The following is a 72,089-nucleotide window of genomic DNA, read 5'->3' on the forward strand; positions in this document are numbered from 1 at the left end:
AGAGGAAGAAATTAAATGGGATGATTGAGGGGGAAAAATGAAAATGATATTAAAAGGAATTAAAAAAAAAAAAAAAAACAACCATCCGGGAAGGCATCCCATAAAGCTTTCAGCTATGGACATCCTGCCCCGTGGAAATTAGCATTGTTCTTCATGAAGGTGTAATGAAAACCTGAGCAAAGCCTGAGATTTCTATTTTGTAGATACAGAAAATAGGATTAAATGATTCTCTTAATTAGAGAGGCCAGATTTAGAAATGAAGTAGAATCCTACAGTCAACTTTTGCTTATTTAGCAATTAATTATCCTCCTCCTCCTTACTGATGATTTTTGCTCATCTAATTCCCTTCCATACACCATACCAAATATTCTCCCTTAGATAGTAGATTAGCAACAACTAGACAAGGAGTTCCTTTATGTACTGGTCCAAGAACTCCTTTGTCAGAAAGGGACACTTATGCACTCCCTGGTTGGGCTACTAGACTATCAACTCTTTGAAGACAGGGATTATGCTTTATACATCCCTGTATCTCTGTAGATGCCATGGTTTGAATAACAAAATTATTGAATGTATTCTAAGCAAATAAACAGATGAATGGTGCCTCAGAAGGTTCTGTGACCCAGGGCATTCAAACAATGGAGCCAGTAATAGGAGCTGGGCTCAGACTATGTCCTCCAACATCATTTTGCTGGAAGATGCAACAAGGAAACACAATCCTTCTCACTTTTAAAGACAATTCTATCTCCAGGTAATCTGTTGGCACGAATGGAAGACAGAATACACTGAAAAAAGGAAGGCTAATTTTCCAGCCACATGCAGGGAAGGGGTCCATGACTAGAAATTTAAGCTAATTTTTTAAACTTTTTGGCATCTTTCTTCTTATATGCCAACCTTTTGAGATTATATAAAATTCCCAAAAACTTAGGATATCATCAAAGTTGACACTTTAGTAATTAAATAATAGATTTGGGTTGATTTGCTTTTCTCTTTCTTTTTTTCCTTTGGCATTGGGAGGTAAAAAAGAAATAAAATCCAAGCACATTATTCTAGTTTCCTAGTCTAGCCATTAATGTATGACAAGCATGAGGTGTTAATAACTTTTTTTTCACCCTCATTGCTGAAGCAATAGATAAATCCAATTTATAGCATCATTTTCTTTTCCCTAAAGCAGGCAATATTAATTAAGAAATAAGAATATGACAGGGTGTGCACTAATGGGCTATTAATGTATGCCATGGGCTCCTGGCCTGGTACAAAGCCAAAGGCCGAGTGACTTCCACCACCCAATAAGTGCCCACTAACAGCCAATTAATGCACATCCTGAAATGGCTTCTCTCTTGGAGTCACCAAGTTGCTTCTATTTTTAAAATCATGAAGTTACTAAATTATTGTTTCAATGCATCCAGATTTTGCTGTTTTGTTGTTTTATTTGTTTGGAGGTTTTTTTGCAGTGGAAAGTAAATCTTCTAAAAGATTAGGGGAAAAATACCAAAGGGCTGAGACCAGATGGACTGAGCAAATGGTCACAGGAAATGTTCGCTTCTTTCTCTGTGGCCACATTTACAAGAAACAAGTATATCCTAACATATTGTGCTATTTGTTCCCAGAGACTCAATTAGCATACTGCAAGTAGGGTTTTGCCTGCAGTCACTGACATTTTGGGGCAGGGAAATAGAGGGATGCTTCTCTCCTGTTCCAATCATCATCACCCCTATGTCCCCTTCCATGGTCCTAACCTCCAGGTCTCACCTTTCCCTCCCCAATCCCTACCCAATTCTTGCTTGAGTGAAGATCAGGCCCCATATCCACCCCAACTCCATCCAAGAGTTTGTACCCATAACTGTACTCTCCCTAGTCTCCTAGGGCAGTCTCAGGGGTCCTCAAACCACAGCCTGCGAGCCAGATGCCGCAGCTGAGGACATTTATTCCCCTCACCCAGAGCTATGAAGTTTCTTTATTTAAAGGCCCACAAAACAAAGTTTTTGTTTTTACTATAGTCCAGCCCTCCAACAGTCTGAGGGACAGTGAAATGGCCCCCTATTTAAAAAGTTTGAGGACGCCTGGTACTAACTCCACCCATGGTCAGAATGTCCTTTTTTCCACCTGTTTTTGATCCAGATGAAAAATAATTTTTTTCTACTTTATTTGTAGAACATCCACAAAGCTGATTTTTCTCATATTCTACCTATATTGTTTTAGAGGAAGTCAGCAGTTTACAAGCATGTCTTTGTCTTACAATCTAAAAAGATATAGGGCACATTCTCTGCTCCCTGAGCTGCTAATTGGTTCGGGGGAAAAATCTGGCCTTCAAGAAGACTAAGTGCAAATCCAGTTTCAGATATTTCTTAACTGTGTGATCCTAGGCAAGTCATTTAAGCATTTGACTGCCTCAATTTCCTCAATAGTAAAATAGGATAGTAATAGCATCTAGCTCCCAGATTTTTGTGATGATCAATATGACAATATTTGTAAGGCACTTAGTATAATGCCTAGCACATAGTGGGAGCTTTAAAAATGCATATTTCCTTCTTCCTAGTTATCATTCAATTTTCAGTTGTGTCTGACTCTTAGTGAGCCAACTGGGGGTTTTCTTAGAAAAGGTAGTGGAATGATTTGTCATTTCCTTTTTCAGCTCATTTTACAGAGGAGAAAACTGTGGAAAACAGGATTAAATGACTTTTCTGGGATCACATAGCTAGTGAGTGTTTAAGGCCAGATTTGGATCCAGGAAAATGAGCCTTCCTAACTTCTACCTGGATGGTCTACCTACTGTGTCTATAGGCAACTAGCTAATTTAATGAAACTCTATATAATGAAACTGCCCTTTTCTCCGATCCTGGAACCAAGTTGTTCACAATGATAAAGAACTTTAGAAATAAGGATTAAAACTTTCTTTCTTTAATATCCAGGATAAGGAAACTCTCACTGCTAATCCAGGGCAGCACCTTCAAAAGTTTTAGGAATTTGTCCAAAGCACTGATCCCACAGGATCCCACAGTTGGCACATGTCAGAGACTGGGTATAATCTCAAGTCCTGCCTGGCTCTGAGGAAAACTCTCTATTCCCCACATCATACTGACTCTCACAAAGAACAACTTGGCAAACCTGAAAACTCTATTAAAATGTTAACTATTCTTAGAATGGGTTCCTGAAGTCACATTTCACTCTGACCTCTTCTGTTTCCCATATTTTGGGTCAGCTTGACATTTTAATTAAATTGGTATGATTTGCATTTTCTTATTCCCAACAGTGGGCAAACTTTTACATAGAAGAGATCACTGTGGACCCAAGTTCCCTATGCTTAGAACTCATAGGGCCAAGCCAGACTACATTCCTATACCTCCTCTGCAAAAAATAAGTTTAAAGTGAAGACTGATTATAATTATGGAGTTTTTTTTTTTTTAATTTAGTAAAGGTAACTATCTTCCTTTGATGATTAAAATGCAGTCCTAAAGGAAAACACAAATATAGAAGCAAGGGCCTTCCATCCCAAGATATTACCTACCCTAAAATTCAAGACTTATTTAAAGACCGTGTCTTGGTACATTTGACTTTATCCCGGTAAAGGAGTTGCTCTAGTAATTTAGACTCTCAAGAATGGACCTCTCTCTTCGCCTTGAGACACTCAAAGTTTTTGAGAAACTATTCTCTTTAGTTCTCTTCCTGCCTCACTGACTAAGCCTTTTCAGTGTCATTTCATGAAACTTCGTCTAAGTTGTGCTCACCAATTAAGGCTCTGTCTTGGGCCCACTTCTCTTCTCCCTCTATCCTATTTCTCTTGGTGAGTTAATCAGTTCCCACATATTTAATTATGGTCTCTTTGCAGATAACTCTCATATTTTTTAGCCATCTTTAACCTTTCTCTTGACCTCCTATCCCATTTCTCCAACTGCCTAAGGAAATATTACATAGATATTTTTAATATGACATGTCTAAAACTGTACTAATTTTTTTCAGGCCTTCTATCCTTTCAAAATTTACTCTTATTATTAAAGATTTCATTATCTTTCCAGTCACCCAGGTACACAATATTTAATCTAGGTCTCATTCCCATACTAAATCAGTTACCAATCAAGTTGATTTTACCTTCTATCTGTCTGTTGAATGCTCCCTTTTCTCTCCACATCCACTCAGCTGTCAAATTGGTCTTTCTAAAGTACAGTGTCACTCCAATAGTCCAAATTTCAGTGGCTCCCTATTACTACCAGAATCAAATAAAAATTCTCTGCTTAGCTTTTAAAGTCCTTCATAACCTTGTTGCTCCCCACCCTTCCAGTTACTTTCACATTCTCCTCCATGTACAATGTGATCCAATGACACTGGTCTCCATATTGTTCCTCACACAGAAGAAATTCTATGCATTTTCACTGGCTATCCCTCCTGTTTAGAATTCTCCCATTTTCCTCTCTATTTCCTGCTTTCTTTCAAGTCACACCTTCCTCAAGCAACCTTTCCCAATCCTCCTTAATATTTGTGCCTTTCCTCTAAGATTATTTCCAACTTAACTTGTATATATCTTCTGTGTGCAAAATCTTTTGCATGTTGTCTCCCCATTAGACTGTGAGTTACTAGAGAACAAGAATTGTTTTGTTTTCCTCTATATGCTCTGGCACTTAGTGGGAACTTAATAAATGCTAAATAAATAAATAGGTATAGATAGGTAGGTAGGCAAACAGGTAGATAGGTAGATAGGATAGGATATGCAGACAGACAATAGATTAGATAGATTGATTGATTGATTAGACAGAGATAGGATAGAATATGCAGACAGACGGACAAATAGACAGATCGATAATAGATCGATTGATCAATCAATAGCTGATAGATTACTAGATAGATACAGATGGATAGATAAATATAATTAGATAGATAGATATTACTAAGACAAAAAAATACCAGGACAATCCAAGAGTCTACACAGACTCTGTTTTACCTCTGTTCTTCTCTGGCTTTAAATTTAATATACTATCATATCTTTATTTTTCTTGGGGTTTAAGTTTCTTGGTTTGTGGTTTGGTTTGGTTTGGTTTTGGAGGAGGATCACATAAGGATTTTCTTCCTTGGTACAACTTTTAGGTTTTTATATTATAACTTTTCTGAAAATGGACTGGAGCACATCTACCCTTCAGAGGATGATTTCTTATAACTGAAATTTCTGTTTTAAGAATTTGCTGGCAGCTTATGTACCCTCGGTAATAAAAGGTATTTTCCAGACTCATTCTGAGGAATGAAAATCTAAGTTTCTAGAGAGCAAGAAAATGAAAAGTCCAGAGATTTGTTTCTTTTACTACTTTTAACCTGATAAAAGACAGTCTTAGGTGAAAGATATTCTACTATAAATTGTTATTGTCCATAGAACTTTTATACAATTATTCAAATTGGTCACAATTTGTGGGGTGGTTTCCCGGACTTTAACATGTTGGTGTCAAAAAGGCATAGAATAGTTGTAGTGCTTTCCTTTTATTCATTATTTCCTATTTATACTTCAGATAGCTTATGTGCACATATTTGTATATGTCGTTCTCCCCCATTAGATTGTTAGCTCCTTGAGGACAGACTATTTTTTGCCTTTCTTTGTATTCCTATCACTAAGCACTTAGTACTTATTGCATGCTCTGTGATAATAACTTGGCACTCAAAGACAAGAGTAAAGCAATTCCTACTTTTATAATCCAGTTTACAATCTAGTGGAAAAAACAATATATAGATAAATAGATGCATACATACATACCAGGATAGATAGATGAATGGATGGATGGATGATAAACAAACAGATAGTAGTTTTTAAAAAGTCATGAGAAGCAACTTTAAAATCAGATATTTTATTTCTTATTTTATTTATTTATTTTTGCTGAGGCAATTGGAGTTAAGTGATTTGCCCAGGGTCACACAGCTAGGAAGTGTTAAGTGTCTGAGACTGGATTTGAACTCAGATTCTCCTTAATTCAGGGCTGGTGCTCTATCCACTGTGTCCCTAGCTGCCCTGATATCAGATATTTTAATGAAGTTTCTTTTGGAAGTGTGTCCATACTGTTCTTTAGGAATCTGGTTAACTAGACTGAAATTTTTGGTGTGTGAAACTCTAGGTTTCTGAAATACATCATTAAAATATTAATTAATATAACTGAGCGTATATGTGAAAATGAATTACAAAATTTGGGAACAAATTGGATGCCTATAAAATTAGACAATGACTGAACCAATTGAGATCTATTAATGCCATAAAATATTGTTGTAGCAAAAGAAAAACCTATCAGAAATTCAGAAAATGAACTGATGGAGAAGAAAGCATAAACAGAAGAACAACTATTTCTATAATGTAAATGAAAACAACTTAAAAATAGCTGAACTCTGCTTAATTTAAAAAGAAATCCTGAAGTCAGGAAACAGACAAGAGAACAGACATCCCACCTCCAATAAAGAGGTAGGGACAATGGGGAAAAAAGTTGAATATGATATCAAAAATGGTTGCTTGGTCAATGAGTTTTCTTTAGTTGTTGAAATTGGGTTTTTTATTTGCTTGCTTGCTTTTTTCCTTTACTAAAGAAGAGAGTTCAATATAAAGAATAGAACAGCTATTGGGAACTAACTTAAAGCTTAAAAAAGCAATAAAAATCTAAAAAGGAATTCTATATACCCATCCTTATATCTTGCATGGAACGTTATTCAACCTAGACAGATGTATTAGAAATTTTAACTATCTAGAATATTCTAGTCCCTAACTTGTCACTTTCCAACAACTTGTCTTTATTAAAAACTAGATCTTTCCCCACCTAATAAAAATAAGTTTCAAGGCTAAATTTGTCACTCTTTCTTTAGCAGGAAAAAAAAGTTAGAAAATTCATTTATGAGACTCCGTTTATTATACATCCATAATAAATTCTAATAATTTTCTAGTTTGAACTAAGCCAGTCCAATCTCATTAAACTCATTAATACTTGTCAGTAACTAGGAACATACTTTCATTTTCACAAGCATGTCTACATTTTGTGCATTTTGTATATAATTAAGCCCCAAGCTCAAGCAAGATTTTCTGACATGTTCAATTTGTTCATTGTTCTTCCCTACCATTCTATTCTTTGGGAATTAGTTATGAGTCATTCTTCATTTTTGTTTCTTCTTTTTTTTTCTGAGGCAATTGGGGTTAAGTGACTTGCTCAAGGTCACACAGCTAGAAAGTGTTAAGTGTCTGAGGCCACTTTTGAACTCAGGTCCTCCTGACTTCAGGGTTGGTGCTCTATCCATTGCATCAACTAGCTGATCCCCAGTATTCATTTTCAATACAAATAAAACCACAAAAGTATATGAGGGTCAGATTGATTGTCTTACTTAAAATGACCCTCATTTCTTATGATTATCCCTTCATATATTCTTTGAGAATATGATTTCATTTCATTAGTATATCCAATTTTCTCTTTCCCTATACTGTATTTTCCTAGAAAATCTAATTTTATGTATCTAGAATTTCAAATACCATAGAGCTTTTGTTTTCACCACATCAAAGGAACAATTTTCTTCTTTAAAAATCCAATATATCTCTGCAAGCTACTAGTTTTTCTACATATTTCTCAATATCTCTTTGATCATACTTCCCCAACCATTCAGAAGTAATCCATGGGTAATTATAACTTCTTAGCTTCTTAGCCTAAAAGGAGCCAATTTATCACAAACTGTCATGAATTCCAATTTTAAATTATCAAGAGCCCAATTACCAACAGAAGTAAGGGATCCTTCTTTCCAATTAAAGTGATTGATTTCATAGAAGACCCAGTAGCATTTCACTTTTTAATTATGCTCACTCTGATCAAATGTGAGAAGATTCTTCCTCATTTTATTTTCCATTCAAAGAGTGAAATACAACAAACATTAATCATATACCTATACGATGCCAGACCTGATAATGCTTTCAGCATAATTGGACAATATTCAATCTATTAAAGTGTCCTGTCTATTTTTTATAGATGTCCATGGTTTCTTCTACTAATGATTACTCTAAAATATTAACAGTAGTAACATAAGGATGGGGGAAGAATTATTTGCCACATAAAGCAATTCACTTATTTTTAAATTCCAAAGCTTTTCAGAATGAAGGCAAAACACAGGGTAATCAAATTATATTAATTTTTCTTAAAAAACACAGAAAAGAGTCAAAGGTGAAACCTAGTTCTATTTCTTATACTAGGGTTTAAGTACAGAATTATAGCACTGCAAAAACTGTTTAAAAATGCATAAATCTCAACATATAATAGTAATCAAGTATTTTTTTTTCCTATTCACTTCTCCACTATGGGCCTTCAATGTACTTGTTCCTAAAACAAGTGGACTGAAACACAGACATATAATATGGTTAGAATCACAGGCTACTAAAGATGGAAGAAACCTTTTAAGGTCATCAAATCTAAACTTCACCAGATAGTGATTATAGTATCTTTGACGGATGATCTAGCCTTTACTTTTATTGATAAAAGAACTCACTTCTTAATGAGACAACCAATTCCATTGTTAGACAGGTTTAATTATTAGAAAGGTCTTCTTAATGAATCCGAATAGGCTTTCCTATACCTTCCACCAATTGGTACAGTCTTGTGGTCCTCTAAAGAAATAACTAACATATTTTATCACTCCTTGGACATTTAGTGATAGCAAACAAGTTAGTTTTTTCATCTTTCATTGTAAGTTTAGATTAAGATTTTCTAATGTCATTAATATTTACAGGAAGTTAGTATTTTGATGGGGAAAGTAGAAAAAATTGTAGTACAGAGCATTACCAGATAAAGTATTTTTTTTCCCAAAATTCAGACAATTTTATATACATTTTAGCAAGAGACACACCATAAATTTCACAACAAAATGAAAATGAGACTATTCCTCTTAACTTTCACTCATGAAAACACAAAGCCAGATCTTTAAAATTGTTACTAGCCCTATCCATGCCCTTACAAAGAGATCATTTAAGTCCTCTGTATATTCAATATGTCAGATATTTTATATATTTATATTTTGTATATACCCATTTATTTACACATTGCTTTCCCTATTAGAATGTAAGTTTTCTGAGGTCAGGGACTATTTTGCTCTGGGTATCTCTACTGCTTCATATAGTGTCCAGTGCAGAGCAAGCACTTAATAAATGCTTATTGACTTGATTGGTATCAAGAAATCTTTTTTCCTTTGGCATTGCCAACTTGCAATGGAAGAATCATTTGAATTCTTTCTCCTCAAGCCCTACTGGCTCTAATATTCCTTAATTTTCTTGACAAGAGTGCCATTATTTTAGTGATCACATATCCCGAAGTCAGTTTTAATAAGAACACTTTTACTAAATGTTACAAGTTTATAGGACCAGAGTTGGGAGCTTAGGGGACATCTTGTCCATACCTCTCATTTTGTAAATGAAGAAATTGAAGTCCAGAAATCTAATTATACAAGTAATAAGAAGTATATCTGTGATTCAAAGAGGATCCAACTCCAGCCTTTTTTCCATAAAACTATCTTAGTGGAAGAACCCACATGGAAACCCAAGTTTCCCTGACAACCAAAATCAAGTAAGTTTAATTTGTGCCCATAGACTACTTACTTGCTACCTGTGGTAGTTTTTGATGAATGGGCAGTGGTAAATGAAAGAGATATGTTTGGTTTTTAGTTTATTCCACCTATTTAATTTTAATCATTGATTTTCTAAAAGTCAACTTCTCCTCTGCCAAAATCGTAAGAAAATACAAATTCTTCCAACTCTCCTCGTTCTGAAGAACACAAAATATGATTGTTTTCTTCTTAGCAAATGTAGACTTGCAATATTTATCTAAAATGATTTTTGCTGCTTCCCTTTTAGATATACTCCAGTGACTAATATATATAAATTTTAATATTTAATATAAACTTTTAATAAATTAATCTAAATTTAAATTTATTATTTATAAAATATAAATTATTTATAAAATAATATAAGTAAAATTTACTATTTAATATAAACCTCTCTTTGACATTTAAGTCCTTTATCACCTTGATACAACCTCCCTTTTTAGCCTATTACATACCATGTCCATATACACATGATGTGAACCAGTCAGATCTGTTTGCTGGTGTCTCACCAACAATATTCTATCTTCTCTCTTTTCACCTTCTGCACATATTGTTTCCGATGTAGAGGGAGTGGGATATTCTCCCTCCTGATTTCCAAGGCCTTTTCTGTTATTCCCAGATAGTAATACTTTCAACACCATAAAATTACTTTGTATTTTACTTTATACATACTTTACATATGCTTATGTGTATTTATGTTACTTCCCACTGATAAAATATGAGCTCTCTGAAGGCAAGGTTATTTCATTTTGGCTTTTTATTTTTAACACCAGCACATGGATGCTAAAAGCTGATTACTGGATTGTGATAATGGGTGATTTTCTGGATAGAATACTAATCTTGGTGTTAGAAAATCCTGAATTACACCCCCTTACACACACACACAAGCCATGTGACCCTGGGCCCCTCAAGTTCTATCTGCCTCAGTTTATTCATCTGTAAAATTAAAATGATAGTGCCTATCAATATGATGAACATAAAAATACATATGAACACTTCTGTGAACTGATGCAAAGTGAGAAAGCAGAATCAAGAGAACAATACACATAATGACTATCAAAAAAAATGGAAAGAACAAAATAACCACAAAACAAGTGGAAATGAGTATGACAAAATTACAAAGAATAAGGTTGGCCACAAAGATGAGATCTGAGAAGATATTCTCCACCCCCCACCCCCACACACTCCTTTGGAGAAGAAAGCGGGCTGTGGGTATAAAGTATTTCATAATTCAGTTTTTTTTTAAATGTACTGACAGACTTTGCTAACATTTTTTCTTCTTCTTTTGAAAAATTATTTGTTAAAAGGAGTGACTCTCAGGGAAGAAAATTGAGATACAGGGAAATTTGAGGGATACAAAACCAAAAGATATCAATAAAAAATAATCCATTAAAATTTATATCTGGGGTAAACTTGGGGCTGGAATCCAGTGAAAAAGTACAAGCATCCCAAGACAAATATATTCTTAGGTCTGCCATGAAGCAAACCTAGAATTCAGGGTAACCCCACATTCCATATCTCCTGTTAAACAGCCTGTTGCAGTAATGGATAGAATGTATAAATAGCCCCTTCAAAAGATTAATAATAGGAAAAATACAAATAAAAAGAAGTTTCAACATTTAACCTTACATCTGGCAAGTGAAAAAAATGACAAATGATAGAAATAGTCAATTTTGAAAGAAGCTGCAGGAAGATAACCACATTAATATGTTATTTGGAACCTTGTGAATTGTTTCTATTCTTCAGGGAAAGAATTTAGAATTTTTAACAGTCATCCAAATTTTGACACCTTTTGACTAAAAAATCTTACTGCTAAGCATATACTCTAAGAAGAAAAAGACAGAAAAATTAAGCCTAATGTATCTCATAATATTAATAGCAATATAGTAACAAAAGTGTTGGAAAGAAAATGAATCCCCACTGATTATGGAATAACTAGATAAATAGTGGTACATGAATGTATTGGAAGTCTATCATGCTAAAAGATACAAATTAAAAACCTTCAGAGAAAAGTGGGAAGAATTTTATGCACCAATCCAGAATTAAAAGAAATAGACCCAGAAGACAATGCACATGATGATCAAAGTAACATAAATAAAAAGAATCCTAAAATGATACATATTTCCATGCAATTGTAATGCCCAATCTTGGCCTTGGAGAAGAGATGAGGAAATATATTTCCCTCTTTTCTTTGGACAGCCTACCTGACTCCCCTAATTCAAGTGCTTTCACTCTACCAAACTTGCATTTATTTTTACGTACAAATCTCCCTGGTAGAACATAAGCTGTCTGAAAGTAGAAAGTTTCATTTTTATTCATGTATATAACCAGCTTAAGGAAATGCTTTCAACAATGGGTGTGAAATACAGCTTCAAAGTCACTATGTACAAATGGCTTTGCTTGCTAGAATAATAGCTAGCATTTATGTAGAACTTACAACACACATATTGATCCTCACGACAAACCTGGAAGCAAAGTGCTATTATTTTCCTCCTTATATAGGTGGGAACACTAAGGCTAAGAAATTAAGTGATTTGTCAGGATCACACAGCTAGTTAGATTCTTGCAGAATCTGAATCCAACTCCTCCTAACTCTAAATTCAACACTGTCCACTGGACCACCTAGCTATTTTTTTTTGTCATAAAGGAAAGTTTTCTAAGTGATAGACAAGAAAATAACTGAAAATGATTATGATATAAAACTATTAAGACCAACTTACCTTTATTGGAGATGACATTATGACTACCTTTGACACAATGCTCTGGGGTTTGCAAAAGCAATTCAGGATCTTATCTCATTGGATCCTTACGACAACCCTGGGAGGTTTATAATCCCCATTTTACAGATGAGAAAACCAAGTAAACAGGGTTAAGTGATTTGTCCAGAGTCACAGAGCTGAATCTGGTGGGATCTGAATTCAAGACTTTCTGATTCCAAGATACTATGCCCAGATGTATATTTTTATCTACTTTCTCTACCCAAAATCTATAAAGAATAGCCAGTACTCATATAAAATAGAAAATGAGACACTTTTATAAGAGGAACAACTTTAAATGTAGTTTAATGTGTGCAGTATCACATACTGATCAATGCAGACAAAAGAATGGGAAAAGGTTCTTCACCAAGCATCTCCCCAGAAGTCCAAGTGCTGACCCATCAAGCAGAAAGAATCAGACAAGGGAATAAAGCTTTAGGGTATTTTAATGAAGGTTCTAGTTTGAACTTAACAGGTAGCAGAGGGTGTTGGGGGGGAAGCAAATCTTCCTCTCTGTAAAGAGAAGCAGGAGGGAAAAAAGCCCACACTACTGCTAATGTTAATGTACTGAATAAGATTTCTTGCATAACAACTGTACACTAAAAAGTGTACATTAAAATATTGATGTATATACTACAAAGAACTATTGCTTGAAATATAAATGCATAGAGAAAAATAGTATATGATATTAAAAACAGAAACAGTTTTATTAGTTTTGTCTCTTTAAAAGAACATACAGTACAAAGGAAGATCCAAAGTTTGCTGATGCTTTGGATCTCTAAGCTTGCAACCTAGTGATCAAACTTGGACCTAAATGAATGAAAGCAGTCAGTCCTTAAGTGCAGCCCAGACCTCCAGTCTAGAAAGGGCATCAAGCCATGACCTGTGGGCCAAATCTGGCCTACCAGCCTGTTTTGTTTTGTTTATTTTTTCAGCCTATAAGCAAAGAATGGCTCATCTATTTTAAAATAAAGTTTTACTGAATTTAAAATTATAAAAATTGTTTTTAGCTAGCCTGCTGTGCAAAAACAGGGAGAAGGTCACATCTGACTATAGTTTGCTGATCCTGCTCTAAATAAGGGCTTCTTAAAACTTTTTCCACTTGCAACCCCTTTTTGCCTGAAAAATTTTTATGTGATCCTGGGTATATAGGTGTATAAAATAGGTGTGTAAATCAAACACTTACTGATATAAATCATAATTTCATGACTCCCACATTCAGTTATGCAATCCCATGGAGTCACAACCCACAGTTTAAGAAGTTTTGGTCAAAAATATTCTTGGCATCCCAGGCAGTCTATGGTCCCTTCTACTACTAATGTATATGATTATGGAAGCCAGTATATTCAAGCAGCTGAATAAAGTACAGTCAAATATGCATACTGAGATTTAGCAAGAAAAAAAGTGCATCAGGAAAGGAATCTCAAATAAAACACAGAAAGTATAGTTTTACAAATCTTACAGTACTAGTCATAGTCACAGTAAAGATTGGAGGCTGTCATTGGCTTTGCAGTAGCAAACTATCTTGTAACAGTTTTGTTATTTTTTTTTAAAAGAATTGCAGTAGGCTTGTTTATCAGGAAAATAACTTAGTTTGTTAAGTGCTTATAGGCTATGTATGCCACAATTATTTTAATAGGCTGCCTGTTTTTAAATAGGCAGTATATAAATTGGCACCAAAGTATTCACAGCCTGTGCATTTCCATAAAAGTCTTCATAAATGCAGCCAGCTTCTGAACATCCTCCGTGGTGACTGCATTATACAGAGAAGCACGGATTCCTCCAACAGACCTGGAGAACCAACAGGAAAATGTTTGACAATCACAGACAAAAGAAATTTACTGAATTCACTAATTTCCATTTCCTTTTCTGAAGGACATTTTCAAAAGTAGAATCAGAGTATAAAAAGGCCTTTCAAGGTTATCAAGTCCAGCCTTTTTAACTAATATAGAAAACGCAACATTCTTCATGGTCATCTAGCCTTCACTTTTAGTGATGATGAACTCGCTATGTAATGAGATAGCCAGCTCCATTATGAGACAGTTCTAATTAAAGAAATATGTCTCCCTATCATTTCCATTCACTGGTCAAAGATTGTGACCTCTGGAGCAATAAAAGTCTAATCCCCTCTCTAATAAAACTAAGTCTTCCTTAAGTCTTTTCACCCCCAGCTTATGACAATAGTGAGCTCTACACATACTCAGCCATTTGGTTCCACAATAATTATGGATTTAGACTGTCTAATGGCACTAATATTACAGGGAAGTATGGATTTGGCAGGGAGGGGGAAATACAGCACGGTGCAGATGTACCAGCCAAACCAGTTAAAGTTGGTTTTGTAACCATAATTCCAGGCTACATCACTCATTTTGTGCACATTTCAAAAAGGGATGTCAAATCCACATTCCATAAGAAAAAAATGGGAATGGATCATTTCTGTGATGATGGTTCTTTCTCATCAAATTATATAGCTGGTTTCCAGACATGGCCATGTAACTCAATTAATGTTTACTTTTTCCTGCAAAGGTTATGGCAAATCTCTGCTTTACATTTTTGAGTCATTATATTTACCTATGCCCTTTCAAAGAGATCATATTAAGGTCAAGAGCTTTTTCCAAAAATTTCTTTTCCAAATGCTCATCTCCCTTAGCACAACCGATACGGAAAGGGATATTCATTTTACTTCTGTTCTGTTTCTCCACTGGGCACCTGAAAAAAAAAAAAAAAAAACATTGCATTGGTTAAAGTATCTACTCTGGAATAAGTAGATTATTATCGATAAATTATGCTTTGAAATCTTCCTGTACATAAGGGATTACTTCTGAGACATTCAACAATCTAGTTAGGAAAAGGTGGCAGAAAGACAAGAAAAATAATACAAGGAAGGAGCAAATCTATCCATTAACTAGCATTTACTAAGCACCTACTCTACACAAGACCCAAGACCCTGGTCATAGAAAGAAAGACAAAATGAAACAGGTCCTACTCCCAAAGGGAAAACAGTAAGGGTTGCAAGGAAAAAGGAGTTCTTACTTATCTATAGATTATTTTATCTATATTATATTTTATATTTACTTGTTATTTGTTTTATTATATTATTTACTGTATTTTTAATACTATCTATAGATTTATTATTTAATATGCTTCCACTTCCCCCATCCTCCCCAAGAAAAAAACTACCTTGTCTTTATTTTGTAAATAATTATGTATATATTATCTCTTCCAATAGAAGGTAAGCTCCCTGGGCAAGGGACAATTTCATTTTTTTCTTTGTAAGAGTATTTGGCATATAGTAGGTGCTTAATAAGTGTTTGCTGATTGATTAAGTGATATGAAGTCTTGCATTACAATCCTAATCCAATGTATACCTCCTCAACTACAGGCAGGTTAACTCTAGGTCCTTGAAGGCTATACCAAGTCAGCACAAGTTCTGACAGATGCTAGTCCAAGGAAAGGCACCAAGTATGGGTACAGTTATAGGTAATATCTTCCTTTTGTTTAGGGACCAGTCTAGCTAGATTCAGAGAATCAGCTAGCTGAAGGATGAGTGCATTTTCAGCCCTCTCAAAGAACATCTAAATTAAAAAAGGGAGGGCAGCTAGGTGGTGCAGTGGATAGAGCACCAGCCCTCAAGTCAGGAGGACCTGAGTTCAAATGTGATCTCAGATACTTAACACTTCCTTATTGTGTGACCCTGGGCAAGTCACTTAACCCCAACTGCCTCAGCCCCCCCCCCCCCAAAAAAAAAAAAAATTAGAAAAGGGTTGAGAATTGTGCAAGTGAAAAGCTTTGGGAATTTCTTAAAATATTTATGTAATAAAGCAAAGCTTCATTATTTTGGACTCCATTAACTTAAAATCCCCAATAATTAGATATGGGCTGAGCTGAGGTTTCTCTTTGCACAATCTGTGAAGAAAGGATGTAGGAAGTAAATGAATAATGTAAATGAGATTATAGGGAGCATGATTAATCTACTGGAGAGAACAAACTGTTTTTCGAGGCTTCAGCATACAAAACTGTTTAAATGCAAATAATGCTAATTATCACCAACTTCATCTATTCATTATAGCAGGCCCAGGAGGGGGCACTTTTGTATAGTAGGCCCAGCAGGGGGCACTTTGTCAGCAGTTACTGTAGGTACTTAAAAGTAATAAAGATCCATTTCTTCAAGAATTTCTATAATATATGAGTTTTAGCATTTCATTTAAGAAAGGTGCCATGGTGAAGCAGAACAGGGCCCACTCTATCTAGTCACCTGCAAATTAAATCATACCCCCCATCCCATCTACCCATATACTCTGGGTCATTTTGCCCTCCCTCCGGCAGGAGGATCAGGTCTCACTCTGAATCCCCTTGCTTTGGGCACAGTAATTAAGTTAATACTGTCCTTGCTTTCACTGACTACTCATTGGATCTACTCACCATTCTTATGGCTCCACTGACCACGGGTTCCTTCCCCATTAGCCTTCCCCTACACATGTGGATGCACAGGAAACTCCCTAACCAACTTTTTAAGAAAAATTGAGAGATGATGGAAGCAGAACCATGTAACAAAGTGTTAATATGATGAATCATATAAAAATACTGTCGGTAACGAAGAAGTGCAAACTAAGTCAAAGCTTATTTTATAAAGCTAAGTACAACAAAAAGGGTCTATGGTTTTGGTTGTGGTTTTTAAGCTAGATTGGGAGAAGAAAAAGAAGGCTGAAGAAAGAGGTCGGAGCTCTGCTTGGGGTAAAAAGAAAAAAGCTACCTGAGAACAGGAAGACAGGGATGGTGTTTGTTAATTTGTTTTTATTTTCTCCATGAAGGAAAATGATTTTTCACAGTAGAAATAACAGAGCAAAACTGACTAATAGGGAACTGTAGTAAGAAAGAAGAAAGTCTTTGCTGAATCCCCTTCCCTTGACCCAAATAAAATATATCTTCTGGCCCTGAGAACTGGTCAGTATGATTGCTGAGCCACTATTGAGAAGTTAAAAGATCAAGGAAAATAGGAGAGATACTATGAGGCAGACAGGCGGTGTACCTATGTCCTTTCTACTACAGTCTGAAACTTTTCTGCTTCATCTGAATTCATGCCCAAGTGCTGAGAGGACCAATGACTTGGAAGGCAAGACAGGAAATATCTCTTAGAGAAATCTGATGCATCGCCATAAAATTCTGTAAGTGCAGACAGTTGAACGTTATTAGGAGGGGCAAGTAATAGCAGTCAGAATCTAAATGGTATTTCCCCCTTCCCTCCCATCTATATAGCTCTATTCAGCATGGTCTAAGAGATATGAGAGAACTAAAATCGTGTCCTAGGAAAACAAAACCTAGATGTATCATGCAATCATTCATTTTCTTATTTATTTTTAAGCAGAAGCACATTCCATTTTATTTGAAGTCTCTGCTAGGTGGGATTCATTAAAATTAAACTGCAAATAAAAGCAGTGGAAGGGAAGTTCCCATTAAAAGTTATACTCTCCCCTAGAGGCACATACATAATTCCTATGAAAGTTAATAGGAGTCAAGCGTACACCTTCAAGGCAGAATAGATACTAAAGGGAATAGCCAAATACTTTGTAAAGGGCTTTGGACTTGAATTGCTGTCCCTTCTTTTCCATGAGATGCTAGGTTATTTCATAGCTGACATTTAAATTAAAAACACCACAGCTATGCTGTTTAGACATTCTACTGCTGGGAAAATGCAATGTACTGATTCTGGTCTTGATGTTCAGCAATTAAATGCACATCTTATTTAGAAAAAAGGAACAGCTACCATGTGGAAAATTGGTATTTAAAGCTTTTCTCCCCAAAAATTCATTCTTTCTATAGTAGTATATGTGGCATAAAGGATAAAAAGTACTAGTTTTTGAATTCAGGAAAATTTAAGTTCAAATCCTGCTTCAGAAACATATTAGCAGTGTGATCCTGGGGAAGACTCTTAACAGCTTTCTGCCTCAGTTTCCTCATCTGTAAAAATGGGAATAATATCATGTACTTTACAGGATGATAATAAGGACTGAGCCAGATAACATATGTGAAGGGCTTTGCAAACCTTTTCAAATGCTAGTTAAATCTTAGTTATTATGAAGGAACATAAGACATCTTTAAGTAGTCCTACTACTGGCCTACTGTATGTCTTTGGAAAAGTCATTTCACTTGCTTAGACCTCCATTCCCTTATATGCCAAATGAAGGAGGTGGATTAGATCCTCCAGCTTTTTAAATTGTGTTTTAAGACCCTTATAATTGAATGTGATGATTGTATAATTATAATTTATTATTAGTAAATGTTCAATTTGTATACTTATTTTATATATTTATATATCCAGGATTATGTAAAAAAATTTCTCAGGTAAAAATGGGGTTACAAGTTGAAAAAGTTTAAGAAGCCCTGGATTAGATGATCTTTAAAACCTGTTCTATTATCAAGAGTCTATAAGATTTCTATGAAAATGAAAACTTGAAGTGCACATAATGCAGGAAAGAATTTTAAAAGCCCATTGAGCTGTCTCCATGGATCCAGGCCAAACCATATTCAAAACAACTCAGATAGGTGGAAAATGCCAAGGACTAAAAATAATAAATTCAACCTTGAAGTTTTAGTCTTCAGAAATGTGGTTCAAGTTCTCCTAAACTTCACTTATGATAGCCAGAAGGTACAGTGCATACAGTGCTAGAGAGAGAGCAAGAATTAAAATACAGCCACACACACTTACTAAATGTGTGATCCTAGGCAAGTATTATATTCTTCTCAGCCTTAGTTTCTTCATCTGTGAAATGGAGATAATACCCACCTCTCAAAGCTGCTGTGAAGATCTATTGAGACAGCCCATGTAAATCACTTTGCAAATCTGCAAGTTTTATATAAATGTTTTCTTGTTTATTTAGTGGGTTTCAGTTGTTTTAGTGGTTTCAGAGATTTAGCTGAATCTCTATGACCCTTTTTAGAGTTTTCTTGGCAAAGATACTAAAGTAGTTTGCCATTTTCTTCTCCAGTTCATTTTATAGATGAGGAACTGAGAATGGAGAATGCTACATTTGCTATCAAAATGGACTAGGTTTTTTTTTCTTCTTTTACTCTTTTACTCCCAACTGACTGAGTTCAGTCCAAAAAGGGGTATTTAGGGAAATTCCTGGAGCAAAATAACAAAAAACAGAAAACACCAATAAAACTTTTTTTTAAGTGGCCACATACACTGAAAGACAATGGGATCCAAAGCAAGTTACAAAGGGTCCCAGTATAAAAAAATAAGGTTTCCAATTACTATTATACATTCTAGCCTAGCAAAGGAGATGTAAACAGCACCATAGTACCACACTGAGCTATGACCATTGCATGGAAGTCAACCTAGAGCTCTTAGAGGATGCATCAATAAGTTTGCATTACGGAAGATCCTATATAGCTGGAAAAGCCTAGGGCATGAGCCAGGAAATGAATTGCCATCCCCAATCCAAACTGGCTAAATTAATAGAAGCTTATTATAGAGTCTGGCTACTAGAAAGTGAATTTTCTGGATAGTGATGATGATGATGATGATGATGGTGATAAATAGCTATCATTTAAACAGCATCTTAAGATTTGTAAAATATTTTATTAATATTATCTCATTTGATCCTCTCAACCCTAGAAGGTAAGAGCTATTTTCCACATTTTACAAATGAAAAAGCAGAGGCATATTGAGGTTAAGTAACATACTTGTCTGAGGTCACACAGCTAGTAAGTATCTGAGGCAGGATTTGAACTCAGTCTTTCCTGACTCCAAGTCCACTCTGCCGCCCAGTTGCTTTTAATGATGAAAATGACTAAATAATAACAGCTAACATTTATATGGCACTTTATGGTGTACAAAGGACTTTATAAATATTCTCATTTTATCCCAAACACAACTCTGGGAGGCGGAGACTATAGTAACTAATTCATGAAATTATGGATTAAGATGTCTTGATCTGTATTTGTAGGAATATCTACACTTAAGTCAGGGATCTCTGAAGTTCCCAAGTTCTAAAGAAGATAGCTTTTCCAGGCAGCTCCACATTGTGTACTTATCTGCCATGCTGAATCGTGTGGGAGAAATATTTCTGGACTAATGTCTTAACCATAACCCACTATAGACATGATCCAGCAAGAGACAGGAGGGAGAAATAGTATATTCTGCTTTAGAAAACTGGAAACCAGCCTGCTCTCTAGGCAGGACTCCCAAAGCAACAAGACACATCTAAGCTCCCATATTCTGAGATTAAGAAATGAGAGATTCTGAGATTAATTTCCAGATAAGAGAAATTAGAAAAATCATATAACAGAAACTAACCAGAGTTCCTTTAGATTTAGCCAGATAATATATTCTGTTATTTTCTATGGCCTTTGAGGTTTTAGTTTTAAAACTGGGCACTTTAAAACTAGTATAACTGGGATAGCTAGTTGGTACAGTGGATAGAGCACCAGCCCTGAAGTTAGGAGAACTTGAATTCAAATCTGGCCTTAGACACTTAACACTTCCTGGCTGTGTGACCCTGGGTAAACCCCAATTGCTTCAGAAAAAAAAAAAAATTAGTGCATTGTGGATGAAGCTGTGAATTAGTCCAGACATCATGGAACTATGCCCAAAAATTCAACTACCAAAGACTCTAAAGAGAGAAAAGGACTTGTATTCCAAAAAAAAAAAAAAAAAAAAAATTATAACTTCTTTTTGTAGGTAGCAAAAAATTGGAAAGTTAACGAGATGCCCAGAAATTGGAGAATAACTAAAAAAAAATTATGGTACATTAATGTACTTGAATACTACTAGACCATGAAAAATTATATAGACTTTTATGAACTGATGCAGAGTAAAGTGAGCAGAACCAGAAGACTTTTGTACAGCAACCCTGGAATTAACTTTGGAAGATTCAAGGACCTTGATTGGTCACTCTAAGACCAATCAAGACTCCAGAGGCTTTATGAGGAAAGAGACCACCTACTTCCTGAAAGAGGTAAAATGGACTCAAGAAGCAGCAATACACACTTTAGATTGATGTGGAGGGAGGAAGGTTTGACAGCCTTCACAAAAATTCTAAACACAGACCCTACTTGATACTATTTCTTCCCTTGTAAAGACCAAAACAGAAGGCTTGGGAATTATTCAAGTTTATTAGCCGTATAAAACCGGACAAGTCTCTGAAAAGCTCTAAATCCCAGCTTTCTCATTTGGAAAATGAGGGGATTGGATATAATGACCTCTAAGGTCATTCTAGCTTAAAATCCAAACTAAAGGAAATAGTTGGTCTCAGATACTGTCCTTTAAGTGTGAGCAGCAAAAACAGGGCAGCACAAAGATGGGAGGATCTGCTTCTTTCTCTCGGCTTCCCAAAGTTACCCACTTCAGTAGCTTTCCTGCTCATGTGTGCGATGTAATTCCCTAACTAGCTGGTACTGCTGTGTTTGTGTCTCATAAAACTCCTAAGAGTTGATGCCACGGAGTTCCATTCATCTCTGAATAATGTGCTTAAACTCCTTGGAATATCAATGTGAAATCAGTAGGAGGAAGGTGTAAAGAGAAAGCAGCATCCCAGGGGAACTTATAGGTGAAAAAGCAGAAGAATTACAGGATTTTTACTGACTCAAGAAGGTGAGAATCGGAAAATAGGAAATTTGGTGCTCAGCATTCCTCTAATGGCTTGGGACCACTTTGGACTATTTGAACAAGGAAGTGAGATGAACTCATGGGAATCATGCACTTGAGAGCACATTATTCCCGCATACTAACTATTGCCAAGTTCACTGGGAAATCTACAAATAATGGCCCTACTGGAAATCCTTTTCCTCTATGAAGCTCCCTCAGAATTATATAAGAAAATATACAGAAATATACTTTCCAAGGGGTCTGTGTTAAGTGCATCCATCCCATGCTAATTTCCATTTAAGGGAAGACTATCTCAAGAAGCAAAAACAGGTACCAGAATGAATCCTGAGTTCAAAGAATATAAAATTTAGAAATGACCTGAGGATTCATTTCCTAAAAATGGAAATCCTCGAGAATATCATCAAGAAATGGTCATCTAAGGCTAACTTGAACGCTATCAGTAATGGGGAGTTAACCACCTACCAAGATAGTCAATTCTAATTCTGGACTATTCTAACTGTTAAGTTCTTTCTTATACTGAGGTGACATCATTCATCCTTTCTTAGTTCCACTTATACCCTCTGGGGACAAGAAGAATAAAGCTAATTCCTTTTCCATATGACAATCTTTTAAATATTTGAAGACCACAATTACCTTCAAGCCTCCTCTTCTGGGGGATGAACATTTGCATTTTCTTTCCTTGATCTCTGAATACAAGAAGGTACTTTGTCCCACTTTTTATTGCAGAGTATAGCATACTATTATATACATGTATATATGTGTATGTGTTTATATAGTGTGTATATATTGTGTATATATATATATATATATATATATATGTATATGTATATTCTCTATGTCTTATCTAACCTTAATCACTAAATAGGTGAGTCCTCTATCAAACTGAGACTTGTAGAAGGCCTTGGCTCGAAAAGGCCAAGGTCTCTCATTTCATCCAGGGCCATCTCCAGTTGCCCTTGTCACTGGATCCAGATGGTTCTGGAGAGGAAAGTGAAGCAGGTGACCTTGTACAGCCCTCCCTCAATGAAATTCAACTGACTTGCACCTCTCTGATGTCATGGTCCTTTTCCAGAAGAAAGGACAAACTACAACAATCTTTGTGTATGTTATACATTTCACTATATAGTGTATGTCTCATATACATACAGAACATAGAGAATGAAAAAATCTGACATTATATGTGTCAGATTTTTGTACTGTTTTTTATTTTGCCATTTTTGCTTAATTTTTAAAGAGATTTTCTCTTTGATGGTGAAGGAAAAAGAAGAAACAGGAACTACAAGTGACGCAAAAATAAGATATCATTAATTTTTAAAAAGTGATTCCTGAGAGAATGTTTCAAAATATAATATTAGTGCAATTGTAATGTAAATATGGAAAACACCCTTCACATAGCTCCTGCTACATTCAGGTTCTAGTGCCACAATCATGGGCAAGAATGTGGCACAGGTCAGCATGATAAATGGGGAAATATGTAGAGAAAACTAGGACATGTTTAACACACATACTGGATTACTTGCTGTCTAGGGGAGAAGGTTGGGGGAAGGAAGGTTAACAATTTGGAACACACACAAGATTTTGCAAAAGTGAATGTTGAAAACTATCTTTGCATGTATTTTGAAAATAAAAAGCCATTTTTTAAAAAGTATGGCACAGGTACAGAGGAATTACTGTGAAGACAAAATAAAAGATTTGGCACTCAGAATTACTATAAAAATGGCTTAGAAATTTAGGCTACTTGAACTGGGCAGTTGAAAAAAACACAAGGGCATCATGGATATACAAAAGAGCCTCCCTTCTAGTCCATGAACTACTACTAAGGTTACTATGTAATCTAGAAATAATGGCCTAACTGGGGATTCTTGTTCTAGATGAACTGCCTGAGAACTGTGCTTCCCAGTCAACATCCATCATCTCTGGTCACTGAAATGGACCGTAGTCTCTCTTTGCTAAACAAAAAAGTCAATAGTAAAAAGAAGATGTTGATTGTACTTGGTTTCCAAAAATCTATCTCTCGGTTGGAGCACATTTGTTCACATCTCTCTTAAGGGTTAGATTACCTGTATTGTCCCCACACATAGAGAAAACTTCAAAGCAGCTCTAGGTAAATGCAAGGAAACACTGGGGAGTTTCCAGGAAGTTAAGCACTGGCCATTTTAAGATGACATCAACAATAGCAATCTATTTTTGTCAGAAGGATACTTTTGCAAGAATACTTTGAGTATAATATGACATAGGAGATGGATTAGTAAATTGCATTCAGAAAAATCTATGTTTGAATCCTACTTATACTTACAGATTGTGTAATTCTGGGCAAGTTCCTTAACTCTTTGGTTAATTTCCCCATTTGTAAAATGGCAACACGTATAAAAGGATTTTTGTGATATTACAATGATTCAAAGGATGTAAAATGCTTTACCAACTTTAAAGTGCTATACAAATGTCAACTGTTATTCATTATTAATGTTATGAGACAGAAGTGCTTAGAAATTGAAAAAAAAAGATGCTTATAGTTTATCTTATATAAGATGAAATGAATTGTAGAATAACACTGTATATAGGTACAGAAATGGGAAGGGATGTCCTAAGGAGACAGAAGTCTCAGGACAAAATTATTCCTTTTGCTGCACTTAAATTGATAGCTGTCTACCAGCGAATGAAAATCCTACCTGTAGTCTGTTAAGGTACCTAATGGAAAAAAGGTGCTCAGAGATTTCCCTCCCTCTACAATCCATCTATTCTTTTTAAATTTCATTTTTTCTACCTTTCCCCAAAATATCTGCCTTTTTCAGAATCATGTCCTAGTCCTTTACATATTAATTTTTTTCCATATGCTGTATTTAGAAAAATATGTTTTGTTTTTTTCCTTTTAATTGTCCATGTCTTTAAAAATAATTATACATTAGAGGAAGTCCAACAAGATAGCAGGGAAGAGGGGAGAACAAAGTATTGCCAATAGGGAAAGTTAACTTTCTGCAAAAAAGCAAAGTGTTTTAAAATAAAAAAAAAGTTTAATGGAATTACTTGAATGAAATTAAGGGCTTCTAAAATGGGCATTTGGAAATAAGAACCATTCTAGTGACCTTTTTATTCTGGGAGAAAAGGTCTTAAGGGGGGAAAGTGTGTGTGTGTGTGTGTGTGTGTGTGTGTGTGTGTGTGTGTATTGAGTAAAGGGAGAACATGTTGGGGAGAGAATTTCAAAGAGAGTGGGAGACAAGAGTGAATTAGGTTTTCAAGGTAAGAGCCATGAGAAAGTTTCAGGGAATTATGAATGCTTAGAGTAGATCAACAATTCAGTTATCATCATGAGCAGTGTACCCTTTACAATTGGTCACTCACTGCCCATCAGCAGGAGGTAAATTCAAGAGTAAGTGGATTAAAACTTTTATATTCCCAAATGGTTTTCCTAGACATTGTTGCAAAGAATGCAAAAATCTAGAAAGGTCTCAGGATATAATGAGGGTAAAATTAGAGACAGTATCATTCCAAGAGCCCACGTTTTCCCACTTAGAGTAGAGCTATAGATGTATAAACAGGTAGTAAAGATCAGGTTCAAATTCCTGCTTCTAATTCTGCCTTGTCACTAAAAGCTTTATAGTAACTATATTTGTCTAATAGCTTTTGGAGAAACAGGTCCAGGCTAATGAATGTCTAGCATGATCACTCAACATAAGGCCCTAGGGGAGGTAGAAAGGGAAGTATTGGTGGGCTGGAGACCTTATCATTCCAACCTATTATGATACCCATCATGAAGTCTCCACTTAATTAGGTCTACAACTTTCTGACCCCAATGTGTGCTAGATTTAGTATTCCTACTTCTTTAGATTTCTCTTACTATATTGCCTTCTTGTAATCCCCCAACCCTCCTCTTCACTATACACATATCCTACTCATCCATCAAGACCCAGTTCATTTTCCATTTCCACCACAAAATTTTCTATTTGCTCCAAGACAATACAATTTTTTCCCTAACTTTAAACTCCTAAATAAGTTCCACAAACTCCAGTTTCTAATAATGGGTTTGTTAAGGTGACACAGTGGGTGAAAAATGCTAGATTTTTAGATACTGGATGAAATGGCTCTGCCATTTTCTAGCCCTGGGTTTTCAGGGGGTTGAAACAGATGACCTTTAAGGTCCCTCCTAAATCTATATCTATAATTTTATAATTATAAACCTTTTAAGGGCAGTAATTCAATCTCATGCTTCTTTTAATTCATCTGCAGCACCTAGCATAGTGATGGACATTTAAATAAAGATCAGTGAAAATATACTGTTTAATTGATTATTTGATTTCATAAATAATTGGCTGCAGACACCTAATGTCCCCAAAACAAAGCTAACAGAGCTAGTATGAGGAAAGTTACATTTTATCTTGTAGTATAGAAAGCAGTTTACTCTCTTAAGGAGCAAATATCAGGTGGAAGGTACCCCAAGAGTGGCAATTAAAGCCCAAATAATGAAACAGGTGCTTCCGACAGATATCCCCAGCATAAGAACATAGAAGTCTATCCAAGGGGCACATAGAATGGGGTGTGTTCTGGAGAGCAAACCTTCTCTTTTTGTGTCCTGGACCCCTCGGGCAGTCTGGTGAAACCTCTTCTCAAAATGATGTTTTCAAATGCATTAAGATAGAATACATAGGATTGCCAAAGAAACCAAATACATTGAAACTTAGTTCAAGATATTTAAAAACAAAAATTCTTAGACCCCTGCTTTAAAGGGAAAAAATAAAGTTCTTTTGTTTGTTTTTTAAGGACATATCTTCAATGGTAAGAGACATTTTGTATTCTCAACTTACAAGATCAACTTCCTTTGAGTTTGTTTACACCTTTTCCTTTTACCCTTTTTCCTCTACCTTAATTCTTTCCCATGTCCTTTTCTTCATATCTACTTTTTTCTATTCCTTTCTGAATTCCCAATTTGTGCAAGTTGCTCTGTGTACCTGACCATTATGAAGATGCCAGGCAGATGGCAAAAGGAATAGAGCACAATTCTGTTACCTATTCAAGTAAATGTTGTTGACTATACCCTTTGCCAATGGAAACCCACAAGCAACTCTATGGTGGTTTTCTTTAAGACTGATTAAGGTTCTCTCTTACAATATAAATGGTTATATGAGCTAAAGGCAAGAAAAGTAGCTTTGGTACAGGTTATTTCCTCCCATCCTACCTTCCCCCAAAAGAAATGAGTTTCAGAAAGCATCACTGTTTTTAATTTGACTAATTGCTAAATTCATCTGCATTTCTCTGGATGCACATGAGGTGACAGCAGCCCAGAAACATTCCAGTAGTAGAAGATGCCAAACTCAGATTAAAAATCTGCTATAGATAATCTATAAAATCATAACATAATGCGAAAGAAAGAGCACTTATACTGCCTCAGAATTTCTGGTTCTAATTCTTACTAGCTATGGAAGCACAGATGCCCTTAACTTCTCGGGGCTTCAGCCACCTCAAATTCAAAGAAGGAATAATTATATTTGAATTAACTACCTCATGGTAGTGTTATATTAAAAGTGTTTTATAAATTTTAAAGTGCCAAAAATTGTATAATATTATTACAAATTGGAGAGTTCATGCATGAATTAATCACAAAACATTAAACAACATTGGTAAATTGATTATGGCTTCAATTACCATAAATCATCATCATCCAAAGACAATTAAGGTACATGTCCCTGAGTATATGTCCTGTAATGAACTAAAGAGAGGGCTTGGGCAAGAGTAGCATGAGAGGGTCAAGAATGAATGGGTTGTAATCTATACTATTGGCAGTAATACCTATACTACTCCATTTGAATACAATAATGGCAAAAAGGATATTCTACACAACAACATTATATCATACAAATGAAATTGTTATCTCCTTCTCCCAGTCCCCATCCCTTTATCCCCCAAGTCACCAAGACCCCAACTAGGGGAGTTGGGCAAGAAAAGTGACATGGTGACTAATACCAACCTAGGAATACTCCTTCTGGTAAAACAGAAAATGACCAGCTTTGAAGGGCAGTGAGGTGATGCAGTGGATAAAACACCAGCCCTGAAATCAGGAGGACCTGAGTTCAAATCTGATCTCAGACACTTAATACCTCCTAATTGTGTGACCCTGGGCAAGTCACTTAATCCCAATTGCCTCAGGGAAAAAAGAAAGAAAGAAAGAAAATGACCAGCCTTGCCAACTGCTTTATCATAAAGTCCTTTAGGTCTTATCATGTGCCCTGGTGTGGTGGTATGCTCTTTTAATTCCTGGGCACTGCCATCTTACTGGCTGTTCATTGAATTCCTTGTCACTTTTTTAGATGTCATCCCTCCCTATTAAAGAATAAGCTCCTTGAGAATAAAACTGTCTCACTTTTTCTATTTGTATCCCAAGTGCTTGGAACATAGTTTTTTGACGCATAGTAAGTCCTTAATAAATACTTTTTCATGTATTTATTTATTCATTATTACTTCAAGCACTTGAAAGCAGTGTGGAATTAGTGATGAAGGAAAGAGAAATTTTTCTATGAAAAGTGCCCTTTAATGCAATCCAAGTATAGTAGTTGGTGATAACCAGGAAAAAAAAATTCATTTGCTGGTACGTTAACAAGTATCTGTTGGCTGATTACTTTTGCTCACTGGCAATGAAGCACAAGAAAATGTGTTAAAATGACAAGTTAGATGTTCAAACGTCATTATCAATTTAATTTACATAATCTTCCTTTCAAAAAATTTTAGTGATATTTTACTCTTAAATAGGTGAGGCTTCCTGTTTGATGCTATAGCTGAAGAAAACCCATTGCAGCATAGTAAGAAACTTCCCTAGTGTCACATTCAAAGTTCTTTCTGACCCTGGTACTAGCTTACCTTTTCAGGTCATTCTTCATTAATCCTCTTCACGTCAACTGGCCTATTTTGCTCCCAAACAGCTGCTTTATTATTAGCTGTCCATACCCTATACCTAGGATATGCTTCTCTCCTATCCAGTTTTGTCATGTCATCTTAGCCACCAATATCTAAAAACAAGCTTCTGGGGGCTGGGAAAGTTTCACAAACACAGATTTTTGTCTTGGATATAACAGATTAATACCTTGATTTCCCCCTTACTCACTTGCGTGGAATCCCTAGGAGGTTGAGAAAAACTGGTAACACATTACACCAGTAATACACATTAGAAATGTGATCTTTCCTGTACAAAAGAGGGAAAGCTGGGAAACTATTTTTGGAGCTCCTGCCTTCTTCTCTCCCCTTCAACTTTCTTCCATATGTTGGTCTGACACAGACATGAAGACTGATAGTATCTCCTCTCTTCAACCCAGATAGGCAGTGAGCTAGGCAGCCCAGTGGATAAAGCGCTGGAGTAAGGAAGATCTGAGTTCAAGTCCAGTCTGATATTGACTGGCTTTGTGACTCAGGGCAGTCACTTAATCTCTGTTTTAATCCAATAGAGAAGGAATTGGAAAACTGCTTTAGTATTTTTGCCAAGAAAATCCTAAAAAAAAAGTCACTAAAGGCTGGATATGACTTAACAACAACTATCTCCAGCCATCCTGGCACAGGGCTATTGGCTGGAAAAAATGTCATTCAATAAATCTCATTTAAATTAAATTTTGTTCATGGGGTCTTCTCCCCTTTTCTTTCCTTAGTATGAATGGCAATTTACACAAAATCACTTATTTGCAAAGACATTTTCTGCCAAACATAGGCATTACTATGGGTATGAGAATTTAATGATTTCTTTTCACTTAAGGGGAAAAAATCCTACGAATACAGAAAAACAGAACAAATTTTAATGCTCACTTCTGGTAGAAAACACAGTTTTAAGTGGCAATAGAGCTAAACAACTTGACAAGGGTGATTTTCTAATATCTCAGGAAGTCAAGGAAGGAAAGAATTAATCCTTTTTCCCCAAAGGATTGTGGGCACTTAATTTAAAAATGTTTGTCATTGATGCTAGAGGTAATATTAATATCAAATAAATGATGTGGTAAACACATACATGGACTTTTAAATTAACAAAGACACAAAATAAGATCATATCAACTTACACATAGAATCCTTGGGATTCATCAATGATATCATAAATCATTTGAGATTTGATTTGGCTCAGTTCCTCCATAGCTGCAGCACCACCATTGTTTTTAATCCATTCCAGGACCAAGCCCATGATATAAATGCTGAAATAATAACAAAAGAAGTTAATTAGTTAGTTCTTGCAAGCAAAAAAAGGATCCTAATTAGGGATTAAAAATACATATTTACTTTCCACTGCCTGAAAGTCCTAAAAATATTACTACCACCCCTACTATTACTCCTACTTTGGAAAGATTTACATGAACTGATGCTGAGTGAAACAAGCAGAACCAGGAAATCATTGTACACAATAACAGCAAGAAAGTACGATGATCAACTATGAAAGGCTTGGTTCTTCTCAGTGGGGTTCAGTGATCCAAAGCAATCCCAATAGTCTTTGGACAGAAAACACCATCTGCATCCAGAAAAAGAACTAAGGAGACTGAATGTAAATCAATACATGCTATTTTCACTTCTTTTTTCTGTTTTTTTTTTTTTTCTCTCCCACGGTTTTTCCCTTTTGCTCTGATTTTTCCTTTCCAATATGATTGATAAAGCAAGGTGTATTAAAAATAAATCAATTTACTACAATACTACTCCTACTATCATTACTCTTTTATTCTTACTATTTCTACAACTACTACTACCACATTTCTATCACTGTTATTATTACTACTACTGCCATTACTCCTACTGTTTCTACTACCACTATCACTATTACTACCATACTTGTACCACTATTATTATTACTACTACCACCCACCACCAAACACACCATCACCACTCTTACCATGACTATTACTATTACTTCTACTACTACCATACCATTATTACTATTACTACTACCATACCATTATTACTATTACCGCTACCATTGCTTTTATTGCTATCATAACTACTGATTAATAATAATAACAATAATTTGAGCCTTATGGAATTCAAAGATTTACAAAGATCTTTCTTTGCAACATTCCTGTAGTAGACAACACAAATACTACTGTCCCCAGTTTACAGATATAAAAATTGAGATTTATCATTGGTTACCCATCTAGGGGGACTTGGAGCCAAGATTGATACCCAGGTCTCTTAACTTTAAAGCATCTCCAGACTTTTTGGACCCTGGTAGGAAAGGGAAGTTTATAGAATAGGAAACAAAAGCAACAGTATTTTGAACATTTATGAATTGATTGAATAAATATCTCCAGGGGCCCACTCTCATCTTGAAAAGCCTTTTTTTCTAAAGAGAGAGATGGCACATTTTTGCAGTTTGTCCTTAAGACAATGGGAAAAGAACTTGTTTTAGGGAAAGGAACAGAGTAGGGATGCAGTGAAGTACAGGTATTTGCAGGCACATTCTCTTTAGTAGATCTACAATAAACTGTGGCAAATTGACATAATGGAATATTACTGTACAATAAGTAATATAAACAGGCAGATTTCAGAAAAAAAATTATACTTGTACAAACTGAGGTAAAGTGAAATGAACAGAACTAAGAAAACACTGTATACAGTTATCAAAAACAGTTATCAGTTATCAAGCTCTTCTACAGTTCTTCTTCTATACAGTTCTACTCTATCAAGCTCTTTGATAACTGTATCACGCTCTTCTCAGCAACACAATGATCCAAGACAAGTACAAAGGACTCACAAAGAAAAATGCTATCTACATCCATTTTAAAAACTGATGGATTCCAATACCCTTGTGATGAAGAGAGCCATCTGTACCCAGAGAGAGGACTGTAGAAACTGAGTATAGTTCACAAAATAGCATTTTTACTTTTTGTTGTTTATTGCATTTTATTTTCTTTCTCATTATTTTTCCTGTTTGATTTGATTTTTCTTGTGCAGCAAGAGAAATGTATAAATATGTATGCATGTATTGGATTTAACACATTTCTACCATGTTTAACATACATTGGACTACTTGCCATCTAAGGGAAGGAGGGGGGAAAGGAGGGGAAATTGGAACACAAGGTTTTGCAAGGGTTAATATTGAAAAATTATCCATGCATATGTTTTGAAAATAAAAAGCTTTAATTAAAAAAAAAACCTGGACTCTGAATGCAAATCAAAGCATAATAAGGTTGATTACTTAATATGTGTAAAGAGAATATAATGAACTTTGTAGTCAATAATAATTATCGCTTAAACTTTTTATATTTATCTTGGAGCTTCACGGTAGTCTTCTGACATGGATAGGGTCAGGGCCAGCATGATTATTCTTGGTTTTACTGATTAGGAAATTGAGGAATTAAATGTTTTGTGGAAGGTTCAATAGTTGGCAAGTTGTGAATCTGGCACTCAAACCCAAGCTTTCTACTCTATATCCCAGGTGCAACTAATTAGACTAAGAAAGCCCCTAAATTGTTGAAATGTATTAGGGAGATTTGGGGTCAGATGGTGGGACAGATTAGACATTTTGGGGCTTTTGTAATATAATACTTTTGTCCTCCCTTGACCCTAAAATATGAAAATGTATGTGGCTGTAAGATATGTGTGTAGTCCTGGAATATTTAAAAAATTGTTTGTATGATGCTCAGAAATTAGGAAAGCCTCAGGAGTAGGGTTGCAGAGAGTAGAATTCCTCCTTGAGGATCTTATCTTTATTACACTTTAACCTCTGGCTCTCAGAGGACACGTTATCTTTTGTTCAAGTTGCAGAGGCTCAGGGCCCCTAAGAAAGCTGGTGGGGGGTATGAGGTGGTTTTTAAATTATGGAAGCATCTGAAATTCAGATCCTTTTATTCTGTTCTTACTATCTTTTTCTGCCAAGGGCTGGTCTGGCCCATCTGCTTGTAAAACTCATTTCTCACTCTCATCTTTGACTCTGAGAACCTGTTTCTTTTCAAGGTTTAATCAAAGGTGACTTCCCTTTTACATGAAGCTTTTTCCTCAAACTCCTAATTCTTTTCCATCTATACTTTTCTGTATGTATGTGGGTAAGCATATACATACATATCCACATATATACATAAGTTTGTGTGTATATATTATATATATGTGGTGTGTGTATGTATATATTATCTATATATGTCGGTTTGCATATATACATGATGTGTCTTATTTCCCTCTATAGAATGAAAGCCCATTGGGGTAAGGACAGTTTCACTTTTGACTTTGTACTCTCTGTGTCTGCCACTTAGTAAGTTCTTAATAAGTGCTTATTGATTGATTGATTAGCAAACCAATTAGGAGATATAGAACTTCCACTAAAGCTTTCAGAGGGAAGTATCCAAAGGACACTACTAAGAGGAGACCACTCTGGGAGGGTATTTACATGTTTATCTTCTAAACATCTTCTAAAAATATCATTGTTAATGGATGATAATAAAAATATCTCGTTTATCTAACTTTTTTATTTTATTTTCCCCCAGTTGCATGTCAAGAAAATTTTTATTTTAGCATTCATTTTTATAAGATTTTGAGTTACAAAATTTTCTCTCTCTTCCTCCTCTCCCCTCTTCCTAAAATGGTAGGCAATTTGGTATAATTCATAATGTGCTGTCATGTAAAATGTGTTTCCATATTAGTCAGTTGTGAAAGAAGCTTGTCAAAAGGGAAAAAAAACATGAGATGATAGAGAAAAGGAGGTACAAAAGTTCAATGAAGAAAATAATTCTTTAAAAAATAGAATTTCTGATGGACATGGCTCTTTTCAACAATGAGATAATTGCGGCCAGTTCTAATGGTCTTGTGATAGAGAGAGTTATCTACACCCAGAGAGAGGACTGTGGAAAATGAGTGTGGATTACAACATAGCATTTTTACTTTTTGTTGTTGTTTGCTTGCATTTTATTTTCTCTCATTTTTTTCCTGTTTCATTTGATTTTTCTTGTGCAGCAAGATAATTGTATAAATATCTATGCATATATTAGATTTAATATATTTTACCATATTTAACATATATTGGATTACTTGTTATCTAGGGGAAGGGGTGAGAGAAGAGGGGGAATTGGAACATAAAGTTTTTCAAAGGTTAATGTTGAAAAATTATCCATGCATATCTTTTGAAAATTAAAAACATTTAATAAAAAATAAAAATAATAAAAATCAAATTTGGACAAGTAGAAGTTAATGTCTTCATGAGACTTCAAGAAACAATAAAACAAAACAAAATCAAAAGATTTAAAAATAAGAGAAAATGTAAAATACCTCATTGGAAAAACAATGGACCTGAAAAATATGTCAAAGAGAAATAATTTGAAAATCACGATCAAAAAGATCCTTGATATCATTTTCAGGAAATTATCAAAGAAAACTTTCCTAACATCCCAGAACAGGCAGATAAAATAGAAATTGAAAGAAGACTGATTACCTCCTGAGAGACCTCAAAATGAAAACTCTCAGGAATATCACAGCCAAATATCAGAGCTCAAGGAAAAACTATTGCAAGCAGTTCAAAAATAAATTCAATTATTATGGAGTCATAGTCAAGATAATACACAATTTAGTAGTTTCCACATTAAAGGATAAGAGGGTTAGAATATGATAATCTAGAAGGCAAAGGGGTTTGGATTACAACAAAGAAACACTAATCCACTAGAACTGAATATATCCTTTAAGGGAGAAAATGATATTCAATGAAACAGAGGGCTTTCAAGTATTCCTGATGAAAAGACAAGCGCTAACTAGAAAATTTGACTTTCAAATACAAGATTCAAGAAAAGCAAGTCTATTCCACTTATCTAACACTCTACCCCTTATATAATTTGAGATCTGGTACAGGTAGGCCTTCTTCCTTCTGATTTTTTTCATTGATTCCCTTGTTATTCTGACTTTTTTATTCTTCCAGATTAATTCTATTAGGATTTTTTTCTTGCTCTATAAGAGAATTCTTTAGTAGCTTGAACAGTATGGCACTGCATAAATAAAATAACTTAGGTAAAATTGTTTTTATTATCATTCATGTATTATATAATAATTACTATTATTTATATTGGCTCAGTCTACCCATAAGCAATATTTCTCCAGTTGTTTAGATCTGTCTTTATTTCTGGTGTGGTATGGTAAAATCATAAAATCTTTGGATTTGTCTCAGCAGAAACATTCTGGTTGGGTCCAATTCTCATCTAGGGTAATTTTTTACAGAGTAATTATGTTATGAATTTGGAGGAGAAATTTTGAATAACTTCAATTCTACTCACCAATTTCCCAAATTAAAACATCATACCTTTCAACTTAAGATTTCTTTGGGAATGTGGATTTAAAGCAGAGCCTAGATCTGAGTACTAAAGAGTTAAATAATATCAGAATGAAGCTCTTTATTCTAACCTAGAACCCAGGTTTATGGAGTGAAAATCCATTCATTTACCATGGCTATATATACCGTCATGGTATATATCCCAAGACGGCCATTTATCCATTGCAACATAGCATATTTAGATCACCGATTTGAAAGCCACTTATCCACTGCAACATTAAAATATATACATATATCTATGTATATACATGTGTATATGTATGTATTCAAAGTTTTCTAAAAATTCTCATTATCAAAACAGAAAACTAACCAAAAGTCTTACATCTTTTCAAAATGGTGGATTTTCAAGGACAACATTGTTTTATGTGATGATTTAGAATGTTCTCTAATTTCCAGGTTTATAATAATAACATCTCAAAATGATGAGGGAATAATACCTAATTATGCATCTTTTGCTCCACTTTCATCTATTCATTTTTTAAATATGAATATAACTTTTAACTTTCTAAATGTGAATAATTAAAATATTCTTCTAGATATTTCAAGTGAATTATAGTAGAAAAAGTCAACTAACCAGAATATAATTTTCCTGTATTCTACTCTTAGAAGGAGAAAACAAAGAAAAAACAACTTTCAGAGGATTTGTTTTACAAAATTGGTTTACAGCCAGTACAAACTCTTACATAAAATTATCACTAATGACAAAAAATATCTGTCAATTCAAATGCTTGTTGGATTTGACACTCCCATTTGGCAAAAATCTAATTATGTTCATTAAACTATATTCTCTAAGACAAGAAAGTATCCTTACACATTTTAGAAACATTTTTCAATAAGGATAAAAACAAACTTCAAAGGGGTTTACTTGATAACATTAGTTATGCAAATTTAAAAAATTAAAACATTCCAAAATCCAAATATTTCAAGATTATATGTTACTATCCCAATTGTTTTTATATCATGAAAACACTGGAGAAATCTTCCAAAAATACAGATTATACTCAACCAAGAAAAAAAAGATCAGTTTTTAAAAATAAATTGAGAAATTCAGCCTATTTTAAGGGATAGAGAATTAGCTTCCTAGTCAGGAGGATGAAGACTCAAGTGCTTCCTTTGGCAGATAGTGTTTCATTGATTTGACCCTAGCAAACTCTCTGAAATTACCTAAACTTTTGATGAGTTGTCCATCTACATTTGAAGAAAAAGGTTCATACTTCATTCCATTATAAAAATTTTAAATATTCATTAAAATAAGTATTAAAATATGTAATAAACATAAATAAAATAATAATTAATCTAGTCAGAAGTGATTTCCCCCAAGGAGTTTGCCCTTGGGAAATATACCAAAGAGTTTAAATGTTTATCAAAGTAGAGGAAATAGATATAAAAGAACTGTTACTATGCATTTAAATTGTGACCCTTCAAGCAACCTCAGGAAACCTGTAATCTCTAAGGAATTTATCAGAAATCTGTAATTTTCAAGGAATTCAGTAACCTCAGGAAACCTGTAATCTCTAAGGAATTTATCAGAAATCTGTAATTTTCAAGGAATTCAGTAATATCAGATACATATCTTAGACTTCAAAAAGTTTATGAAATGAAAAGAATGGTACTACCTTTTGGGAAAGTCATATAACTACAGGTTAATAAGTGTTTCAAAATGTCCTTTCATTTAGGAATCCTATAGCTAGAACTTTATTAAAAATGTTGGGGAACGAATTTGAGAACTATTAATACAAAAATATCCATAAAGCTTGTTTTTTGAATTGCAAAAGGAAAAAACCTAGGGAAGTCAAACTTTGGTGAATGGCTAAGTAAGAAGTCTATGAATATAATGGAAAATTGTTGCACCCTAAAAATGACAAATATGAATGATGAAATACATATGAAGAAAAAGGCAAAGTCATTACTTTACTAAATAAAAAATATCTGTAATAAATTGTAATAATAAATTAAATAAAAACAGATTTATATGGAAAAAACTCAGATTGAGGAGGGTTCTAAATAAAACTTTTAAAATAAAAAAATTAGCAATATTAGCTTGAGCCAGAGCTGCATAAAATGACAAAAGCAACAAAATTTGAAAAAATAGAGAAGAACCAAAAGGTAGGGAAAGGAAACATTTTTATTACTGTTTTGTTACATATTTTTTTAAAACTTGTAAAAACTGTTTTCAGTTGTGCTTTATTTTAGCTGAAATTTTGTTTTTGTTGACAGATGTCTTAAGGAAATAGGGACTTAAGAGGGATAGATGGCAGACTCTCAGAAATGAAATTCTGATGATTTAACCACCAATGAATCTAAGGAGAAAATAACATAAGCCACTAAATCTTCACAATGCTTAAAAATCTAGTGGGCTCAGAATTTTAAAGGACATGTACAAAAAGATGAGAGAGACCCATAAGCATGAATGAGTACTACTTAGTGGCAAAGATCTTTAAGAGTATCAAAAAGAAAAATCTTAAGTAAAGACTACGAGAAAAAGGAGGTCAGAATAACAACAATAATAAAAGTTTTCTCAATAAGAAGAGATATACTGCTTGGTTAAAAAAAAGGAATATTATTAATAATAGATAAAAGGATATAAGATGCAAATTATTTACTATTTTTTCTTTATCATTTCCATAAAGCAAAAATATCTTAATTCTATAAAGAGTGGAACAAACATGATTAAGAGAAAAGTGAAATCCCAAAATGATTAAGTGATAGTAGCAGTTCTGTTTATTTCCTGTGGGGCCTTCAAGTCACGCCCCTCTTTGTGCCTGTTTCCCTATTAGTAAAATAAAGAGATCAGGCTACATGAAGTATTCTTAACCATGAAAATTTTTTTTAACATATTGATAACTACAATTAAATTGGTTTTCTTATATTTTATGTATTTAAAAATACCAGTTTGAGAAGGGCTTTGACAAAGGGTACAAAAAAAAATTAAGACTTTCTGACTGACTTCTAAATTGCCTCATTGGTGAAAATACTATGCTTCAATCAATATTAATTTCCATAATTCTCTCGCAGGATGTAAATGGCACTTTTATCCCAAGTCTATTGGAATGGCCTCAAATCACTGCATTGTTGAAAAGAGCCAAGTCCATCACAGTTGATCATCAAATAATGTTCTCTTGGTTCTGCTCACTTCACTCAGCATCAGTTCATATTAAGTCTTTCCAGGCCTTTCTGAAATCAGCCTGCTCATCATTTTTATAGAGCTATTGTATTCATTTACCATAATTTATTCAGCCATTCCCTAACTGATGAGCATCCACAATTTCAGCTCCTTTTATAGCAATTGTCACAGGATTTAGACCTTCTATCAGATTGCTTACTATCTTGGGAAGAGGAGAGAGATGAAAGAGGGAGAATAATTTGGAACACTAAGTTTTACAAAAATGAATGTTGAAAACTACCTTTACATGTATCAGATAAAATAAAATGCTATTGAGAAGGGGAAAGGAGCTCAAATATCTTGGCCCAAATGAATAACATCCCAGGAGTTATCTTGAAAGATTTGCAAGTGTTCCTGCAAGTGTTGCAGGAATAATCTTCAAAGATTGTGAATAATAAGAAAGATATTAAAAGACTTGCCCATCTCTTCTATACTACTTTTTAGAAAAAAAGATAGATTCTGGACAAATTAGTAAAATGTTTTGCAGCCACTTAAAAGTAAAACTGAATCAATATGGATTCAATCAGAACAAGCCATTGCAAATTATTCTAATTTCCCTTAACACTGGGATTTCAATGGGCCAGTCCATTAGATGCATACAATATAGATATAGATTATCTGAATGACAATGATAGAGATAGAAATTATCTAAATGACAATGATACATGAAACAAAGTTTCTTTGTCAGATTCAACAGGACAAAAAACACAGAAGGCTGACATCAAATTTGCTGATACACAGAATTATGGAAGATGATCAATATACTTAGAACAGAATCATGGTCCCAAATATCGATAGCCTAATATAAATTTAATAAGATGAAATTTAATACAGATAAATAGGTACTTAAGCTGAGTAAGTACAATGCACAAGATTAGAGAAATCCTAGCTTAAGAGCAGTTCACATTGAAAATACTTTATAATTTTTTAATAATTTGTTTTTATAATGAGTTTTATAATTTGAGAGTTATAAATAACTTGAGTTTTTAAGAGTTAAATAACTTGAGTTATTTATTTGCAAGATGTTGTGGCTACCAAAAATACTGATATGATGCTGGATTTGTTTTTTTTTGTTTTTTTTTTAAACAGAAGTATAATGTCCAGAAAATTGGAAGGAGCCCTATAATACTCTGTGTTAGTAAGATGACATATGAATAGTATTTCTATTTCTAGAAAACAAAATGACTGGCGTTCAACCAGGAGGGAGCAACCAGGATAGTGACGGATAGGTTGTCTTTGATTGTCTCAAGGGCTATTATAATGAGGAAGAATGGAACACCCTATAAAGCTCAAAGAAGGCAAAACTGGTACCAGAGGCAAGAAGTGACAAGGAGACAGTTTTCAATTCATATAAAGAAAAACTTTCTAACAAGAGTTAGGTACAAAAATGGAAATTATTGCATTCATTATTAACAGAGTTTTACTATACAATCATGTCAGAGATGTTGTAGAACATTGGGTGAGATGCTGGACTAGCAGTAATTCAGCTCTTCCAACTGTGATGACACTGGACTATTTTTTATTAGTAGAAGAAATGAAACAAGATATCCATCAATTGGGGATTGGATAAAAAAGATCCAGGGGATGAACATATAAATGAAAAGGTGTGAGAATGTAACAATTCCTGAGAAAATCCTAAGGCTACCTGGCCTTGGGAATGCCACAATGCTGACCTATAAATAATTTAATACTGATTATGTTGGTCAGAACTCAATATTTGTACTTCTAAACCAAAATATTAGCATATCAACCTAATCTTTGGTTCTTTTTCCTATAATATTATCTCCTTGATTCTGCCTCTATGCTAGATTCCCCTGGAATTAGCCTGCTATTTGGCAGCATAATTTCTTCTTGCTCCTGACTTTTTGCTAAACTCCCTCTGTTAAACTCCTTTGGAAATTAGCACAATACCATAATTCTTTGCCAGTGTATGGGGTAAACTGAGTGAAGAGCTCTCATGGGAATATGGTCTTGAGACTGCAAAAATAAGTTGAGCTAGAGCTAAAAAAGCTGCAGGTGTTTGATAGTTTGGGATGAACATTTCCCCTACTGTCTGCCAACATGTCTTAATTAGCATTTAAGTACTTCTTTTAAAAGTGATGATGGCTCCAGGAATTCAGGTAACAGAATTCTCTCATCCAAGAATATCTGCTTGTATAGAGTTCTGGAGGGAAATTTGAATCAATAGTTTGTTACCAATATTGTTTTGTTTCTGGGATAGATTTCTGTGTTTAGAGTGTAAGCCTGGACTCCCCCAGTGGGAGAAAAGGTGGTGGTGGGGGGGGACTTTGAGGACTTCTGCATTCAGGATCTAAGTGTGGGACAGTGACCCTTAAGTACTTTGAACTCCTCTCTTGTCACTTTGTCTGTTGGGAGTTGTCTTTTCTCTTGAGATTGTTATAAATTCATTTTTGTCCTTTTTTTTTAAACCTTGAAAATCTCTGATTTTAATTTGAATAAGAGTCACTGTCCCACACAGTTTGGGGACTCGTTCCAGGATATTTCCTGTTCATGAAGGGTCTCTCCCATACCAAATCTTTGAGCAGGTGCCCTCCAGAGAGTTCTCTGGTGGTCCTTGGACTCAGCTTGGGAATGCCTGCTCCCATCAGGTAAACTCCTGAAGAGAGACTCAGAGAAAGCAAAAACAGAAGTAGGCTGGCTTATGCCAGCTGGGAAAAGTCTGAAATCAGTCAGGTGAGGAACAATCCTGGTAGGGGGCAAGCAAGTGGATAAGATACTGTGAACCTTGGGAAAGGCCCACTTCCCTCCATAAGAGCAGGAGAGTCCTCCATACTTTCCCTCTGCCAAGAACAAGTGAGCCACTTGGGTGACTGACTGGGACTGGGATGGGGAAGAATTTAGGTGGTTAAAGTCCATAAAAGGTTCCAATTTCCCTTTGCTGTTGGGAAAATTCTCTGTAAGGATTCTCCTATTTTCCTTTAGTAACTTCGGGCAAGTTCTCCATAAAGAGTGCAAGATACTGTGAACCATGGGAAAGGCATAATCTAGCTGGCTTTAAAGGAGTTTTCAACACCCAAGGCCAGCTCCTTAGGCCTTGTCTCCAGAACTCCCCTCCTTGCCTGTGCAGGGGCCTGTGGAAAGCCTATGTTTTGTCTTCTGCCAAATTACAAAGGAAAAAATCTGGCTACTTGGGATTTAAAAACACTTGTTTTATACATAATTGGACTTATGCAAATAGCTTTTAGATAGAGGAAGGACTAGTTCTGAGATAGAGAAAGTTTTTAAGTGTCACACCAAAAAGTAAAAACTGACCTTTCTGTGGACCTAGAATTGGCCAATTTGGGTCTGCAGAAACAGTTGTAGAACTGCTAAAACATTTTAGCAGATTCTGAGGTTTTTGAGACTAAGTTTTAAGTTGCTTGGCACTATCTCTCAGTCAACTAAATTAAGTTAGTCTATTGTTTTTTTAAGAAGGCCTAATTTAAAAGACTTCTGAGGGCCTGAACTTGAGGCTTATAGAAAAAACTATAAAAAGGAAAAAAACCCACCCTCTCTAGGATTTTCCTTGGAAAGGCTGTGGAATATGTCCTGGGAAGGCTGGTACCCCTGGCTGGCCTGAACTCTTTTGGGGTTTGCACTGATGCCCCAACATCTTTGACATGTCCCCCCAACCCTCAGCATTTCTGGCATGGAGGGTGGGTGCAGCCAGGAACTTTGATCCAAATGTCTCCAACCCTCTCCCTCAGGTACCTGAAGTCTGATAATTTCTTAAAGTCTTATAGATGGACTTGAAAGGGCAGTTTTCTGCCACCTTAAATTTTGGGAATTCAGATTCTGAAATTATAAGAGATAATTACTATTAACTAGTGCATGCTAAAATTGTGAACTTGTTTATTCTGGTACAAGATTTTAGAAACGTGTGCATTGATATTAAAGTATTGCTACTAGAAATTTAAATTTGCATTTCATTTAATTTTAAGTTAAAACTTTTGATTCTCTAGTAACTTACCTAAAGAGGTCACATATTTGTATCTCCTAATTAGATGAAATATAGTTAAGCTACCATGTTGCTTTCTAAATTGTATATTGGGTAATTTATAAAAATTGTATGAGCTGTACTTTAATATTTTGTCAGCCCAGCTGGATATGTGGTATAAATTTTGTGAAATTTTAATTTTTTTAAAGTTTATCTTGTTTTCTCCCTTTAACAAAGAAATAAAAGCTAGAAAATCTGACAAGACAGGGACATGTGTAATTGCAAAACAAATTGTATCTCAAAAGTGTGTAATGTGTCTAAAGATAAATAAAAAGTATTGAGGAGGTGTCCCTCTGGAGGGAGGGAGCCTGGCTCCAAAATATTTAAGTTAGGTTTTAATGAAATGATACCAGTGGGGAAACTGAGATATAGTGAGGATGAATGAGCAGAATTCTGTTGCTTTAAGAGGGATTAGTAGAATAACATTGGAACAAATTGCACCTATGTATGGATTGGTAGAGACTATTAATTCTGAAAAAGGAACATTTTTTAATATATTTTGTTTTATAAGAAATAATGGGGAGGGATTGCAAATTGAATGGCAATTCCATATATCTAGGCATCTACCCTCATCAGGGAATGTGGAAAGAATGAATCAGATTCTTAAGAAACAGCTTACTAAATTGATGTTAGAAGCTAAAATGTCTTGGACCAAATGTTTGCCTATTGCTTTGTGAAAAAATTAGAACTGTCCCCAGACGTGATCTGGGACTGCGCCCGTGAGAGATGCTGTTTGGTTTACTTTTATTTGGGAGTAAAAAGGGAAAGATCCTCTTTTGAAACAAAGGAATTTTTAAGGAATTAGATACTGGCAGTGTCCTCATCCCTTTTAGCCCTTAGAAAACAAGAATTGCTGACCCAAACAACACCTCTGAAGTTGGCAGCTCCAGGAAAATGGGTGCTTATTAAGTCCTGGAAGAAACAGAGTGGGAAGGAGCTTATCAGATGTTACAGATGACTGAGACTGCAGGCTGGAGGCTGAGAATACCAAGCTTAAAAGAACTGTGGGGGAACCTCAAAAATGGATTAAGAACAATTTATAACCTCTAAAATTGCCTTTGCAATTAGGAATGTTTTGGTGGGAGGGGAGATTAATTGTGCTTAGAGGAATTTTTAATATTGGTATTGTACCTGTTATTTATATTTCTAGACACAAAGGACTCCTTGATTGGAGGAAGTTGAATTAACATTTTTTTTAGGATGAAGAATTCTAATAGGATTCTTTAACGTAAAATTAAAATATTCTACATTCTATGTGAGTTTTAATTGATTTTATTGAGCCATTTTAAAGATGTTCCCAATGTTTAAAGAGATTCTGAAAACAGTAGTCTCTTTGTCCCTTTGAACATGATTAATACATGAATATGTTTTGCTATAGCTTGATTATTGAGCATCTTAAAGCAAAATGATTTGCATAATGTTGAATTTAAAACCATCTACTTAGATATGAAGATAAGATGTGAACTTTCTAGGATGAATATATTACTGTTGTCAATATAAGATTATAGTAATACTTATTTAGGATACATGATCCTAGAGAGTTAAATGTACCTGAAGCTTTGAATAATGAGACTTACTCTTTGAGATAAAAATCTCTTGGAACTATAGCTGATATTATTTGGAGTTTTGAATCCAGGTATGATTGTCTGATGGAGAATTAAGCCAATAATCCACCATCTGAAAGGAATAAGCCAGATGCTATTCAGAGGAATGTGATACTGAATTGTTACAAATGGAAGTTAGTATCTGGGAAAGAGTTGGGAGGACAACCTTGGCCTCCATTTAACATGGGATCCTTCTGACTCAGTCAGTTTCCCAGTGGTGTACCTTTGAATAACAACCCACCTGATTATTCCTGAGTCTAGCCATAATGTGGAATTGTTATTGCATACAATTAGTTAAGGATGCTTTATCCTGTCATGTGTGCTCTCAGGCTGAGGCCTGAAGAACCAGTTTTTGATTATAATCATATCCCTGCTTTTTCTTCTTATAGCAAATTTCTATAATCAGGGTAAGTGATCAGTAGAAGCTACAAGCACAATTCAAGAATGTAAGATCTTGCAGTTTCCTATCTGTAAATACTTAGTCATTATATCCTAAATAAATGAGTATTTAGCCTAATCATCCTATCTGTTGCTAGATGCATTTATGTGTTTTTTTTTTTTTTTTAGCATTTTATTGTTGCTGACTTACATAGTAGCCATTTTTATTTGTGAAAGATTATCTACTTCAATTACTAGAGACACAAATGGTTGGGGTAACAGATGGTCCCCTATGGAAGTTGGGGGTACAGAACCCCTATTTGTATGCTGAATAGGCTCATTAGACTTTAGGCCATAGTCGAAATAATTATTAACCAGATGGCAAAGGGACTGGATTTGTTAGCAAACCAGGCCACTCAGACTAGATTGGTATTAGACAACATGTTCATTGGCTGAAGATAAAGAGTTTGTGGGAAATAAAATTTTTGCCATATGAAAATTGTTGATAATGTTCAGATAGTGATGCCAAAGACATCAGAAAACTGGCCCATGTCCTATTCCAGACCTGGTCCTCACTGATGTGATCTATGATGTGGGGTTCGGTCATGTGAAGAATTCACAATGGCCTTTTTCTTTGGCAAAAGGTAGATTTAATTGGGGGAACAGGTTGCAGACAAAATGAAAGGATAATAAACATGAAATAGAACTGGGAAGGCATAGGAAAGACAAGTTTCTCAGTGGAATTCACAATTACTCAGTAAAAAGGGAGTATCTCATGAGTCGGTGCATGCCCTTAGCTGGCGGGTTAAATACCGAAAGGAACTTAGCGTTGACTGTAAGGAGGAGAAGTGGAGGGGAAGTATGGTGGAGTTAGGGGAGATACCACATGGCATGGAGGAAGGGAAAAGACACTATAAGGCAGAATGCCGTGGTAGGCTGACCCAAGGGAAGGCAGCAGCCATGGGATGGTCCACAAATCAGTTTTATAGGGAAAATTTAATCTTGGGGACATGACCAATATTTCCACAAGGGGAAAGATTGAACAACCTGGAGTGGGAGGTCCAGGACCTTTAGAGGGTGGGAGAAAGGAATCAAACTGAAAACAGGTTCTTTGGTTCCTGACAAGGATGGACCCCATAGAGAAAAAGGACAAACCAGATCCAGAGGAAACAGAGACTGAGAACAAGATGGTTGAGGAAACATATCAAGAATGGTATGAAAGATCTTCAAAGGTTAATAAATAAAGAGGGATTGTATGGGATAAACTGAGTGAAGCTCTCTCATGGGAATATGGCCTTGAGATTTTGCAATAATAAATTTAGCTAGAGCTAAAAAAAGGTGCAGGTGTTTGATTGTCCTGGATGAACATTTCCCCTCCTGTTTTCCTCACCTCTTAATTAGCATTTAAGCACTTCTTTTAAAGGCAATGATGGCTTTGGGAATTCAGGCAACAGAATTCTCTCATCCAAGAATGCTTGTATTATATAGCAGGTCTCTAGGAAATTTTAATTAAGATTTTGTTACTAATATTCTTTTGTTTCTGGGATACACTTCTGTGTTTAGAGTGTAAACCTGGACTCCTCCAGACAATGGGGAAAAAACCAGGGGAAGGGGGCTTCTGTATTTAGGGTCTATTTAATCCTAATTTGCAGTTTGTTGCTTTAGACTCTTCTGACACCTTGTCTGTTGGGAGTTACCCTTTCTTGTGAGACTGTAATAAATCCCTTTTGCGTTTTTGTTTTTATTTTTTTTTTAACCTCTGTGAAGGGCTGAAACTCTGAGTTGATACACTAAGGTTGGACAACCGAGCACTTAAGGCTAACTACCGATTGGACAATACTCTATTAGCATATGCTTGGAAAATGGCTCTTTCCACTATTCTGTGCTGGTTCAATTTCTTTGATGTATACGGAGAATTGTGGGAAGGATTAGGGGATAGAGTAAGACAAACCAGAGTCACTTGGGCAGTGGAAGTGGAAAAGGAAGGTCGCGGAGATCCTGTGTCCATTCCCTTCATTTCTACTCCTAAAGACCAAGAAAAAAGACCAAGGACTTTTGCTTATCCTGACTCCAGCTGATTCTAAGGTATCCAGGGTACTAATTAGGTCTTCATAAACCTCTAGAGTCTGATTTTAATTTGGATAAGAGTCACTGTCTCACACCCCTTAACTTGGAGAATGAGTATGCGAATATTTTGCTAAACTCACAACACTGACCAGGGAGACCCTAATCTTGTTGAGGTGTCTTTTTCTTCAACATACAGATATATGTACATATATTATGTATTCTATATATTTACATATGTACACTTATGTTACATTTCCTATAAGAAATGATGAAGACAAAGAACTGCTGCACAAAGAAGTAAGCAGAACCAGGTTAACAGACACAAAACCTATTGAGAAAGTCTTTCAATATTAGGTGTGTTGGCAGAGGAACTGATAAAAATTGATTCCTGAAGCAAGCAGGAAGAAGGCTGATAATGGAGATCAGTTTATTTCTGTGGACCCACCCTCTAATGGTAATCCAGTCAAAAATCCAAGTTAGGCTAAATTTTCCCTATAAAACAACTTATGGCCCATGGCTTTGCTACGACCTTCCTTTAGGTCAGTCCACCACAGCACTCTGCCTTGTGGTATCTCTCCTACCTCTACTCTGCTTCCCAACCCCACTTCTCCTTATAGCTATCTAATTCTTTTGGGGTGCTAAGTCCCTTTCAGAATTTAGCCTGCCAGCTGAGGGCATACCAACCTCATGGGGTGTTCCCTTTCTACTGGATAATTATGAGTTCCACTGAGACACTTGTCTTTTATACACTCTCCGACTCTATTTCATATTTACATTCCTGGTGTTTATTGTATCCCTTCATTTTGTCTATGACCTCTTCCCTAAATAATTCTACATTTTGCCAAAGAGAATGGCCATTGTGAATTGTTCACATGACTGAACTCCAACTTTGGTGCCTATTATCAATTAGTGCCAAACCCTACACCATAAATCACATCAATTATAACAACGGAAATGGAAATACAATAAAAATTGAATGCTGTAAAGTTATAATGACTAAGCCTAGTCACCAAATATGTGTGTCTATCTACAGCTATATCTATATTTGGAGGCTAGGTGTAATCATTTATAGATGGGTTCATCTGTATAATACAGGTACATTCTTGCTTTCTTTAAGGAGATAAGGAAGATAGGTATAAAATGTTACATAGAATATCAAACTTTTACAATGTTTTGCACAAGTTTTTCTTTTTTATTCTTTGCTATAAAGGATGGTTCATTGTGAAGGGGAGGAAGAAATGGTTCATTGGGAATTTATTTTATAAAAATGGGTTTATGCTGAGAAGTTCTGGGACAAAACAGTCACTGGTTCCATAAAGCGAAAACTCCTATTGCTAAAAGATTTTGCAGAATCTTTCCTCCTTCTATCTCCCTACCCTTTGACACTCTATATGATCATTTGTTTTTAAAAGAAAAATCCCACTGAGTAGAGGAGATCCTCCCAAAGAGGTCACCACACTGCTTCTACTTCCTGCCAAGTATAAAGGAGATTCTATTCACTGTTTTGGCCATGCTCTGGCTAAAATTTTTCCTGAGTGATCTCTCTCCCAAATTACCATTTTTTGCATTTATTACCTTTATATTTATTCTGCATATTATCGCTATTCCCTTCATTAAAATGAAAGCTCATTATGAGTAGGGATACAAAGTAATTGTATTCATAACAACAGCAACTAAAGTAGAGTCTACAACACAGTAGGACATTATGTAATGTCCACAACTGAATTCTTTTAACATCTGCCCCAAGGAACTTCTCACTGCTTCCTCATTTCTCTGAAAGGCAACATTGCTTTTATCCATTTTATTAGTAAGTGAAAGCATCTCCGAATGAAAGGATAAATCCAGCCATCCACACACTAAGGACCTAAATCTTTCTTTTACTCTCACCAGTCCTTCTGGAGACTAGAGGGCAGTTAATAAATCTGAGTGCTGGGAGATTTCCATAAGGAGAAACCCTTGAGCACCGAGTTGAAAAGTTGAAAAACTGCTGCTGAACAGTGCCACTGTGTGAGCTCTTATTCAGCTAGTTTGACACTTAGATGAAGGATCCCCTGCAGATTTAGCTAAAAAAGTAAAATCACAATCTGAAGCCAACAATTTTATTCCACAGAGCTGACAGCTTTCAGAAGCTCAAGGAAGAGGGGAAAAAAAGGAAGGGGGTAGGAGGTTCATGTCCTTTTCAAGTCCTTCATAAAAATAAAATGATTAAATGGAGTGGGGGAAGAGTAGAACAAAGGAGGGGGAAAAACAACTTTACCTGATAATTTTGTTGTCTATTTGAAAGTAATAACAAGTTGTGCATAGTAGATTTGTAGTTTCATGTACAGTCTTTACTTTTCATTGTACTTTGTTGTGGAAATGTTTGTTTTATTCCATAAAGATGTATTAATGTAATTTCAAAAGGGGAAGGAATGAAATGGTTATTTTAAATGCAAGTCACAGCAGTGAGGCCTGGGATAATTTGCAAGTTAATTGTGAATGCTGCTCAGTGGCAAATAAAGAACAGGAGGGGCAGGAAAGGGAAGAGGAGAGGAACTGAGGGAACAGTCATTAATAAAAGGATCTGAGGTTGCTATGAAGGCATTAGCCAACAGAAATATTTCCCTCCTCAAAAAAGGTATTTCCATGTTTGTTCTTTAAAATATTGTCCCCAAATCCCTTTTATTAAATAACAAAGTCACCAGTTACCTGAAACATGGAGGAGTGTTATATAAGGAGCTGTTCCCAGCTTGCACTTTGTAGTCCAAAACAGATGGGCATTCTTTCAGTGCAAATCCCAGTAAGTCCTCCCGCACAATCACCACGGTGACCCCTGCGGAGCCCACATTCTTCTGGGCACCAGCAAAAATCACACCAAACTTAAAAAAAAAAAAGACAGTTATAAAAGATGATGCAATGGAAGAGTCTGAAGCAGGTTTTTAATCTGGATCTTCTGATTCCATGGTATGGCAGTCTAGTCACCAAACCAAAGTGGCCTCTCCCCGTTCAGTCATGAAGTCAAGTAAACAGGATGCTTAAGAATAAAGTGGCCCAGGCCAGAAACAGAAATAGTTAAAGCTCTTATGGTAAATAGTATTGGACCAGGAGTGAGTAGCCTGTAAATTTCTAGTTTTAGAGGAGGGAGAGAAAGGGGAGGAAGGAAGGAAAAAATGAAAACAGAGAGAAACAAAGGGAAGAAAGAAAAGAGAAAGGAAGGGAGGAAAAAAAAAGAGGAAAAAAAAATAATTAGAACACTGGGCTTCCCAAAATGTTATTTTTTTGGTACTATACCTTAGAAACATCCACTGGTTTAGATAAGAAATTGGAAGACATGTCACAGACCAAGACTGCTCCTTTGACATCAGGTACAAAATCAAACTCCACACCATGGACAGTCTCATTTGCACAGTAATACACATAAGATGCATCTGGGTTGAGATTCCAGGTACTTGCATCAGGAATCTCTAACATTAAAAGAAAAAAATTCAAAATAGGGTCCCATTTTTACTTTATTGGCTCATATTTTTTCTTTTTTGGTGAAGGAGAGATTCACAAATCCTTCAGCAAAGTAAGTATAAATATGTCAATCTACCTCCCACAACATGAGGGATGTTATTTAGTCAATAAGCATTTATGCTTCCCAGAGGCTAGGAAACCTGAGCTAGTACCCCTTCCAAAATACACTTGACCTATCATTTTGTAAACAGGCAAATGTATAAAAGGAATACAAAGAAAGGCAAAAAACATCTTCTGCCCTCAAGGAGTTCATATTCCAATGGAAAATACAATATGTAAATAAACAAGTATATACAAAGGGCTTGCTCAACTCATTTTAGACTTTAGCATTCCTGTCATTACTATAAAAATGTTCTAATCTTTTGAAATCATCCTAGTTACCTTCTTTCCATTTTACATACTGGATTAATGAGCTTCCTATGCAGGCATATTGGTTCTAAGGAACCTCCATTTTTCTTCACTGGATTCATTTATGTTGATGTAGTCAGAATTTTATTACAAAACATTCTATACCCAAATTATACAATACTCATATTTTAAAATAATTTCCATCCTAAATAATAATAATCGCCATCTTAAAGAATACTTTGCACTCACCCTTCACAGAACAGAATAATTTTCAATAAGGGGATGCTTTAAGAAGCTTAAAAGGTTCACTTACCAATCAGAATTTAATGAAAATATATGTGGTAACAAGGAGAAGTAATTAAAAATCCCTGGGTTGTCCTAAAACATGAAAGATTCACTGGCCAGAAGCAACATGTGAAGTAAAGATTTTTTTGGGGGGTACTTTTCTGCCCTGAACTCAACAACAATGACTTACTTGTATATCTCTCAAGTTTGGGATGAACAATGTTAACAGTAGCAAACTTTTTGGCCTCTTCAGCTGCCTTGGCAGACCAAGCTCCAGTCACTACATAATCTGCACATCTTCCTTCTTTGAGTCCAATCAAGTTTAAGGGTACAGCACTAAACTGGCCAGATCCACCTCCTTGCACAAAAATCACCTTGTAGTTGTCAGGAATATTTCTGTGTCAAAGCAGAGGTAGTAAAATTTAATACAAAGCAACATCAGGCAAGGGATTATTATTGAGTTACTTATAGAGTGTTTATGTGTGATGCATGTAATAAAAAGGACACTGAACTGGGATTTGAGAGAATGAACTCCACTTTCTATGACGTTAAATAGCTGTGAGACACTAAGCTCCTTCTCCTCTGTTTCCTCCTCTGTAAAAATGAAGAAGCTAAGAGGGTATTTCTAAGGTCCCATTCTCCTTTATCACATTAAATAGAATAAAACCTGCATAGTAAAATTACCTTCCATTTGATTAATTTGGTTATATTCTCAATTTCATCAGGTGTTCCTTGCATATATATCAATATATCAAGCAAATCTCCCTGTATTCACCAGAGAAACACAGGGGTTTCATTATACTACATAAAATATTACAACATTCCTCTTTATCTTGGCAGGTTAAAAATATGCCAGAAAATCAATGACTGTATGTATACATATTATTATCTCTCTTCAAACAATCTACTGAAGGACAAAAAAATCTCCATGGCATCAGAAATCTTCAAAACACCAGAAACAGTGAAAGACTTTTATAAGTGATACTATTAATTATTCTATATAATTCATAAAAATATAAGCCCCTATTTGAAAATAAATAACATATTATTCAACCTCCACTCTCTCAAATGAAAAACAGCTCTGGAAAAACCTCACAAGGTTAAGAACAGGGAAAAAAAGTCACTAAGTATGTGTAGTTCATTAAATAATAACAATTAGATGTTTAAAAATAAAACTTACAGCAATTCTCGCGCCAGATTCTCTGTTGTTTTTACAATTTTAGCAAAATCAGGCGACCTATGGCTCATTTCTGTGGGAAGTAGAAAAAATTAGAAGAAATTTTGATAAATACATACAAATGAAAGATTCCAGCTGTAATACATCTTTAATTATGGAAAAATTAGATTGTTCCTAATTGGATTCAAGTTTAACAATAATTTTCCAAACCTGAAAAGTCTTACAAAATACAGGAATCTTACCAAGAACACTAATTCCAAGTCCTTTGTAGTTTAACAACTCTTTCTGTGCTTCTAGCAATACCTGTAGGAAAAATGGAAAATTCCTTCATAAGGGCATCTGTATGTATACATCTCTAAATCAACAATAAAGAAGCATTTAGCTCAGAAGGGATTGTGTCTAAATAGTGTGTAAGTGGTGGAGAGGGAAGGCAATGCCTGAGACTGGTATTTTATGTCAAAGAATAAACGGATATAGAAATAAAAGGCATTTAACAATCAGCTCTCAAAAAGTGTTCATTTAAAAATTTAACCTACAATATTAATTAACATTTTTTCCTGTAACTTTAAGACTGCACAATCAACAAAACAATACACCAAAGGAGCAGCTAAATGGCACAGTAATCAGAGGACCTGAATTCAAATCCAACCTCAGACACTTAAGACTTCCCAGCTGTGTGACTGGGAAAGTCACTTAACCCAAATGCCTCACCAAAATGAATAAATAAATGTATCAACCCTTATCTATATCATTTGCTGATTTCTGCTTTTGCAACTCACCTAAAAGTTAAAATTTTAATTTTCAGATGAGATTAATGTACCTTTTTCCTAAGGCATGAATTCACTTAAGATATAAACAATCACAATCCCTCAATCTCTCAATGTGGTTGAGAGTACACCAGGCCTGGAATCAAGATGAGTCTTCCTGAAAGCAAATCTAGCCTCACACACTTAGTAGTAGTGTGACTCCGGGCAATCACTTAACTCTGTTTGCCTCAGTTTCCTCATCTGTAACATGAGCTGGAGAAGGAAATGGCAAACCTTTTCAATATATTAGCAATGAAACCATCAATTAGGATCACTAAAAGTCAGACACCACTGAAAAACTGTAATTCTGGAGAAACTGAGGCAAGATAGAGAATAGTTTTTAATAATTTATTGAAAGGTGAGATTGTTGCCAATCTCCCCCCCTCCCCCTCACACCGCCCCTCTGATGTCCAAAGCAGCCACCAGCTAACATGTGCTTCCCAGGAAGTATATACACACGTGGCTCAGTTACAGGGGTAAACTGAGGCAGGGGCGGAGTCAGAACACTGAGTGCGGGAACAGACTATCAATCTGATTCTGACTGGATGGGGGGAGGCACTGGACATTCTGATAAGATGGGATCAAGAAGAACAATGACAGGTTGGAGGGTAGGGCCATAAATTCTAACACACTAGGAGTTAAGGAGGTGTCCAGCTTAGAGCCAGGAAGTCTGGACTCCCCCTTATCTTGAGTTTACACATTGACAATTTATAACCTTAGAGTAAGTAGCCCTGAATTATATCAGTCTTAATGAACCGGGGGGGGGGGGGGGGGGAGGGTGTTTTGCAATTAAGGGAATTGAAGCAGAACAATTAAGGAAATCGAGGCAGGACCAATTAGGGAAACTGAGGCAGAACAATTTAGGGAAACAGGCAGGACAATTAGGGAAACTGAGTCAGGGCACTAAAAGGGAACTGTGGCACAACAAAATAACTGAACACTGACAATGACTGTAAGTGAGCATACTGAAAATTTAACAATTCATTCTAGCCTAAGCTGGCTTCAGGACATTCTTGGATAAACCAAGTTTGTCTCAATGTCCAGAAGTTAACCGTCCCCACTTTATCCTAACTATCCTTTTTTTTAAGAATTTAATTAATTTTTTTTCTGATTATACATGTATATAAACTTTTTAATACACTTTTTTTTTTATGGATCATGTTGGGAGGGAAGAAAAATCAGAACAAAAAGGAAAAACAGACAAAAAACCCCCAGCAAAAAGTGAACATAGCATGTGAACTATCCTTTGATTCACAGGATTTAGAATCAGAAAGCATCTTGGAGATCATCCTTTAAAACTTTCCTAAAGCAAGTGAAGAATTTCAGTTAAACTGAAAGAGACTTAACACTTTAAAAAAATATAATTTGATTTTATACATTGTATAGAAAATTACTTTTTTAAGGCAAACAGCATAATAGAACTACATTCCAAAAATACTGATAGGCATGTAAACTTGGAGCAAAAAAGTGCACCATACAGCAAAAAAATCTTCATTAATAGCTTGCATGCAGTAGCTGCGTCCTATACTTTGGAGTTCATCAGAGTTCATTTGCCACATAACATATGTGATGATACAGGGAACAAAGACATGGGCTGGTGGTGGAAATGCTGACCACACTAAACTATTATGGGAGCATAGTGGCCAAAGGCAGCAGGAGACACTTTTTCTACAGACTAGCTCTGATTTCTGCTTATGCAATTCACCCTAAAGTTGACATTTTAATTCTCAGATGAGATTGATGCTACATTTTTCTTAAGACATGAATTCACTTAGCTATAAATTATGGTTTTGTTGGGTTGCCTTTTTTTTTTTTAAACAAATTGACACATCAAACTTAAAAAAAAAAAACCTCATAGATACTTGTTGAATTGAATTGCAGATAGGAGCACTTGGTAAAAACAACAATTTAAAAAAACAAAAAAGCAGCCCTTTTTGTAGTAGCAAGAACAGGAAAATAAGTGGATGCCCATCAGTTGGGGAATAACTGAATAAATGATGGTATATGAGTGTTATGGAATATTATCATTCTATAGGAAACTTACATGAACTGATGCTAAGTGAAATGAGTAGAACCAAGAGAACATTGTATACAACAACAAGATTACGTGATCAACTCTGATGGATGTGACTCTTTTCAACAATGAGGTGATTTAGGCCAATTCCAATAGTTTTGTGATGGAGAGAGCCATCTGTATCCAGAAAGAGAACTTTGGGAACTGAATGTGGATTATAACATAGTCTTTTCACCTTTTTTGTTGTTTACTTGCTTTTTTTCCTCTCATTTTTTCCTTTTTGAGCTGATTTTTCTTGTGCAGCATGATAAATGTGGAAATATAAACATATTTAGAGTTGTACATGTTTAACCTATATAAAATTATTTGCTGTGTACAGGGGAACGGAGGAAGAAAAATTTGGAACACAAGGTTTTGCAAGGGTGAATGTTGAAAACTATCTTTGCATGTATCTTGAAAATAAAAGGCTATTTTTTTTTTTAAAAAAAGTGTTTAAAAAAAAACCTAAAACAACCCAAGTTTTATTCACTGGGATATAATGGTAAAGACTTTCCATTCTAAAATGGGAAAGTAATCCACAATTTTCCCAGAACAAAAGTGAAAAACTAATCATCCAATCAACTAGAATGTGGTTTCTGTGTCTGTTTTTTTTTTTTAAGTGGCTGGATTAGATACAGGCAAGAATGACATAGTGGAAAGAGCCTGGTTAGGATTCAAGAGTCATGGGGGGCAAGGGAAAGCTTTGAGCATTTACTGAATGACTTTGCCTAAGTTATATGCTCTCCCTGAAATCTGGAGTTTACTCATTTGTATAAAGAGGCAATTATACAAAGTGAGCAACCATCATTTCTAGCACTATCCTTGGAATGTTTGATACATTGGAATAGAAGGGCAGATAGGTTCAAATCTCATTTCAGATGTTTACAACCTGTGTAGTCTTGGACAAGTTCCTAATATGTAAAAAAGATGGGAACTAAACTCTGAGGTCCCTTCTAATTCTGAATCTATCATCCTAGAGAGTATTTGACTCCAAAATCTACTTTGTTTTGATATCTGAGACCAATTAAAAATTATCAAAGTAACCCTGATATATTTTTAAGATGTAAATAGAGTGAGTAGAGAGACAGGATGGTATAATGGATGGTGTCAAGCTATTCAATGTCAAGCTATTAAGTGATTTGGTAACTTAATGTCACTATTAAGTTACCCTGAATTAAGTAACTTGGTCCTCTAATTTCATCTATCTTAGGGAAAGGAGTTTCCATACCAAGAGTTTCCCATATAGGTAAAATCATAGATCTAGAGGGGAAAAAAGACAAGAACAACAAAACCAGCTGCAGCAAAGTGACTAGAAGCAATACTTAGAATTTATCTTCATAAAGAGTGCAAAATCCACACATAAGCACAGAGAACTCCCCTTACAGGTTTAACTTCTTTCTGTGGGAACTCAACCAAATAACTTCAAATAAAAACATTTACTCAGGACAACATGATGAGAAGAGCAGAGGGTTCAAGTTCCAAATTTGCTGCTGATTACCCTTGTAACTTTTATCTCTCTAAGCCTCAGTTTTCTCATCTGCAAAATAAGTGGACTGGACATTGTGATGTCTAAGGTCTATTCTAGCCCTAATGACCTATAACTCTGAGAAGAACCTCTAATCCCTCTGACTTAGGTCAAGGAGGCAGATACCATTCTAATACTCAGCACCTTAAGTATATGAGGAAGGAAGTTATTAATTTCTGAAATTCAGCATTTTTCTTGCTTCATCATGAGATGAGGATGACCCCTGGACTCTTCAACAGCTATGCTGATAGAACAGATATTCTGATAGGTCCTACCAGGCTGGGAAGTATTCCAGTATAGACCCAAAACCTATTTGAGGCTACAGACCAGAACCACATAAGAATGAATTTTTCAGATATAAGCAAGTTCTACAACCATCTACTAATTTACAGGGTAAGGAAAATCTGTGGAAATCACATTTAAATCACAAATCTTTGAATCTGTGTTCATAGCTCTAAATCTATGCTCATATAAGCTTAAGGACTTCTACAGCTAAGCCTTTTTCTTATAAGGTTACAATTCTGGTAATAATTATACAAAGTAAAATATTAAGTTTGTTATACAAATAATGCCCTGGAACTAAGTCATGTCCCACTCAATAAAAATGTTGCAAAAACTTCCAACATAAAAATTAATAAGTACATGAGTCTGGCAGAGTAACTAAAGGTAATGTAAAAACTAAGGAGCAAAGTAAAGCCTGTTATCTTAGCCACAGGAATGGTTTATCATTCACTAGCTGGACATCATCCTCTGAGGAACCGCTCTGTGTCAAATTCTCCGGTCTTTCAAAATTTAGGATCTATTTTGCACTGTAACACTATAAAGCTATGTTCTTATTTGTCATAGCTTTCAATCTTGTGGCTCAAAGGGGAGGAATGCTTCATAGCCAGGGCCTCAAACTTAGATTTAACAATGAAAAGAACTATCAATAATCAGCTATTGAATATGAGTTAATATCATACTAAAACACTGCAGAAGAATTAGCTTTTTTCTTCAAAGAATGCATTTTCATACACACACAAACTTAAGCATTTACTAAAATGTAGTTTTAAATTGTATTATTCCTTACTTTTTTGTGTACTACTTTTAAATGCCTTTAAAAAAAAAATATGGCCTTGGAGAAGAATGACCTAGGATTGGATGGGTGGGCACAGTTGGGTTTCATGTTCCAAGTGATGAAGAGATCACTGTTGTATTTGAAAATAAGAAGATACTTTGTTTTTTAGGTGAACGCAACAAAGGCTAGTCTGCACTTCCAAGAGGTTAACTAAGAGTTTTTGTCCCAACGACAGACTTAGCACTTGGCCAAGTTCCAATTTACTTAGATAATAATATTGGGACTCATTAGTGTGGCCCCAGAAATTGCCCAACAGAGACCATTTGTTCTTTTTTTCTTTCTTTTTTTTTGGGGGGGGGATGGGTAAGGGGAGAACCAGCCATTTCAACAATTTAATTAGGGAAGCACTCTCCCTAATGCTGCTAAGGCAACTCTGATTTCTGAAAGTTGCCCAGGGCAGTGAGACAGAGTGACTTGCCCAGCCAGTCTGCCATCATCTAATCTTTCAAACTTCGAGGCCTATCTCCTCTCATCTGATTTTAAAATAAAAACAATAATCTAGCCAAAGCAGCAGCTTGTCTCCAGATCCTTTCTCTGAAGAAAAAAGCGGTTTTCTTAACAGCCCGTGCAGTAGGGTTCAGAAGGTAAAGGAAATCAAAGTATTAACCTCTCTTTATTTTTTCTTCCCTCTACGCCAAGAGAAAACTTGTCCCTCTCCGCGTGGTACAGTCTTTTGGAGAAGAGAGAAAAGGTGGATGGGATTTGCTTTTGGAAATCTTCGATTAAACAGATTCCAGATCTTTAAATTACTTTCCAAACAAAAAGCACTCCATTAAAACACATTCACGCACACATTTTAGGAACTCCCCTCTGAGATTATCGACGATTACAGCAAGTATCGTTTGCACGTGGCTTCCCCTCACGGAGCTGCTCTGCAAACTCTGCACAGCGCCAGGCACTTCATAAATGCTCAAAAGTCACTAGCCCGGGATGGAGAAAGGAAAAGGGGCGGTCAGAAATCCCGAGAAAGCAGAACTCCAAGTGAAGATCACTCGGGTCGCTCACAGGTGGCCCCGGCGGCACCGGCGCACCTCTCGGGCCCTTCCACCGCTAAGGTGTGTTTCCCCCGCCCAGCTCTCCTCCATCCTCCATCAGCACCGCGACACCCACCCCCTAAATTCCCATAGGCGGGGATACGGTGCTGGAAGGCTATCCTAAAGGTGGGGGATGGGGGTGGTGGGGGATGGGAGATGGGGGTGTGGGAGATGGGGGTGTGGGGGATGGGGGTGTGGGGGATGGGGGTGTGGGGGATGGGGGTGTGGGGGATGGGGGATGGGGGTGTGGGGGATGGGGGGATGGGGGTGGGGGGGCGCCGCAGACAGCTCCGCCAGGCGCTGCACGCACGCCGGGCCAGGGCACGGAGCCTGGCAGCGGGGTCAGCAGCGAGCGGCCGCGAGGCGGTTCTGCACCATCGCTCGAGCTGCCCCGGCGCCAATCGGGAATTGGCAGCGGCCCTGACCGTGCCAGCCTAGTTCTCCGGGGCATTCAAGTTCCTCAGAGCAAGGACTCCGTGGGAGTGACAGGGGGTGAAGGGGCAACGTGGCAGGGAACTCCGCTGAAGAGACTCCCGCCTGCAAATGAAGATGCCAACCGAGCCCACAAAGCCGCCCTCCCCCGTCCTTACTTACGGAGCGGGGCAGCTTGGCGGGTCCCGGGCCGAAGTTGACCACCTGGCTCGGGGCGTCCATGGTGCTGAACCGCAAGCACAAGAGTCAGGACAGCCAGAGAAAGCGCGCGGCCCGAGGATCTCAGCCCCGAGTTCCTGGTCGCCACTTAGTGCTGGTGCCCGTCCGCGCCCCTCGCGCTTAGCTCTCTGCCCCAGCGGCGCTGCTTTTTCATTGGCTCCTTTTCCCGCAGCCTGCCAAGGATTGGTGGGGGCCGAGGCGGCTCGCCGTCTCATTGGCTAAGGAGACACGGGCTGGCAGCGTGATCGCTCCTCCTTTCATCGCCTCCGCTCCTCCTTTTAAGTTTCCAATCTCTTTTCTATGCAAGGCTGGCTAGAGATTGCACCATCTGACAACGGCTAGGGGCGGTCCTGTCCTCCTTCTCCCATCTTTAGCTCCCAGACTGCTTCTTTGTGCAAGAGAACCGAGTGAAGCAGACTGCTGCAAACTAATGCTTGGTTGTGTTGTTGTTGTTGTTGTTGTTGTTGTTGTTGTTGTTGTTGTTGTTGTTGTTGTTGTTGTTGTTGTTGTTGCTGCTGCTGCTGCTGCTGCTGTTGTTGTTGTTGCTGCTGTTGCTGCTGCTGCTGCTGCTGTTGCTGTTGCTGCTGTTGCTGCTGTTGTTGTTGTTATTGTTGCTGCTGTTGTTGCTGCTGCTGCTGCTGTTGTTGCTGCTGTTGTTGCTGCTGCTGCTGCTGCTGTTGCTGCTGTTGCTGCTGTTGCTGCTGCTGTTGTTGCTGTTGTTGTTGTTTTTGTTGTCGCTGTTGTTTTTGTTGCTGCTGTTGTTGTTGCTGTTGCTGCTGTTGCTGCTGCTGTTGTTGCTGTTGTTGTTATTGTTGTTTTTGCTGCTGTTGCTGCTGTTGCTGCTGTTGCTGCTGTTGCTGCTGTTGTTGCTGTTGTTGCTGCTGTTGTTGTTGTTGTTGTTGTTGATGTGTTCTGGGAGTTGGGGAGTTATAAGCTTGTGTTGGTCAATAAGTCACTTTGCAACGTGCATTTATTAAGCGCTAGTTAAGCGTCATTCCCTTTGCTAAATGCTAGGAGAAAGGCAAAAACATAGTCCTTGCCCCCGATAAACTTACATGTTGATGAGGAAACTCCCCCACTTTATATAGGATCTTTGGCAGTGATCTGTAGCCATAACTAAAACAATATAACTAACTTTATTAAGCTCTTAATTACCTTGGAGCTATCGTTTTATATATATATATATATAAAAGAAACTCGGTACCTTCTTGAATTTAGGGGAAGGAGCAATAGAGCCTCTGTTGCTTCGATTCAACCCTCAACTCTTGGAAAAATCTGGGAGGGGGCGGAGAGGAAGAGCTATCAATGAAGGGCAGCACAATCTAAAAGAAACACTGTCTTCTGGAGGGTGCACCTTTTGCGATTAGTAAAAAAAAAAAAGTAGTTCTAAAATTCTTGCTTTGAAGCCCAGAAAGTAAACTCGTTCTAATTTCACTATAATGTTTTTAGATATTTATTATTATTATTGACTTTTTCTTTATTATTATTACCATTACAACTTTTTATTTTCAAAATATATGCAATGATAGTTTTTCAACATTGATCCTTGCACAGCTTTGTATTCCAAATTTTCCCCTCCTTCCCCCCACTCTCTCCCCTAGATGGCAGTAATCCAATATGTGTTATACATGTTAATATGTTAAATCCAATATATGTAAAGATGTTTGTACAATTATCTTGCTGCATAAAATACATCAGATCAAAAAGGAAAGAAAATGAATAAGAAAATAAAAATGAACAACCACAAAAAAGGGTGAGAATGTTATTTTGTAATCCACACTCAGTTCCTGCAGTAATCTCTCCGGGTATAGATGGCTCTCATCATCACAAGATTATTGGAACTGGTTTGAATCATCTTATTGTTGAAGAGAGCCACATCCATCAGAATTGATCATCATATAATCGTGTTGTTGCCCTGTACAAAGATCTTCTGGTTCTGCTCATTTCACTCAGCATCAGTTCATGTATGTCTCTCCAAGCCTCTCTGAAATCATCCTGCTGAACGTTTCTTATAGAACAATAATATTCCATAATATTCATATACCACAATTTATTCAGCCATTCTCCAAATGATGGGCATCCACTCAGTTTCCAGTTTTTTGTCACTACAAAAAGGGCTGCCACAAACATTTTTGCACATGTGGGTCCCTTTCCTTCCTTTAATATCTCTTTGGGATATAAGCCCAGTAGAAACACTGCTGGATCTAAGGGTATGCACAGTTTGATAATTTTTTGAGCATTCACTATAATTTCTTTTTTATTATTATTATAGATTTTTATTGACAAAACATATGCATAGGTAATTTTTCAACATTGACCCTTACAAAACTTCTGTTCCAGATTTTCCCCTCCTTCCCCACCCCCTTCCCTAAATGGCACTTAGTCCAATACATGTTAAATATGTTAAAGTATAAGTTAAATCCAATATATATATATATATATATATATATATATATATATATACACATACATACATACATACATATGTATACAGTTGTCTTGCTGCACAAGAAAAATTAGATCTAAAAAGAAAGAAAAAAACCTGAGAAGGAAAACAAAAATGCAAGCAAACAATAACAGAAAGAGTGAAAATGCTATGCTGTGGTCCACACTTATTTCCCAGTGTTCTCTCTCTGGGTATAGCTGATTCTCTTCATTGCTGAACAATTGGAACTGATTTGAATCATCTCATTGTTGAAGAGAGTTATATCCATCAGAATTGCTCATCATATTATCTTGTTGTTGGGTATAATGATCTGCTGGTTCTGCTCATTTTACTTAGCATCAGTTCATATAAGTCTCTCCAGGCCTTTCTGAAATCATCCTGCTGGTCATTTCTTACAGAACAATAATATTCCATAACATTCATATACCACAATTTATTCAGCCATTCTCCAATTGATGGGCATCCATTCAATTTCCAGTTTCTGGCCACTACAAACAGGGCTGCCACAAACATTCTTGCACATATGGATCTCTTTCTCTTCTTTAAGATCTCTTATAAGTCCAGTAGTAACACTGCTGGATCAAAGAGTATGCATAATTTGATAACTTTTTGAGCATAGTTGCAAATTGCTCTCCATAATAGTTGGATCTGTTCACAGCTCCACCAACAATGTATCAATGTTCCAGTTTTCCCACATCTCCTCCAACATTCGTCATTTTCTTTTCCTGTCATTTTAGCCAATCTGAGAGGTGTGTAGTGGTATCTCAGAGTTGTCTTAATTTTCATTTCTCTGATCAATAATGATTTGGAGCATCTTTTCATATGACTAAAAATAATTTCAATTTCTTCATTTGAAAATTGTCTGTTCATATCCTTTCACCATTTATCAATTGGAGAATGGCTTGATTTCTTATAAATTTGAGTCAATTCTCAATAATTTTAGAAATGAGGCCTTTATCAGAATCTTTGAATGTAAAAATGTTTTCCCAGTTTGTTGCTTCCCTTTTAATTTTGTCTGCATTAGTTTTGTTTGCACAGAAACTTTTTAACTTAATATAATTAAAATTATCTATTTTGTAATCAATAATGATCTCTAGTTCTTCTTTGGTCACAAATTCCTTTCTCCTCTACAGGTCTTAGAGGTAAACTATCCTATGTTCTTCTAATTTGTTTATAATATCATTCTTTATATCTAGATCCTGAATCCATTTTGATCTTATCTTGGTATGAGGTGTTAAGTGTGTGTCGATGCCTAGTTTCTGCCATACTAATTTCCAATTTTCCCATCAGTTTTCGTCAAATAGTGAATTCTTATCCCAAAAGCTGGAGTCTTTGGGTTTGTCAAACACTAGATTGCTATAGTTATTAACTATTTTGTCCTGTGAACCTAACCTATTCCACTGATCAACTTCTCTATTTCTTAGTCAGTACCAAATGGTTTTGATGGCTGCTGCTTCATAATATTGTTTTAGATCTGGTACAGCTAAGTCACCTTTTGATTCTTTTTTTCATTAGTTCCTGTAAAGGGCTGAAACTCTTGAGTCGATGTACTGAGGTTGGACAACCGAGCACTTAAAGCTAATTACTGATTGGACAATACTCTATAAGCATAGACTTGGAAAATGGCCCTTCTCAATATCCTGTGCTGGCTTGATAATTGGTGTATACAGAGAATTGTAGGAGGGACTAGGGGGTGGAGTAAGACTAGCCAGGGTCACTTCTGGGCGTGAGACAAAGAGGAGAGGTTGTGGAGATTCTGCGTCCATCCAATTCAATCTTATCCATAAAGACCAAGAATAAAGACCAAGGACTTTTGCTTATCCTGACTCTGGCTGATTCTAAGGTATCCAAGGTGCTAATGTGGTCATCACAAGTGCCCTTAAAATTCTTGATATTTTGTTCTTCCAAATGAATTTTGTTGTTATTTTTTCTAGATCAGTAAAATAGTTTCTTGGGAGTTTGATTGGTATAGCACTAAATAAATAGATTAGTTTAGGTAGTATTATCTTCTTTACACTATAATTTCTTAATAAAGAAATAAAAAAATTCTTAATTTTCTTCACTATTCTTAATAACAGTAGTTAATTTCTTTATAGTGCAAATATTATCTCATTTGATCCTTCTGTGAGGAACAATCCTGTAAGGTGATATTATTAAACTTATTTTATAAATGAGTGAATCAAGGCCCCAGAAAACTAAAATGACTTAAACAGCTAGTAAGCTTCTTAAACATTTGACACACATTTGAATGTGGATTTTCCTGATTCCAAATCCTGTCCTCTCTCCAAAAATAGAAGAGCTACACTAGATTTATTAGAATCAACCTATGCATATGCCTTTAAAGGCTATGCAATCAAATCTATCATGAGGAAGCTCTCAAGATAAGTTTTATAATTTCTGTACTTACTATTAGTTGACCTTTTTTCCTCTTTTATTGCATTTTCCACTGTCTCCCTTTGACTCATTCTGCTACACCAGAAATGCAGTTGTAAACCAAAACGGAGGAAAGATTAAAAGAGAATGATTGAGTAATTCAGCTGAATTAAATAGTAAGGACAATTATTAAACTTTGCTACAGTGAGTTATCTCCAAGGGCAGACATTTGAGGGAGAACAGTGCCTTTAAGGAAAAGTATAGCCTCAGGAATCTGCCACCACATTATGTCCAATTGAATTATTATTCAGTTTCTAATTAGAACTCCTAAAGATATGTTGCCAAACTATTTAGATTTTATAATGCATTTTAAGTTAATATTAGGGAAGACTTGAAATTGCAAGATTAGTTAATGCAGACCTCAATCTGATTCAATCTCCTTGTTAACTAAACAAATTCTCTAACTTTTAAACTAATTTACCAACTAGTCAAATTCTAACTTTTAATAAATTCTCCAAAGTGACCAAGTGGCTGAGTGAGAGGGTGAATGGAAAGACGATTGTGAAAGGTTGTTATGGGTGGGGAGGTATGTCAGTTTTTTCCAATTCAGGGGGTTGAAAGAAGCTGGAGTTCTCAATTTGTGTTTGTCTTGGTACTTTTAGGCATGCTTAATAATCTGCACATTTCTGCAATGAGACCTTTGTACAAAGCAGATCACAAATTGCTGCCACAGGGACTTTGGAGTAGAAGATTGTATCCTACAAATCCAGCAAATGTAAACAGATAACCCGCACTGGAAGAATTTGTGGGCTGATCCCACCATTGATCCCACAGGAGCTTTGACCTGCTCCATTTTCAACTTAGATAAAGAGCCCTGAGCCTGTTGACCCTGGTTTGGGGGCTCACCATATTCATTTGGAGAGTGCATTCAAGATCAAGAGGCCAGATTAGTTTATTTTTTTTTTATTTTTTTATTTTTTAGTTTGAGTATTATTTCCTTTTTTTTTTTTATTTAATAGCCTTTTATTTACAGGATATATGCATGGGTAACTTTACAGCATTAACAATTGCCAAACCTCTTGTTCCAATTTTTCACCTCTTACCCCCCCACCCCCTCCCCTAGATGGCAGGATGACCAGTAGATGTTAAATATATTAAAATATAAATTAGATACACAATAAGTATACATGACCAAAACGTTATTTTGCTGTACAAAAAGAATCAGACTCTGAAATATTGTACAATTAGCTTGTGAAGGAAATCAAAAATGCAGGTGTGCATAAATATAGGGATTGGGAATTCAATGTAATGGTTTTTAGTCATCTCCCAGAGTTCTTTTTCTGGGCATAGCTAGTTCAGTTCATTACTGCTCCATTAGAAATGATTTGGTTGATCTCGTTGCTGAGGATGGCCTGGTCCATCAGAACTGGTCATCATATAGTATTGTTGTTGAAGTATATAATGATCTCCTGGTCCTGCTCATTTCACTCAGCATCAGTTCGTGTAAGTCTCTCCAGGCCTTTCTGAAATCATCCTGTTGGTCATTTCTTACAGAACAGTAATATTCCATAATATTCATATACCACAATTTATTCAACCATTCTCCAACTGATGGACATCCATTCAGTTTCCAGTTTTTAGCCACTACAAAAAGGGCTGCCACAAACATTCGTGCACATACAGGTCCCCTTTCCCTTCTTTATAATCTCTTTGGGATATAATCCCAGTAGTAACACTGCTGGATCAAAGGGTATGCACAGTTTGATAACTTTTTGAGCATAGTTCCAAACTACTCTCCAAAATGGTTGGATTCGTTCACAACTCCACCAACAATGCATCAATGTCCCAGTTTTCCCGCATCCCCTCCAACAATCATCATTATTTTTTCCTGTCATCTTAGCCAATCTGACAGGTGTGTAGTGGTATCTCAGAGTTGTCTTAATTTGCATTTCTCTGATTAATAATGACTTGGAGCATCTTTTCATATGACTAGAAATAGTTTCAATTTCTTCATCTGAGAATTGTCTGTTCATATCCTTTGACCATTTTTCAATTGGAGAATGGCTTGATTTTTTATAAATTAGAGTTAATTCTCTATATATTTTGGAAATGAGAGGCCAGATTAGTTTAACCTATTACAACAGAGAACTCAAAAGCTCAAAATGCACCAGCTTTGCCTGAGACTTAATTGTATGTACTAGAGGCAGGATCAGCTTAACCTACTGCAATAGAGAACTTCCAACCTTAAGATGCACCAGCTTTGCATGTAAGCACTTAATAAATGCTTCATTCATTCATTTCAGCCTCTGCCTTCCCCAGTAGCAGAGACAACAAGCATGAGCTACTATACCTGGAAGACATTAATTCTTTATAATGATGAATGGGCCTTCTTTAAGATAGCATGAGGAAGTCAAAGAGAACTGGATCTAAAAATCAAAAGACAGGTTCAAATCCAGGATGTGTCCCAATGTCTCTGTGGCCTTAGACAAATTACTGCTCTTCTGGTCTTCAATGTTCTCATCTGTAAAACGGTGAGTGAAACTAGGTGATTATTTAAGCTAGCTCCCATATTTAAATCAATGACTTTATGAGTCTTTCCAAGGAGTATTCTTGATAAAACCTGATTAAGCGGAATGAGTAAAATGCAATGGATTGGCACTAGATTGCAAAAGGATTTTAAGTTATAATGAGGAGTTTATAGCTACTGGAATTTCTGGAGCAGGAAAGTGATATGCTCAGACATGCATTATAGTAACATTGCTTTGGCAGCTATGGGAAGTATGGATTGAAAAGGAGAGAGAGATTTGAAGCAGGGAAATCAATTAAGAGGCTATTACAAAGCAGTTAAATGGTGCAGTGTATAGAGCACCCTCCCTGGTGTCAGGAAGATGTGAATTCAAATTCAAATGACACTTACTACCTATATGACCCTGAGCAAATCACAGTAACCTTGAATGCGACCTCTCCCCCCAGCAAAGGCCATTGCAAGTCTAGTTTAGGGGTTCTTAATTTACAGCAAATTTTTTAAAAATTTGATAACTATTTCAATATAATTGGGATTTTTTTTGGTAATCCTATATATTCTATTTTATGCATTTAAAAGCATTATTCTCAGAAGATGTCCATAGGCTACACTAGACTACAAATGAGTACATGAGACAAAAAAAGTTAAGATCTGAATTAGTGGCTGTGAGAATGGAACTGAATTCCAGCTTTGCAACAACCAGATGTAAAAAATTTGGAGATAGAAATAACAAAATTTGGACATTTGCTACATGGGATGAAGGAGTTAACACAATTATAGGACACTTTTCACACAAATAAAGTTGGGCCAAACAATTGGGAAAATATTAATTTTTCAGATAGGCTAAGCAAATATAACAAAAATGACAAATATAACAAAAAAACAAAAATGACAATTCAACTTAATTTACTTATTCAATGCTATACCAATCAAACTACTAAAAATTATTTTATAAGGTCAGAAAAAATATTATCAAAATTATTCTGGAAGAACAAAAAGTCAAGAATATCAAGGGAACTAATGAAAAAAATGTAGGAAAATGGCTTAGCTATAACAAATCTCAAACCAAATTACAAAGTGGTAATCATCAAAATAATCTGCTACTTGCTAAGAAATAGAATGATGGATCAATGATAGAGATTATATACACATCATTCAGTAGTAAATGACCATGGTAATCTAGTGTTTGATCCACTATTTGACAAAGGACTCACTATTTGACAAAAACTGTTGGAAAAACTGGAAAGAAGTTTGGAAAAAACTAAGAATAGACCAGCATTTTATACCATATATCAAAATGAGTACATGATTTAAATATAAAGGATAATATCATAAGCAAATTCAGGAAATTGAAATAGTTTACCTGTCAGATGTATGAAAAAGGTAAGAATTTATTACCAAACAATAAAGAGAGCACTACAGGATGTAAAATAGATACTTTTGATTACACTAAATTAAAAAGATTGCATAAGAAAAGCCAATGCAGCGAAGATTAGAAGGAAAGCAGAAAACTGGGGGTGGAGAATTGGGGGGGACACATTAAGTTTCTCTGATAAAAATACATGCAAAGGTAGTTTTTGACATTTACCCTTGCAAAATCTTGTGTTCCAAATGTTTTCTCCCTCCCTTCTTTCTATCACCCTCCCCTAGATAGCAAATAATCCAATATAGGTTAAATATGTATGATTCTTCTAAACATATTTTCACAATGTTGCACAAAGAAAAATAAGATCAAAAAGGGGTAAAAAAAATTAAAAAGAAAAAAAAAGCAAGCAAACAACAACTAAAAAGGTGAGAATACTATGTTGTGATCCCCATTGAGTCCCCACAGTCTTCTCTCTAGATGCAGATGGCTCCCTCCATCACAAGTATATTGGAATTGATCTGAATAACTTCATTGCTAAAAAGAGCCAAGTCCATCACAGCAGCCCTTTTCATAAAGGCAAAATATAGTAAATTAAGGGGATGCCATCAATTGGGGAGTGGCTAAACAAGCTGTGGCATATGAATGTAATGGAATATTATTGTGCAATAAGAAATGATGAACAGGCAGATTTCGGAAAAACCTGGAAAGACTTGTATGATCTGATACAAAGTGAAATGAACAGAGCCAGGAAAATACTGTACACGGTATCAGCAACTATATGCGATGATCAATTATAAATGACTTGGCTCTTCTCAGCAACATAATGATCCAAAACAAGTACAAATGACACCAAAAATATGCTATTCATATCCAGGTAAAGAATTAATGGACTCTGAATGCAGACTGAAGCATACTTTTTCACTTATTTGATTCTTTCTTGTGGTCTTCCCCCTACCCCCCCCCAATCTGTTTCTTCTTTCAAAACTGTGACTGATATGGAAATATGTTTTACATGATAGCACATGTATAAACTTTATCAAACTAAATACCCTTATTGGAAGAGAGGAAGGGAAGTAGGGAAGGAAAAAAACTCAAAATCTTTTTTTTTTTTATTATTATAACTTTTTATTGACAGAACCCATCCCTGGGTAATTTTTTACATTATCCCTTGCACTCACTTCTGTTCCGATTTTTCTCCTCCTTCCCTCCCCTTCTCCCCCAGATGACAAGCAGTCCTATACATGTTAAATAGGTTACAGTATATCCTAGATACAATGTATGTGTGCAGAACCAAACAGTTCTCTTGTTACACAGGGAGAATTGGATTCAGAAGGTAAAAATAACCTGGGAAGGAAAACAAAAATGCAAACAGTTTACATTCATTTTCCAGTGTTCTTTCTTTGGGTGTAGCTGCTTCTGTCCATCACTGATCAATTGAAACTGAGTTAGATCTTCTCTTTGTTGAAGAAGTCCACTTCCATCAGAATACATCCTCATACATTATCGTTGTTGAAGTATATCATGATCTCCTGGTCCTGCTCATTTCACTCAGCATCAGTAAGTCTCTCCAAGCCTCTCTGTATTCATCCTGCTGGTCATTTCTTACAGAACAATAATAAGAAACTCAAAATCTTGCAAAAAATAAATGCTAAAAATTTTCTTGACATATAACTGGGGAGAAATACTATTCAAAAATACTAGGGAGCATAGGAAAAAATTTTGGTTACATTGGTTTTCTTCGAGCAAAATTTTTTTATGTAATCAAAATGATCTATTTTATATTTTATAATGCTTTCTATATCTTTTTTGATACTAAAGTCTTCCCTTATCCATAAATCTACCAATAAATTATTCTCTGCTCTTTTAATTTGCTTATATTATCAACATTTATATGTAAATCATGTATCCATTTTGATCTTACCTGGGTATATGATGTGAGATATTGGTTAATACCTAGTTTTTGCCATACCGTTTCCCAGTTTTCCCAGAAGTTTTTTGCAAATAATAAGGTTTTGTTCCAAATGCTTTGCATTTATTATATACTAGATTACTATAGTCATTTATTGTAATGTATAATTTGTACCTACTCTATTCCACTGATCCATCACCCTTTTTCTTAGCCAGTACCAGATTGTTTTGATAACTACCACTTTATAATACAGTTTGAAATCTGATATGGCTAAATACTCTTCTTTTGTATTTTTAAAATGGATTTCCTTAATATCCTTGAACTTTTCTTCTTCCAGATGAACTTTGTCCTTATTTTTCTTAGGTCTGTAAAATAATTTTTGATAGTTTCATTGGTATGACATTGAATAAATACATTAATTTAGGTAGAATTGGCATTTTTATTATATTGACTAGTCCTACCCATGAGCAATTCACACTTTTCCAATTGTTCCAATTGTTTTATTTTTTTGGTGCGAAAAGTGTGTTATAGTTGTGTTCATATAGTTTCAGGGTTTATGTTGGCAGATATACTCCCAAGTATTCTATACTGTCTACAGTTACTTTTGATGGAATTTTTCTTTCTGTCTCTTGCTGTTGGACTTTGTTGGTAACATATAGAAATGCTGATAATTTATGTGAGTTTATTATGAATCCTGCAAATTTGCTAGTAATTTCAAGTGTTTTTTTAATTGATCCTCTAAGATTTTCTAAGTATAATATCATATCAAATGCAAAGAGTGATAGTTTTATTTCCTCTTTGCCTATTCTAATTCCTTTAATTTCTTTTTCTTCTCTAATTGTTATAGTTAACATTTCTAGTACCATACTGAATAATAGTCTAGGCATCCTTATTTCACCCCAATAATATTGGGAAGGTTTCTACCTTATATCCATTGCAGAGAATGTTTGCTGATAGTTTTAGATAACTATTATTTATCAATTTAGGGTAAGGTCCATTTATTCCCACTTCTTGAGTATTTTTAATAGAAATAGGCACTATATTTTATTATAGACTTTTCCTGCATCTATTGGAGTAATCATCTGATTTTTGTTGGCTTTGTTATTGTTATGATCAATTGTGCTGATGGTTTTCATAATATTGAATCAGTCCTGCACTCCTGGTATATATATCCTACGTCATAGTGGATTATATTGATGATATATTGCTGTAATCTCTTTGCTAGTATTTTATTTAAAATTTTTGCATCAGTCTTCATTAGAGAAATTGTTGTATGATTTTCTTTCTTTGGGATTTTGGGATTAATTGTTCTTTAAATTTTGGGTAGAATTCACTTGTGAATCCATCTGGCCCTAGGAATTTTTTTCTTAGTGAATTTATTGATGACTAGTTCAATTTCTTTTTCTAAGATTGAGTTAAGCATTTTATTTCTTCTTTTAATCTGGGTAATTTATATTTTTGTAGCTATTTATCCATTTATTTTAGATTGTCAAATTTATTGGCATATAATTTAACAAAATATCTCATAATAATTGTTTTAATTTTCTCTTCATTGGTGGTGAATTCACCCCTTTAAATTTTGATACTAGTTATTTGATATTCTTCTTTCTTTTTTAATCAAATTAACCAATGGTTTATCTGTTTTATGAGTTTTTTTTATAACATCTCTTTCTAGTTTTTTAAGTAATTCAATGATATTCTTATGTTCAACTTTATTAATATTTCTTTTGATTTTTCAGGATTTCCAATTTGGTATTTAATTGAGGATTTATAACCTTTTTTCCCCTAGTTTTTATTGTTGCTATTATTATTGTAGCATGCCCAGTTCATTGATCAAATTTTCCTTCAATTTACTGATGTAAGCGATTATAGGTATAAATTTTCCCCTGAGTATTACTTTGACTGCATCCCATAAATTTTGGTATGTTGTCTGATTATTGTCATTTTCTTTAGTGAAATTATTTTTTTCTTTTATTTGTTTTTTGATCCATTTGTTAATTTCTAATTAATTTTTAATCTTTTTTCCATTGTCCATTATTGAATGTAACTTTTATTTCATTATGGTCTTAAAGGGATATGTTTACTATTTCTGCTTTTCGCATTTAGTTGTGAGGTTTTATGTTGTAATAAATGAACAGTTTTTGTGTAGGTTCTATGTACTGCTGAGAAAAAAGTATATTACTTTTTTTTCCTGTTCAATTTTCTCCAGAGATCTATTATATCTAGGTTTTGCAGAATTTTGTTCACCTCCTTAATTTTCTCTTTTATTTTTTGGTTAGATTTATCTAGTTCTGATAGGGAAAATTAAAGTTGCCTACTCGTATAGTTTTATTCTCTATTTCCTCCTATAACTCCTTCAACTTCAAAAATTTAAATCCTATACCATTTGGTGCATATATGTTTAGCATTGATATGACTTCATTGTCTAGTGTACTTTTCAGCAAGATATAGTTTCCTTCTTTATTTTTTAAAATTAGGTCTATTTTTGCTTTTGCTTTGAGTGAGATCATGATTGGTACCCATGCTGAAACATAACAGATTCTGCTCCAGCCCCTTACCTTAAGTGTGTAT

At 35.5% G+C, this 72,089-nt stretch overlaps 1 protein-coding gene across 1 annotated transcript; it reads right to left on the minus strand.

Annotated features, from left to right (window-relative positions):
• Positions 1–12,619: 12,619 nt before the first annotated feature.
• PSAT1 (phosphoserine aminotransferase 1) lies at positions 12,620–59,039 on the minus strand. Its single transcript, XM_003761822.4, has 9 exons — positions 58,844–59,039; positions 51,957–52,017; positions 51,718–51,787; positions 50,728–50,933; positions 49,680–49,852; positions 49,098–49,267; positions 29,976–30,104; positions 14,910–15,047; positions 12,620–14,129 (listed from the first exon to the last, which is right to left on the minus strand). Exons 1-9 carry the CDS (start codon positions 58,901–58,903, stop codon positions 14,024–14,026), a joined length of 1,113 nt encoding a protein of 370 aa, XP_003761870.1. The 5' UTR covers positions 58,904–59,039; the 3' UTR covers positions 12,620–14,023.
• Positions 59,040–72,089: the final 13,050 nt, after the last annotated feature.

The sequence above is a fragment of the Sarcophilus harrisii genome, chromosome 1 (assembly GCF_902635505.1).
Source record: "Sarcophilus harrisii chromosome 1, mSarHar1.11, whole genome shotgun sequence".
In the NCBI taxonomy this organism is placed as follows: domain Eukaryota; kingdom Metazoa; phylum Chordata; class Mammalia; order Dasyuromorphia; family Dasyuridae; genus Sarcophilus; species Sarcophilus harrisii.

Coding starts and splice junctions, on each gene's coding strand:
- PSAT1 (XM_003761822.4), bottom strand. CDS start 58,903: ATGGACGCCCCGAGCCAGGTGGTCAACTTCGGCCCGGGACCCGCCAAG. Junction 51,788..51,956: donor ACTTGGAATTAGTGTTCTTG/GTAAGATTCCTG, acceptor TACTTCCCACAG/AAATGAGCCATAGGTCGCCT. Junction 15,048..29,975: donor GAATCCCAAGGATTCTATGT/GTAAGTTGATAT, acceptor TTTTTTTTTCAG/GTGCCCAGTGGAGAAACAGA.